Source organism: Equus przewalskii, chromosome 6 (assembly GCF_037783145.1).
Source record: "Equus przewalskii isolate Varuska chromosome 6, EquPr2, whole genome shotgun sequence".
Classification (NCBI taxonomy): domain Eukaryota; kingdom Metazoa; phylum Chordata; class Mammalia; order Perissodactyla; family Equidae; genus Equus; species Equus przewalskii.
In genome coordinates, this window is record NC_091836.1 from 46921322 (window position 1) to 46973753 (window position 52432).

General features: G+C 40.0%; 1 protein-coding gene across 1 annotated transcript; it reads right to left on the bottom strand.

The window, feature by feature from the left end:
• Positions 1–14933: 14933 nt before the first annotated feature.
• LOC103564665 (zinc finger protein 709-like) lies at positions 14934–46245 on the bottom strand. Its single transcript, XM_008540552.2, has 4 exons — positions 46073–46245; positions 18869–18995; positions 18589–18649; positions 14934–18203 (listed from the first exon to the last, which is right to left on the bottom strand). Exons 1-4 carry the CDS (start codon positions 46073–46075, stop codon positions 16739–16741), a joined length of 1656 nt encoding a protein of 551 aa, XP_008538774.2. The 5' UTR covers positions 46076–46245; the 3' UTR covers positions 14934–16738.
• Positions 46246–52432: the final 6187 nt, after the last annotated feature.

Genomic DNA, 52432 nt, shown 5'->3' on the forward strand with positions numbered 1-52432 from the left:
CTGGGAGTTCCTCAAATATAAAACCATCAATTCCACTCCTGGGTACTGAGTTACTTCTTGTTTGTGGCAAGAACACTTAATCGACTGTCTTCACAAATTTCAAGTATAAATATTGTATACATATATCAAATTATCATGTTGTAATCTTTAAATGTGGACAAACATTATTATTAGTCAGTTATATCTCTATAAAGCTAGGGCTCGGGGAAGAGTTTCCAGGTGCATCCCACAGTTACATAACAATTTATTGTTTTTCTTCTATCAGTGAAAATAGGAATCAATTGCCTTAGATCCGGATATTGTAGCGGTTAACATTTGAAATGTCTCCAGGGACACCGGCAAAAACTGATACAAAATAAATTTCCTTCCAAAGTAAAATGTACACCTGAGACTTTAATGAGCACATGTGACACCCTGTGGTTACACTGAGAAGAGTCCTTGCTCCCAGGCTAGGGCTGTGGGATGCAAACTTCCCACCAGAGCCAAGAGCTCTGGGATTCTTTGTCTTGAGTACCACATGAGTGGGGTGGGGAGGGATGGGCGGAAGGCTCATCTCCAGCAAGGATCACTGATTAAAATGGAGCCTGACTCTTCATTACAGATGGTGAGGTCACATTCAAGTGTCTGCATTTCTAAACAAGGGTCACAGTTTCATGATCGGCCTGGCAGCCTTACGCCAAGCTCTCCACACCTAGAGAACATAAGACCCTCCTGTTCCAGTGTGGCCTGGCCTGGGTCACCCTCATGGTCTGTACTTGCTCCATTTGCAAACTCAATCAGGACCCTGTGCACACGGGCACCCACGTGCTCATAGAGAGTTGAGTGAAGAGTAAAGGTAGCCCCAGCCCAGGAAAAAGTGCTGTTTAAATGCAAAAGTGCCACTGGGTTCATGTTCAAGCCCACCAGCCTGGGCTGGTTCCCCTGAGTCATAAAGGCTCCCACCCTCTGTCACTCAGGCAGGAGGGGGTGGACTTCTGGACTGTCCAATCAGGGGAGCTGCTGTGGCAGGTGGGTAGGGAGATCCACCACGCATACGTGGACATCCCTTTTCGCTCCTCTGAATCTGCGGACCTAGTCCATAGGTGGCGCCGCTCTGACCTCAGTGCGCTCTGACCTGTACCGTGGGAGCTGGGCCGGCCGCCGGGACCCTGGGCGTCCCGTCATCGCTGCGCACAGTGACTTCGGCCCTGGAGCCTCTTGGCAGCTCTGTGCCCGCAGCCCTACGTCTCCCCAGACTGTTCGATGACCACGGGAATTGTCATCAGTGACAATCGTGACTCGGTCTCTGGGGTTCGTGCTTGGGAGGTGGCTGTGGTCTGTGGGGTCCCCTGTGCCTCTTTTTTCTCCAGGGGACACACATTTTCTCTGAGTTTTCCGAATGTTTGGGAAGCATTGTCTCAAATCCACAATCCTGTCACCCCAGGCTGGCTCTTCCTAGGACTGACAGATCCCTTTCTGCAATCCCAAAGCCAGCTTCCCCTCTCTGATTCACAGCATCATTATCAACTATTTATCCTCTGCAATGCATTTCAGACAGACCCAATATTTTAACTTTATCATTCCCCAGAGCCATGGATGACTCTTTTTTTAAAATATAAATTTGTCTGTGGATATTTTACAAGAGAGGAAAGCAGAGAATAACCACCTGGAACTACATTGCAAGAAATCCTTTGTGCCTCTCCCTCCAGGATCTTTCTGGGCCCAGCATCCAATGGGAAGTCCTTTGGGTGGATTTTCCTCTTGAGAAAGTTTCCTGGGTGATCTGTCCCATTGGCACTGCTCCTCCCTAGGCTTGTGACCCAGAAAAGAATCATTCAGTTATTTAAGTATCCATTTTTCAATAAGAGGAAATCAACAGAGCTTTGAAGACAATATAAAATAGTTCCAAACAGAACAGACAACAAAGAGGTGAATTTCAGAAAAGATATAATATTCCCGTGTTACATTCCGTTTGTTAAAAATGCTTGTTTCACTCTCTTCCCCTGAATGTGTGTAGTAAGTTTCTGAGGCCTGTTCTTTACTTTTGGATGTTTTTCAAATGAAATTCCAGGGCTTGGACATGCTGACCACAAGTGTCAACTGTGATTTTTTGCCATGGAAATAATGTAACCACAGGACCAGGAACGGAATTTGCCCAAAATATGTGTCTTTGGCATAAGGGCTGCTTTGAACTGATGATTATTTTAAAAAGAGCAGACACAGGAAAAGTTCTTGAAACTAGAAGTTACCCTTTTGTAAGGGAAATTTACATTTAAGAGAAACGGCCCTTTGTAAGGGTGCCTCCCTCTCTGTGCCAGGAAGGGCAGGATGACTCTAGATCTCTAGAAACTCTTTATCCGTGGAGAAGGCAAGGAGTTAAATCTGCATGACAGCTTGACCCTTGTTCACTGTGCTTTTCCTGCTAACCTCCCGTCACTAACCCCATCTTAACAGCAGGACGTTAGAGCTCTTTGTCACAGGAGGCGGGCAGCCAGGAGCCTGTGCGGAAGAGAAGGTTTTGATCTGCCAGTCAGACCTCACCCTGCCAGGTCTTTGCATCCCAGCCGACCCTCCCTGCTCCCTTAAGCCTCAGCCCACGCTCTGGATGAGGGAGACGGAGTTGAGAGCCCGTCCTCCTGTCTCCTTGCCAACTGATGGCACAGTCAACTGTTTCTTCTTTCAAAGCCTGGTGTGCCGTGGTCTCAGTTTCTGTGCGCATCAGGTAGCGAGCCCTTGTTCAGCAATAGTAATAATCAACTGGCATTATTTTGCTGAATGGAATAGATATTTGAGGTTTTCTATTTGAATGAGTAAAAGTACCTTATAATTTTCTTCCCTATTTTCCATGGAAAGGCTGGGTTTAAGTGATTTTGCTGAATTATTAAAAAAACTGGGTTTGTGTGATTTAAAATCACAGAGCATCTCCAGTGGGGAGCAGAGGCCCTCAGTCCAAGACCCAAGCTAAGGCCCACTTGAGCCTGCAGAGGGAAGGCCTTGAAGGCCCAGTTGTCCTTCCTGGGGAGCCTCCCCTGCAGGTGTCCTACTGCTCACACCCCCATGGAAGGAGCCTTTATCCTGAGAGGAGCTGCAGAGCCCTGGAAAGCTGGGGGTGCACGTGCTCCTGGGGTGGGGAGTGGCGCCCTTTCTGAGGTTGTAACTGTGGTTCCTTAGGCCTAAGCATTTTAAACATTGAGTTTTGCACCCACACTGTAGGTGCACTGAATGTGTCATTTGTGCATATTGAGAAGTCTGTGAAGCTCAGGTGTTCCGTCCTGTGGTCAAAGGGTTCATGAATTTGGAGTTCATGTGGGTCAGAAGCTTAAACTGAATCCAACTGAGAGTTTCCCCACTTGTGAGGGTGGGAGCCTGGGGGAGGCAGTGCCTCCATGCTCAAAGGAGAGGGAGGGTGCGTGGGGCTCCCAGAGTCCATTCCTGTGGCTGCTCAGGTGTCCCCACCCTCCTTCACCAGGCACAAAGCCACTCTAGGGGTGACATCTCAACCAATAGTACTTAGACCCTAAATTTGGGATATGATCGCTTTCTGAATGTGGGTTTTCCTTCTGAACGGTAGGCAAGCAGGCTGCTTCTATGAGCTGATTCAAACATTTGTGTTTCTGTCCCGGATTCCCTTATCAATTGAAGACTGCAATCCTCTGATTCTAGTTTCCATTCAGAGTTGGGGCTTTAAAATGTAAGTTGATTGAGAGATAGGATGTGAGTAAGGCAAGAAAATTGTGGAAACAAAGAATTTTGTTCCATTTAGGTAAGAGAACCTCAACATGTATGACTGTACTTAAGTTCTCAGATGCATTTTCCATTTTTCGGTCAGTTTTTGTGTGTCCCTGTCCCCAGAGATCTTTAACATTTAAAAGGCTATTCTATTCCTAAGGCAAATGAATTCCTATTTTAATGGATGTGAGGAAAAAGCACTTGAATTTCTATTTTCATTGATATGAGGACACGTGAAATCTTGTGTAAGTCTTTAGAATTCCTAGTTTATTTCAGGGCATAATTTCAAACCCCTAATGTATTATAATATGCTCCTCCTTCCTGAAAATCTCCCCAGTGTGAAATATCGTGGAGGGACAAACCATCATGCCCCTTGTCCTTTTAGGTAGAAAGGGGTTTGTAATTCTTTTCATGGTTTGCAGTTTTATGTTTATTAGTATTTCAAGAATTAAATCTTGGAGTAGCTTCCTATGTAGAGGAGTTAAAATTAAATTTCTTTTAAAATGCAAAAGTTAATTAAAAATAATCATCAACCATAGGAAAATAAGTGTGTATAAATTTCTCTCTTCATTTTAAATAAATAATGCATGGGAAGGTTAAAAAATTCCTAAGAGAGGAAACTCCCTTAAGGAGACTCCCCGCCTGCACGTCCCGCCCCACTCCTCTGCCTGACTCCAGCCTCCCTCCTGTCGACGAAAATAATCCATGACCAATCTATAAATGAAAATTTGGGTGAGTTTATTCTGAGCTTAAGTCTGAGGATTATAACCTGGGAGAGTCTTTCCACAAAGGAACAGAGCACTCCAAAGAAGTGGGGGTACACAGGGTGGTTATACACCCTCAAAGAGTATGTTTCATATATGATTGAAATGTCCCTTTTACAATAGTCACGAGGCTGCTCTGTTGGCACAGCAACTGATGGAAACAGCAGATAGGTCTGCTGTCTCAGTGAACCCCGCAGGGTGGCAGGTCTGTTGCCTCGAGCTGAGCGGTCACAGATGAGTGCTGCAATCAGTTCCCAGCCTAAGGAAAGATGCTTAGTCTTTAAGGCGATGCCAAGGTTGGGAGGGGGAGGGAAGTTGCACCTTTATCTCAAAATGTCTAAGCAGATATACAATGCATGCTCAATGGCCACAGTCAGGCCCTTTTGGAAAAAAAAAGTCAGGCTGAATTAGGTTTATACCAAATGGCTTCCTCATATACTCCAATATATCCTATTGCTTGCCATTTTTATATGTCATTCCCATGACCAGTGTTGCTCACTGCTTCATCATGGAAATTATCTGTGTGCTTAGGGTGAAAATGAGACTGAGGCTGTGATCGCCTCCACATCAGGGAGAGTCTGAGGATTTGTGGATGATTATACCTGTGAATGAGCTGAACCCATCAGGTGGCCACTCATTAAACAGCAGGTATTTCAGAGAGAAAGAAGATTGAAAATGCAGCCAGTAGGAAGCAAGATCACAGAGGTCTCATCAGGGCCCCTAAGCCACTCTGCTGCTGCCACCCCTGCATCTATTGCAACGAAGATCCTGACCCTCTGGGCTATAGTGGACCACACCCACAGTCTGAGTTTGGCACAACAAAGGGATTAGTTCAAACCTGACTTAAGCCTGGGTTCCTTACACTCTGTAAAGCAACCAGTTGTCACGGAGGAGGCCTCTGACCCTGATGGCAGTGATGTGAGGCTCTCTGGAGGAGGGCCTTAAGTTGTCCATAGGCTTCTGATGCAAATAACTGCCCCACGTAACACACTATATGTCATTAGAGCTGCTATTGTCACCAGGTACTGAGATCTCTTGAAAACAGAGGCTCTCACAAGCACTGAGCATGTGACCCTCTACTAATGTGCCTATTATGCCTTTGGCCCTGGAGACAGCACCCTGCCGGCTCAGCCCAGCGACTGACACCTACTTGTGATATGATGGAGCCTAATCTTGGCCCTGTAGCATATGTGAACTGCGGGAGGGACATGGCCATTGTTTCCTCAGTTCATTCAAAGATGTTAGGGTGATGGAGGAGGTCACCCCTCTCCCAGATACGTTGCTTCCCTGGGTAGTTCCTTGGGATTAACTAAGTGCACAGCACTGGGGAGTGCATAGATTTTAAGGACAATACACATTCATATATGATGGAGCTCAGTGGAGAGTCACTGTTTTTCATCCCATAATTGGGACATCCCTGATGAAGAACCAAACCCAAGTGTCACCAGAGCTAACCAAATACCAGGCAGTCATCTTACTACTCGCCAAAAATTGGCCTCATCTGCACATGTTCACAAACTCTTTGACAGTTGTCTAAGAGAGGCCCATTTGTGGTAAAAGAACTTGGGGAATCTCTTGACTCAGAGACACTCAAAATAGAAATCAAAGTAACCCTTGTCTGTACATTGCTAGGTCTACAATACAAGGACCCACTAGGACACTCGTCATCCCCCTTGGAGTTCTGACACTACTGATAGTGACCATGGCACTTCTCAGAGGATACAGTGCCGTGCTCCCCAACAAGGCATTCGATGGAAGTTTCCCCTCCCCTGTGGGTCTCAGGCTCATAGAGCACCATACTGGCTTATTGAAATAAGTTGAATTCAGTTCAATGAAAGATGTCCTGTTTCACTCCTCAGGGGTGAATTGTAACGAGTCTGTCTTCATCTTTTATTTTAAAGATTTCAGGGGTTTTTTGAGCAGTTTTAGGTTGACAGAAAAATTGTTCAGAATTTACAGAGCGTTCCCAGATAACTCCTCTCTGCATCCACATAGTTTTCACAATTGTTCACATTTTGTATTACCATCGTACATTTTTTACAACTTCTGACCCATATTGATGCATTACAGTGCACAGTGCACATTAGCATTGACTCTGTGTTATACAATGTGTGGGTTTTGGCAAATGTATAATGACCTGTGTCCATCATTTCTGTATCATGGAGTGTAGTTTCACTTCCCTAAAACTCCTCTGTTCTCCACCTATTGACTCATCCCTCCCTCCAGCCCTCAAATCCTTCACATCCAAAGATCTTTCTAGTGGGTCATGCTTTTGTCTTTTCCAGAATGTCATATACTCGGAATCGTACACTGCATAGCCTTGTCACATTAGCTTCTTTCCCTTAGTAATATACTTTCAATATTCCTCCATATGTTTTCATGGCTTGATGCCTCATTTCTTTTTATCACTGAATAGTATTTCATTGTATGGATGGACCACTGATTGTTTTTGTCTGTTTGACTCGTGAAGGACATTTTGCTTAAAACTCTAACTCTTGCCAATTGTGAGTAAAGTGCCTGTAAACACTCATGTGTAGGTTTTGTGTGAACATAAGGTTTCAACTCATTTGAAAAAATACTAAGGAGTGTGATTGCTGGCTCTTTATGTAGTAATACTGTATTTTTTTTTAAAGATTTTATTTTTTCCTTTTTCTCCCCAAAGCCCCCCGGTACATAGTTGTATATTCTTCGTTGTGGGTCCTTCTAGTTGTGGCATGTGGGATGCCGCCTCAGCGTGGTTTGATGAGCAGTGCCATGTCCGCGCCCAGGATTCGAACCAACGAAACACTGGGCCACCTGCAGCGGAGCAGGCAAACTTAACCACTCGGCCATGGGGCCAGCCCCTGTAGTAATAGTGTATTTTGTTTTGAAAGAAAGATCCTGTCTTCCATTGTAGGTGCACCAAATCCATTCCCCCCGGAACGAATGAGGATTATTGGTAAGCTTCACATCTTTACCAATATTTGGTGCTCTGGGTGTTTTACCCATTTAATAATATTCCAGTGATACCTCGTTGTTTTATTTGCAATTTCCTAGTGACATTTGATGTGGAGCATGTGTTCACTTCTTATTTCCCATCTATTTATCTTCTTCAGTGAGCTGTCTGTTCAGATCTTTTGCCCATTTTTTTTTTATTGGGCTGTTTGTCTTCTGACTGTTGAGTTTTAAGAGTTCTTTTGGTATTTCAGATAGCTCTCATTTATCTGATACGTTTTACAAAGATTTTCTCTTACTCTGTAAAGTATGTTTTTATTCTCTTAACAGTATCTTTCTCAGAGCAGGAGTTTCTCATTTTAATGAAGTAAAATTTTTGTTTTTGTCTTTTATGGACCTTGCTTTTTGGTTTTGTATCTAAAAATTCATCTCCAATTCCAAGGTCATCTAGATTTTCTCCTACATTATCTTTTAGTTTATTCCTTTGGCATTTTACATTTAGATCTGTGATGTGTCTTGACTGGATTTTTGTGAAAGGTGTAAGGCCTTTGTCTACATCTGTTTTTGTTTGTGTTTGCATGTGAATTTCCATTATTTCCACCAGTATTTGTTTAAAAGACTTCCTTTTCATTTGGATTGCCTTTCCTTCATTGTCAAAGGTCAGTTGACTGTATTTATGTGGGTCTGTAAGGAAAGCAATTGACTCACATACCCTTCAACCTTGCTATACTCTCTTATTAATTCCAGGAGTTATTTGTTGTTGTAAATGCTTTCAGATGTTTCACAGAGGCAATCGTGCCATACGGAACAAATGTTGTAAATTTAGCTACAGGATTCATAAAGATGTTCTTTCTCAAGAGATGGAAGTTCCTATCTAGTACTAATTTATCTTAAATGGATGTATTTTATCAAATCCTTTTTAAATTTCATTTCCCCTTCCTTCACTTTCTGATGTTAGTAATTTCTGTCTTCCATCTTTTCTTTGTTATCTTGACTAGATGTTTATCAATTTTATTAGTCTTGTCAAAGAACCATTTTTGTTTTAATTTTCTCCATTGATTTCCAAAATGACATTGAGTTCTTTTCTTTTCTTCTTTTCTTTTTCTTAAGATTGTCACCTGAGCTAACATCTGTTGCCAATCTTTTTTTCTTCCTTCTTCTTCTTCTCCCCAAAGCCCCCAGTACATAGTTGTTTATTCTAGCTGTAGGTACTTCTGGTTGTGCTATGTGAGACACCACCTCAGCACGGCCTGATGAGCGGTGCTATGTCCATGCCCAGGATCCAAACCAGCAAAACCCTGGGCCGCCAAAGTGGAGCATGCGTACTTAACCACTCAGCTAGGGGGCCAGCCCTTGATTTCTTTTCTGACTTTTATTATTTTTTTCATTGTGCTTACTTTGGGTTTAATTTACTCTTTATTGTTTCCTAAGGTAGATGCTTACATTATTGATTATAGATCTTTGGTTTTTCCAGTGTATTTGTCCAGTGGTATAAATTTCCCTCTAGACACTGCTTTTGCTGCATCCAAGAACCTCTGGTATGTTGTGTTTTTATTTCATTTAGTTCAAAATAATTTTTTATTTCTCTTGAGACTTCTTTTATCCTATGTATTAGTTATAAGTGTCAAATCTCCACATATTGGGGGTTTTCTAACTATCTTGTTGTTACTGATTTCTGGATGAATGCCTGTGTGGTGTGAGAACATATTTTGTATGATTTCTGTTGTTTCAAATTTGTTAAGGTGTGCTTTATGTCCCAGAATGTGGTTTGTCCTGGTGAATGTTCCACTGAGAACTTGAGAAGAATGTATCTTCTGCTGTTGTTGTGTGAACTATTCCACAGATTATAATGAAATCCAGTTGTTTCACAGTGCTATCCAGTTCTCCTCTGTCCTTCCTCATTTCCTGCCTAATGGAATTTATAGTTTGTGATAAGGGATGTTGAGTTCTACAGCTATAGTACTGGATTCATCTTTTCCTCCTTGCATTCTATCAGTTCTTGCCTCATGTGTTTTGCCCCTCTCTTCTGGTGCACATAGTCATGAAAGACTGCTGTGCCTTCTTGGAGAATGGACTCCTTTATCAGTATCTAATGCCCCTCTTTATCTCTTAATTTTCCTTGGTTTGAAATCACATTGTCTATAATTGATATGTCTATAGCAGTTTTCCTATGATTAGTGTTGGCATGGTCTGTTTTTCTCCATCCCTTTACCCCTCCTCTATCTGTGTCTTTATACTTAAAGTGGGTTTCTTTAGACAAGATAATTGAGTTTTTGAAATCTGATAATACTGTGTCTTTCAATTGTGTTAAGACCATTGATGATTAAAATGGTTATTGATACAGTTGGATTAATATTTACCAAACCTTTTACTGTTTTCCGTTTTTACCCTTTTTTTTTGTTTTTCACTTTTTCTGCTTTTTCTGGCTGAAATTGAGCATTTTCTCTCATTGTTTTTTCCCTTTTCTTAGCATATCAGTTACATATTTTTTAAAAAGTATTTTTTAGAGGTTGCTTTTGAGGTTTCAGCATACTTTTACAACCAACCCACATCCTCTGTCAAATAACTGTACCACTTCATGTTGTGTAAGTACTTCTTCACACACTATTCATAAATTCCCCTTTCCTGTCCCTTGTCACATTGCTGTCATTTATTTCACTTATCTGTAAGCTTCTCATTACCAAATACATTGTTGCTAATATTTTAAATATCATCTGTTATATTAATTATAAGAAATATAAAAAATATTTTTCTAATCCACTACCTTTATCATCTACATTCTTTCTGATAAATTTTTGAACATTTCTTTCAAAGTAGGTGTACTCATGACAAATTTCCTCAATTTTTGTCTCAGAAAGTCTTTATCTGTCCTTTATTTTTGAAGGACAATTTTGCTTAACGGAGAATTCTAGGAGAGTGGCTTATTTTCAACACTTTAAATATTTCACTCTACTCTGCTCTTGCTTGCCTGGTTTTCGAAAAGAAGTCTAATTTAATTCAAATCTTTGTTTCTTCTCTGGCATTTATATATATATTCTCTGTCTGATTTTTCTCTAGTTTGAATATGATACAGTTGGGTGTGTGCTTTTGTAGTTTATTATGTTTAGTGTTCTCTGAGCTTCCTGGATATACAGTGTGATAGCTATGTTTAATTTTAGGATATTTTGGTGATTATTACTTCACTTGTTTCTTCTGCTTTTTTCTGTCTTTCTTTTCCTTATGGAATTCCTATTATGTATGTTTTAAACCTTCAGTTAAAGAGGGTTGTCTTAGGCTTCATGGATATTACACACTGTCTTTTTTGTTCTTTTTGTCTTTGCATTAGACTCTGGTGGAATAGATTTTTTTGAGTACAGGCTTTGTTAAGAACAGAATATTTGGGGCATATTTCAAAATGACATCTTTTTTTCTCTTTCCCAACAATGGAGCCACTGGTTTGCCCTATGACCTCAAGGCTCTCATGGATCTAAGAAGAGTTGTTTATTTCAAGTCTGTTCATTTTCTTCTTGTGAGATTGAGAATGACAACTTCTTAGTTCTTAAGTGCTGGACCATAAGTTGACAGAGCGTCACCTGGAGTGGTTGGTCGGAAACATTGCCTCTTGAAATTGGAGAATGGACACTTTATATTCTTTTGGAGGAAAGCACTGTTGAATCTATTACATATGTGATAATCATGGGCAAATTTACCATCACACCTTACCTTTGTGGACATCAATGAACTCCCTTGCAATCTGTAGCTCCTAATCTGCCCCTCAAGGGCACCAAGGCTGATGGTGTGCTGTTACTCTTTGACTGGAAAGAGCCCTCATGGCAGATTATCATCTCACTATGTGTTCTAAAAGTTGGCAGGAAGGAGGCTTGAGGCAAGTGAGTACAGGGATTTTTATGGTGTAACTTGTCATGACTTATTCCTCACGTCTGAGCTCTAAATGCCAAATAACTTTCTAGCCCCATCCAATCATACAGACAGAGAAAGGAAGAACTGAATCTAGGATAAATACTACACAAGTTAAAAGCAACTCTTCCCCACAAGAATATTTATGTTCACTCAGCTGCATCTGACTCCTTGTAATGGCCTGGCATACTTTAGGACAGTGTGGCCAGTGGGCTTTGAGAAAAGTCTGATTTCTACAGGCCTCCTGGACTCTCTGTTTAACGCTGGGACTAGATAAAAAAGCATCCAGTTCTTCACCAGGTTTTAATCCACTGAAACCTCATGCAGATTTGACTCTCTGCCTCATGGAGTGCTGTAACTGGTACGTAATAAGGAAGAAGATGAAAGAATTTTTCGTACAAGCAATTGTTGGTCTTAAAATGATAATTTGTTTTTCATTTGTACAGCATTTCTGTCATTTCCCAACATGCTCTGGACCCTGCTGGTAGAGAGAAATATGATGTAATATGATCACAGTAAAAATGTGTAAATATTTTCCACGTGTTCATGATGCTGCTACACTGATGAGGAAGTGTGTACAGAAAAGCAATGAGTTTTTAATGATCACAACATAGAATAAATGTTTGGAGATGACAGAATCATATGTAACCCTCCTACAAATGGAGTATAGATCCCCACTACTGTCAGTCTTATCATCTTGCTCTATACATGTGTGATGTTTCAGGACTCTGAGGATGTCCCATCTCTCTTCAATGAGCAGGTCTCTATTTAGTCAGCCTGAGGGGTCATGCATTCATGACCCAAGGGAAAATTGGAAACTGGCTGTGGAGGACCATCAACTCAGGCCCTACGAGAGCCTCCATGTACATAAAGACTCTGTCAGTTGCCATCGGCATCTTCTCTGTGTGCAGCACTGGGTAAGGAGAATAATTTTGGCACAAGAATGCCTTGGGCAAACTTTGTCCACTGTGAGAGGTTTAGAGACTCATGTATGCATAATGGGAGGCTGCTACAGCCTCTATGGGAGAGCGGTGTGTGGAGGGAGATGCTAATGGTGTGACTGTTATTTTGACAAATTCTAGAGCCATTTGTTTCTCCATTCAAAGGCATTCACTTTTAAGTGTTGTGTAAGAAAGCAAATCTGATAAATATACAACAGCTGGGACAGCTGTGGCTGACAATGTTCCCATGACATGGGTTCTACCACTCCTTCTGTCACCCTCTCAGTTCACAGGCCCCCAGCATTGTTTGAGGGACATTTTCCAAAGTGAGGGACATTTCCAAAATTTCTAAGTTGTTTCCAAATAAGCAGACACTAGTAGGCTTGAGTTGGGAAACAAAGAGCTGGAAATGGTCTGTGCATGACAATGGAAGGAAACGAAGCTGATGCACATGAGTGAGGATGTCCTCAGATAGGTCCCACTTAGGAGACAGCTTTTTGTTTCAGAAGCACAGTATTTCTACAGATCTGTACACAGAACCTGATTTAAACTCAGTGATTCTGGAAGCCCTCTCACTTTACTCCTGTTATGAGTATGAGCTGAGGGCAGGTCCCACCCTAGGGCGTGTTTCCTCATTTAAGACAGGGTTGCAAGAAAGGCCTGTTGAGGACTGAGTCCTTCTTCTCAATCTTTCGGTTCTTCCTAAGAAAGATCCCACAGTGTTAGACAGAAGTACTGAATGCATAAAAACCAGGGATCAAGAGAGTTTAACATTCTCCTAACATATGCAAGTGATTCTATTATTAATTTTCCACTAATTATATGAATATATATTTTAGGTGTACTTGTGAATTCTCACAAATGTATAGTAATATTGCCTTTAAAACATGGGAAACATGCCATCTCCAAGAACACTCTTGTGGAGCTCATTTGAACAAAACTCCTCCAATATGTAAGTTAACACTAAAATAAAATGGCAAAGATTAAGGCTTTCTTTTGCTTTTTATTAAACCTTGCAGCTGTTACTACTGTCTCCCACTTTTCAACAATGCATGTTCAATATCTAAGCCTACAGAAATAAAACCTGTGAACAGCAAGGTGGGCTACAGAGCTTTGTGGATCAGTGAAATGAAAGACTTCCAGCCACTCCTGCAATAAGAAGACACTATTTCCCATTTCTCCCATTACTCCATTCGGATATTACTCAAAATGATTCCCTCTCTCTGCAGCTCACCTCAATTACTCCTTGGACGATTGCCTCTAAACACCCATAGGTTTTTGGTGTTTCCACTGGGGGATCACGGTGGACTTGCATAGACATCACTCTACTCAGAGTACACTCAGGATGAGCTAGAAGAGTGTGCATGACTGTACCTGTTTCTCTAAATGGGAGGAACTCCATGGTTTAGTGAAGTATGTATTGCACATTCAAGTCTGTACAGCAGCAAAATAAAAATGCCAAAGACTATAGCATTTAAAAATGTTAAAGGTAAAATAAAGATCCTCTCAAATTATATTAAATACAAAAAGACACCACAAATATCTGTGGCTTGAGTCAATAGGAAGTCTCCAGGCCCAGATAACAATGACATCCTCACTTACTGAGGCTCCTACCCTCATTCAAAAGACACACACACTTCAGCCTCCCTATTAGCTCAATGTTATTTTTTACTTTCCTTCACAGTTCCTATTTCCATCTTATCAGACAAAGCTTTACCATTTAATCATCTCTATTTTCCTTCAAACATGTAAGTATCAGGACCACAAGAACTTGTTTGTTTCATGCCACTGTACCAAAATCCCACCATGCCTTATTTCTGCTATATTGGGTCTGTTTACTTTAAAGTGCATGGCACGTGAGAGATGTTGAAATATTATCATCAAAAGCACAGTCTCTGAGAAAGAAATGCTTACTTGGCATAGTGGTCCTGTCTCTCTCCTTTGCTAGGCTTGTGTTATCTCAAAAATTTGCCTAAACTCAAAGGCCTCAGTTGTGGCATGAGAGATATTAAAAATATTGTGTAATATACTAAGAGTTGAATTTATATATTTTAACAGAACTGACAGTATTTGGTAACCATATCAGTAAAAATGGGAAAAAACAAAATTCTAAATAAAAAATGACTAACATTCCCTCCTTCTTACTAAAATGACTGATTGGAACTTCTTAAAAATAAACTTTAGCTCCACTACATTGATATTGCATTCTAGAAAACAGTAATTAACAAAAACAAAATATTTACGAAAGATAGAATTAAGTTTACCTCCTCACATCATTCAATACAGAAAGTGACTTGCTTCCGTGAACAGCAATCACATCCACAAACTCATGGCAAAATCTTGTAAGAAGTCCTTTGGAGCACCACGTTACTGTTATTCCTCACAGTCCTCTATGGTCTGTGGTCATTCTTCCTAGAATTCATTACACCCCTCTCACTACAGGTGCAATCCTGCAGGTTACTGACAAGAGGGCACTGAAAAAGCCAAGATTTTTATGTTTTGGGATAAGAATGAATGAGAAATTAGTTTCATGATAAAAATCATAACTGTAAAAGAACAAAAAATAAAGTTTGAGGAAAAAAATACCTGAATTTGTATGCACAAGACAAAATTGATTCATAATGTTCAATGAATAGAGAAAATTGCAAAGCATATCTGAAAATCCATAACTAAAATGGATTTTAATATATTCTGAGGAAATGAAACCAATTATATTTATTAGCACACAATAGATTAGAACAGTTGACACAGTACATCAATGAAACAACTACAGAAGCATTCATTTCACAAAGAAATGTACCTAGTTTTAATGACATACAAACATTATTGAAAACATATTGAGGGACTATGTTCAGCTACAAGTAACAGGAAACAGTCTTCCTGACATGAGCAAGGTGATTGTTCTCCCATGGAAGAACTGGGTCAAGGCAGCCACTGCACAATGCAGCAGAGAAACAAACTCCCACGTCCTTCTTTTTATGCCCCATTGTAGATGTCATACTGAATCAGGGAAACAGGCTCACTAGCACTATTAACAGCATAAGTTGTTTCCTATACACATCAGACCTTATTCAATTATCATCTAGAGAAGAGGGGAAGAAAGTCTGAATTAGTTTCCTAGTGGACACAAGAGGCCTTACAGAAAAATCCTAACTCTAATGGATCTTTGATGTGAAACTTGCGAAAACATCAGTGGAAAATACACCTCTAAGAAAATGGAAATCAAACAATTGGTGGTGGTTTCCAAGGTCCTCTTGACTAAAAGGGCAAGGAATCCAGAGAATGGGCTGGAAGATGGTTTCCTTGAAGCTCCTATGCAACTGTATTTCTCCCTGTATGGTGGCTCCAAAATCTGATTAATGCCTTATCTGCCTCTGCCTTCCAAATGTTATGAAAGTGAGGCTATTCGTGAATTCTAACATGGAATCATAAAGGGGATGGGTTCTTAAAGATCTAGTTCTTAATATTACTCCCATTTACATAACACAACACAAGGGTGATATGTCCAGCTCTAGCATTTGTTGCCCTCTCACAGGCCTCTACTTAATTCAAGGTCTATTCACCAAATACCAGCCAGAAGCAAGGACAAAGAGCAAAGGCTCAAATAGGAAAATAAGAATTCACTGGAAAGTATACTCTTTGATAAACTTGCTATCCATAAAAATTTATTCCAACTGTTTAATAGAATGGAAAATTAAAAAAGGGTCCTATACCCACCCCCCACCTCCCCAAAAAAGGAGCTTTCTCTAAGAAAGGAACAATATATACATAGGATTAGGGACATCCAGGAACTGCAATACAAGGCAGTAAGAAAATCCCAAAAACTACACACTGTCATTTTCCAATGGCCCCTTAACATAGAACAATTAAAACATTATAAAAAGAGAAAATATTAATTGATTTAAGAGAAAGGAACTACCTATTATGCTTCTGTACCATTGATAAAGGATTACTTTCAGAAATATCTCACTTCAATATTCATTTCTGAAAGTAATTAATACAAATTCACAATCCAATGTTACACTTTAAGAAAGAGGCTTGGTAAACAATATATTTACAACTTTTATAATGACTCTTTCATGTTCAAAGTTTTCTAGAACATTGTACACAAATTAATTTCCATCAAGGTTTCTCATGACTTCCATTTATATTTATTTTTGGTGGGAGTTTGACATATAAGAATGTAGGCCTATTGAAGCTTTTCCTACACTGTTTACATTAAAGAGGTTTTATCAAGTGAGTCCTTTCATGCCTTCAGAAAGAACTGGGATGACAAAAGACTTTCTCACATTCTTTACATTTATATGGCTTTCCTTCTAGTGTGGCTTTTCACATATCCTTGAAAATTTGCATGAGAAATAAAGTCTTTCCCACCTTCCTGACATTTCAGGATTTCTCTTCAGTATGAGTTCTTTCATGTCTTTGAAGAGAACTGGAAAAACTAAACGCTTTACTACATTTTTTACATTCATACATGTACTCTCCAGTATGATTTCATTTATATATTTGGAAACTTTGAGGAGAACTGAAGACTTTCATAGATTCTTCACAATCATAGGGTTTGTCTCTAGTGTGGTTTCTTTCATGTCTTTTACATGAACTGGGAGAAATGAATGCCTTCTCACATGCCTTACATTTATAAGGTCCATCTCCAGTGTGAGAGATCATGTGTGATCGAAGGCTTGAGGGAGCTATAAAGGCTTTCCCACATTCCTTACATTCATAGGGTTTCTCTCCAGTATGAATTCTTTCATGGACTCGAAGAGAACTGGAAGAAGTGAATGCTTTATTGCATATTTTACATCCATAAGGTTTCTCTCCTGTATGAGTTCTTTCATGTTTTCGAAGAAAACTGGTACGACTGAACGCTTTACTACATTCTTTACATTCATATGGTTTCTCTCCAGTGTGGCTCCTTTGATGTCTTTGAAACGCACTGGGAGAAATGAATGCTTGTTCACATTCCTTACATTTATAAGGTCCATCTCCGGTATGAAAGATCATGTGTGATCGAAGTGTATAGGAAGCTACAAAGGCTTTCCCACATTCCTTACATTCATAGGGTTTCTCTCCAGTATGAATTCTTTCATGTAGTTGAAGAGAACTGGAAGAAGTAAATGCTTTAGTGCATATTTTACATCCATAGGGTTTCTCTCCAGTATGAGTTCTTTCATGTATTCGAAGAATGCTGGTACGACTGAATGCCTTCCTGCATTCTTTACATTCATATGGTCTCTCTCCAGTGTGAGTTCTCTCATGTCTTTGAAGTGAACCGAGAGAAATGAATGCTTGCTCACATTCCTTACATTTATAAGGTCCATCTCCGGTGTGAAAGATCATGTGTGAGCGAAGCTTATAAGGAGCTACAAAGGCTTTCCCACACTCCATACATTCATAGGGTCTCTCTCCAGTATGAATTCTTTCATGTTTTCGAAGAGAACTGGAAGAAGTGAATGCTTTACCGCATTCTTTACATTCATAGGGCTTCTCTCCAGTGTGATTTCTTTCATGTATTCGAAGAAAACTGGAAGAATTGAATGCTTTACTACATCTTTTACATTCATAAGGTTTCTCTCCAGTATGAGTTCTTTCATGTACTCGAAGAGAACTGTAAAAAGTGAAGGCTTTACTGCATTCTTTACATTCATAGGGTTTCTCTCCAGTATGAGTTCTTTCATGTATTCGAAGAAGACTGGGAAAAGTGAAGCCTTTCCCACATTCCTTACATTTATATGGCTTCTCTCCATATTTTTGATAGGCATATGGTTTGTGTTCAATGGGACATATAACGTGACCATAAAGGAATGAATGATACATGAAGAGTTGTCCACATGCACTGCATTTGCATAGTTCATCTCCAGTAGTCTTCTCATTCAGGTTTAGGTTTGGAATAAGGCTGAAGTTTTCTCCATATTGACTACTGTCTTCACTTTCATAGAGACCCCCTACCATATGAGTTCTGTGAAAAATGAGAAGCACATTATTAATGATTTCTTTACTAATGATTTTATGTTTGTTATGATTTATAGGAAAAGTTTATGTTTTCTGCCTGGTCTGAATTCTCTGAAATTGAATACATACTAAATGCTGCGCAAGGACTTTATACTTGCTATTGTCAAAACAATGGCATTCATACATAGGGTTTATTAATACTGTTTCCAAGTGAACTGTTTTATAAAAACTAAACCTCTACTTTATATTTCAGAAAGCATATTTGGTGAAAATTTTCTAAGAACATCTAAATTTGAAGCAAGGGTTATTAGTTTTGTTTACTTCTTTTGAAAATTTCTAACATACCAGGATTCTTATATGAGACATTGCTTTCTATAGTAAGAGTGACTCACCTTAGTTCTCTCCCCTGGTCTTTGTACTGATCTTCAGCATCATGATCTTCCCATGTTTTTCCTGAAATGTAGACCCAGAAAGTTTATTCCAACGTATTAGCAATTACAGAAAATTTTTTAGATTCTAAGTCCATGATGAGCTGTGACCATTTCTAGTTTATTTACCAACAACCTCCCCTTTCTACATTCTACATTTTGGAATAACATTGATAGGCAGGAAAAAAAAGTGATAGACACTTTTTCTCTAATTGATGAAGTGAAGGAATGTCCTCATTCTTACCTATTGAGATCACATTCCAGAAAGTTTCCCACATAACATCTATGTAGAGTTTCTTCTGTGAAGGATCCAGTAAAGTCCACTCCTCTGGGGTGAAGTTCACAGCCACATCTTCAATGTCCACTGAGTCCTAAAACATCACAAATAAGTGTAGAGTAGGATGCATAAGTGTAACAGCGCTGGAAACCCATACTCCCTTTGTATGAAGGTTACACATGATTGTGTCATCTCCAAACATTAATTCTATGATTTGATTATCAAAAACTCAGTTGTTCTGTACTCACTTCCTCATCAATTGAACAGCATCATGAACACATGGAAATTGTTTGGACATTTCTACTGTGATCCCATTACATCATATTTCTCTCTAACAGTAGGGCTCAGAGCATCTAGGGAAATGACAGAATGCCATACTAATGAAACAAATATTATCATTTTAAGACCAGACCTCCACATGAGAAAAATTCTTTTGTCTTCTTCCTTATTACCCATGAGTTACACCACTCCATGAGGCAGAAGGTCAAATCTGCATGAGGTTTCAATGGATAAAAACATTGAAGTGAAGAACTGGGAGCTCCTTTGTCTAGTCCTATCACCAAACAGAGAGTCCAGGAGGCCTGTAGAAATCAAATGTCTAACAAAGCCCAGCTGGCCACATTGTCCTAAAGTACTCCAGGCCATTACAAATAATCAGATGGAGCTGGGTGAATGTAAATATTCTTGTGGGGAAGCATTGCTTTTAATTTGTGTAACATTTATCACAGACTCAGTTCTTCCTGTCTCTCTTTGCATGATTTGATGGGGCCAGAAAATTATTTGGATCTTAGAGCTCAGACACAAAGAAAAAGGCGTGACAAGTTACACCATAAAATCCCTATACTCATGTGCCTCAAGGTTACTTCCTACCAATGTTTAGGACACACAGTGAGATAAGAATGTGCAACAAGAGTTCTTTCTTGTCAAAAGCCACAGTGTACCCTGGGCCTTGCTGTCCTTGAGGAAAAGGTTAAGAGGAGCAAAGTGCAAGGGAGTTCATTGAAGTCCACAATGGCTGGATGATAAATTTGCCCATGATTATAAAATGTGTGAAGGATTTAAGAGTGTTTTCCTCCAAAAGAATGAAAATCTCCATTCTCCAACTTCAAGAGGAAGTGTTTCCTGACCAGCCACTCTAGACGATGTCCTGCCAACAGCTGATTCCACACTGAAGGAACTTAGAAGCTCTCATTCTTAACCTCACAAGAAGAAAACAAACAAACTTGAAGTGAACAACTCTTCTTAGATTCATAACAGCCTTGAAGGCATAGAGCAAACCAGTATCTCCAAAATTAGGGAGGAGAAAAGAGGGCATTTTGAAATATGCCCCAGATATTCTGTTCTTAACAAGGATTGTACTAAACAAAAATCTGTTTCACCAGAGTTTAATGCAAAGACAAAGAGAACAAAAAGACAGAATACAATATCCATGAAGCTAGGACAACCTTCTTTAACAGAAGGTTTAAAATACACATAATGGGAATACCTGAAGGAAAAGGAAGACAGAAAGAAACAGAAGACACAAGTGAAGTAATAATCACCAATGTATCCTAAAATTAATCATAGCCAGCAAACTCTACGTCCAGGAATCTCAGAGAAGCTAAACATGATTACCTACAAAAACGCACACCCAAGGATATCATATTCAAACTAGAGAAAAATCAAAGACAAAGGATATACTGAGAAATGCCAGAGAAGAAACAGATCTTCAGTAAAAGGAAACAAACTATTGAATTAAGTGGACTTCTTTTCAAAAACCATGCGAGCATGAACAGAGCACAGGGAAACATCTGAAGTTTTGAAAATAAAAATGCACTCCACTAGAATTCTGTCAACCAAAATTATTCTTCAAACATAAAGGAGAAATAAGAACTTTCTGAGAGAAAAACTGAGGTGTCATTAAATGCTTATTAAATGGGTAAAGACAAAACACTCAGAACACCAAATATGGGGAAGATGTGAAGCTACAGGTAATCCTCATTCATTGCTGGTGGAATTTGGTGCACCTACAACAGAAGAGAAGAGCTTTCTTTCAAAACAAAATACATTCTTACCACATGGAGTATAAGATCCAGCAATTACACTCCTTGGTATTTTTCCAAATGAATTGAAACCTTATGTTCACACAAGACTTACAGACGAATGTTTATAAATGCTTTATTCATAAATGGCAAAAGTTAGAGTTTTAAGCAAGATGTCCTTCAAGAATAAAATAGACCAAAACAAACAGTGGTGTAGCCATACAATGAAATACTGTTCAGTAATAAACAGAAATGAGGTATCAAGCCATGAAAACACATGGAGGATCCTTAAAAGTATACTCCTAAGTAAAGAAGCCAATGTGACAAGGCTATGTAGTGTATGATTCCAAGTATATGACATTCTGGAAAAGACAAAAGTATGAGCCACTTTGGTTGTGAAAGTTTAGAGGGTTGGAGGGAGGGATGAGTCAATACATGAAATACACAGGATTTTTAGGGAACTGAAACTACACTATATGACACAGAAATGATGGATACATGTCATTATACATTTGCCAAAACCCATACATTGTATACATAAATAGTCAATGCTAACGTGCTCCATGCACTGTAATGCATCCATATGGAAATTGTAAAAAACGTACCACAGTAATACAAAACGTGAAAAAGAATGCAAACTGTGGATGCAGAGACAAGGGTTATGTGGGAACTCTAAATTCTGATCAATTTTTCTGTCAACCTAAATCTGCTCTAAAAAAACCTAAGTCTTTCAAAACAAAAGACGAAGGCAGACTCATTACAATTCACCCCTGATGACTGAAACAGGAATCTCTCATTCAACTGATTTCAGTAAGCCAGTATGGTGCTCTATGAGCTGAGACCCACAAGGGAGGGGAAAGTTCCATCGAATGCCTTGTTGGAGAGCACGGCACTGTATCCTCTGAGAAGTGCCCTGGTCACCATCAGTAGTGTCAGAACCCCAAGGTGGATAATGAGTGTCCTGGTGAGTCCTTGTATTGTAGACATAGTAATGTACAGACAAGGGTTACCTAGAATTCTATTTTGGATATTTCTAAGTTAAGAGATTCCCAGAGTTCTTTGACCACAAAGGGGCATCTCTTAGACAATCATCCAAGAGTTTGTGAAAATACACAGACGAGGTCAATTTTTGGCCAGCAGGAAGATGACTGCCTGTTTGATCACCTCTTGGGTTTGGTTCTTCATCAGGGATGTCCCAATTAAGGGATGAAGAGCAGCAACTCTCCACTGAGCTCCATCGTCAACAAATGTATCATTGTCCTAAACATCTATGTACTCCCCAGTGCTGTGCACTCAGTTAATCTCAAGGAAGTACCCAGGGAACCAAGGTATCAGGGAGAGGGGTGACCTCCTCCATCACACTCTAGCATCATTCAACAAACTGAAGAAACAAAGGTCATGCCCCTCCTGTAGGTCGCATAAGCTAGAGGGCCAAGCTTAGTCTCCATCATATCAAAAGGAGGTTTCAGTAACTGGGCTGAGCTGGTAGGAGGTTGTTTCCGGGGCTAAAGGCATAATAGGCACCTCAATAGAGGGTCACTTACTCAGTGCCTCTATTTTCAAGAGATCTCAGTACCTGGTGACAATAGCAGCTCTAACGGCATATAACGTGGGATGTGGGGCAGTTTCTTCATCAGAAGCCTATAGACAACTTAAGGCCCTCCTCTGAGAGCCTCAAATCACTGCCATCAGGGTCACAGGCCTCCTCCGTGACAACTGGTTGCTTTACAGAGTGCAAGGAACACAGGCTTAAGATGGGTTTGAACTAATTCCTTTGTTGTGCCAAACTCAGACTGCGGGTGTGGTCCACTATAACCCAGAGGGTCAGGACCTTTGTTGTAAAAGACGCAGGGATGGCAGCAGCATAATTACTTAGGGATGCTTGTGAGCCCTCTGTAATCTTGATACCAGCTGGCTACATTTTTCTCTCTCTTCTTTCTCTCTGAAATAATTGCTCCTTAATCAGTGACCATCTGATGGGCTCAGCTCATTCACAGGTATAGTCATCCTCAAATCCCCAGACTCCCTCTAATGTGGAGGCGATCACAGCCTCAGTCTCATTTTCACTCTAAACATACAGATAATTTCCACCCAAGACATCAACTGAGGACCACGTTAAGGAGGGCCCCATTCCCAGACTCCTGCTCTAAAAGGAACTGAAACTGCCAATTCAGAGTCCTCTGTATATAGAACCCAGCCTTGCTGGGGTCAACAATGCAACACAGGGCAGCACAGCGCCCAGGAGGAGCTGCCCAGCAAGCAGCAGCCTACAGTACAGGAGCCTCCAGGCTTTCTCATCAGCCTGTCCAGGTAAGAAGGCCCAGGGGGGAAAAGGGAGGGTGAGGCTTAAGTTGTCAGCAGTCCAATAGCAAATATGTGCACCCTGGCCACTCATTACAAGAACAAACAGGGAAGGAAATAGCTATTCACACTGGCTTGTTTTTATATAAAGAAACACTAACAGGATAGTGAAGCAGTGATCAACACTGGTCATGGGAGGGAGGCCGGAGTCAGAGCAGAGGAGTGGGGCAGGACGCGCAGGCAGGGAGTCTTAAGTGACTCTCATAGGAATTGTTTTTAACCTTTCTATGCATTATTTACTTAAAATAGGAGAGAAATTTATATACACAAATTTTCTCATGGTTGATCATGGATTTGGCATTTTAAAATTAATTTTAATTTTTCTACGTAGGACATCACTCTAAGGTTTAATCCTTTAAACACCAATAAACATAAAACTGTAAGCCATAAAAAAAATTACAAACCCCTTTCTAACTAAAAGGACAAGGGGCATGACAGTTTGTCCCTCCACTATTTTTCACACTGAGGATATTTTCAGGAAGAAGTAGCATATTATAATACATTAGGGGTTTGCAATTAAAGCGCTGAAATAAACTAGGAATTCCAATTATTTACATAAGCTTTGACCTGTTTCCACATCCAATGAAAATAGAAATTCAAGTACTTTTTCCTCATATCCATTAAAATAGGAATTCATTTACCTTAGCAACATTATAGCCTTTTAAATTTCAAAGTTCTCTAGGGACGTGGACACACAAAAACTGACCTAAAATTGGAAAATGCACCTGAGAATTTACATAAATGTTTCATATCTTGAGGATGCCTTGGGTATAGGAAACAAAAATTCTACTTGGTTCCACAATTTTCTTAATTTATATCATATCTCCCAATCAACTTTCATTTTAAAATCTGAAATGCAAATATAAACTAGAATCAAAGGGCTGCAATCTTCAAGTGATAAAGGAATCCAAGGACACAAACGCAAATATTTGAATGAGCTCATAGAAGCAGGCTGCTTGCCTACAGTTCAGAAGGAAAATCCACATTCAGAAAGTTGACCATATTCCCAAATTTAGGGTCTAACCACTCCCAGTTGAGATGTCACCCCTACAGTGTCTTTTCCCTGGTGAAGGAGAGTGGCGACCCCTGAGCAGCCACAGGGATGAACTCTGGAGCCCCACACACCCTCCCTCTCCTGTGAGCATGGAAGCACTACCTCCCCCAGGCTCCCACTCTCACAAGTGAGGAAACTCTCAGCCAGATTCAGTTTAAGCTTCCAACCCACATGAACTCCAAATTTATGAACCCTTTGTCCACAGGACGGAACACCTGATCTTCACAGACTTTCTCACTGTGCACAGATTACTCTCTCAGTGCCCCCGCAGAGTGGTGCAAAACTCAAACAATGTCTAAAATGTCTAAATCTAAGGAAGCATGACCACAACCTCAGAAAGGGCATCACTCACCACCCCATGAGCACATGCACCCCCAGCTTTCCAGGGCTCTGCAGCTCCTCTCAGGATAAAGGCTCCTTCCATGGGGGTGTGAGCAGTAGGAGACCTGCAGGGGGAGGCCAGGAAGGACAACTGGGCCTTCAAGGCCTTCTCTTTAAAACATGATGATTTGATATACCTATACAATATTTATACTTGAAATTTGTGAAGACAGAATGAAGTGTTCTCACCTTATACACACAAAAAGTAACTAAAGACCTAGGAGTGGAATTGATGGCTTATATGGTAATTTTAGGTTTTATATTTGAGGAACTCCCAAACCTTTGTCTACAGTGGCTACACTATTTTATATTCACACCACCCATGTACGAGAGTTCAAGTTTCTAAATATATCCTCAATAAAACTTGTTATTACCTCATTTCTTGACTCTAGCCATCCCAGCGGTTATAAAGTGGTATCTCAATGGACTTTTGATTTGCATTTTGTTGATAACTAACGATGTCCAGCATCTTTTCATATACTCTTGACCATTTATCTATCTTCCTTGGAAAACAGTGTTCAGATCTTTTGCCATATTTATATTGAGTTATTTGACTTTTTTATAATTAAGTTTTAAGAGATCTTTAGATATTTTTGATACAAGTTCCTTATCAGATATATGATATGCAAAATTTTCTTCCATTCTGTATGTGATGTTTTCACTCTCTTGCCATAAAAATTTAAATTTTAATTGTAGTAATATACACATCATTATATTTTCACCATTTTTAAGTGTATAGTTCAGTTGTAGCACATCAGAATTTTCTTTCTTTTTCAAGCTGAATAATACACCATTGTATGTATGTGCCCTATTTTTTTTGATCCATTCATCTGTTGATGGGCACTTGGCTTACTTCCACCTTTGGCTATTGCGAATAATGCTAATATAAACACAAGTGGACATATATCTAAGTCCCTGCTTTCAATTCTACTTCAATTCTCAGAAGCAGAATTGCCAGTTCAGGTGGTAACTCAGTTTGTAATTTGTGGAAGAATGGCCATGTTGTATTTTATACCATCAAGATAATTTTATATTCCCAGTGACAGTGCACAAGGGCTCCAAAGGGTGTGTTCACTCTCTTGATAGTCCTTTGAAGCACAAAAGTCATTAATTTGACGCAGTCCAAATTACCTACTTCTTTTTCCAGTTTTGCTCTTGGTGCCTTATCTAACAATTCTTTGCCAAATCCAAGGTCAGGATTTTTTTCCTATCTTCTATCTAAGTGTATTATAGCTTACTCTTAAGTTTAGGTCTTTATCCTTTCTGGTAAATTATTGTATGTGGTATCATGTAAAGATTAAACCTCTTTCTTTTGCATATGGCTATCCAGTTGGCCCACCACCAATATATGCAAAGAACATTCTTGCCCCATACTTGGCACTTTTTCCAAATACCAGTAGACCACAGATATATGGGTTTGTTTCTCAAATGTCAATCTATTCCGTAGATCTGTATATATATCCTTGCGTCAGTACCACCCACTTTTTTTTTTAAATATTTTTTTTTTCCTTTTTCTCCCCAAAGCCCCCCGGTACACAGTTGTATATTCTTCGTTGTGGGTCCTTCTAGTTGTGGCATGTGGAACGCTGCCTCAGCGTGGTTTGATGAGCAGTGCCATGTCCGCGCCCAAGATTCGAACCAAGGAAACACTGGGCCGCCTGCAGCGGAGTGAGCGAACTCAACCACTCAGCCACGGAGGCCAGCCCCAGTACCACCCACTCTTGATTACCATTACATATTACAAAGTTTGAAATCAGAAAATGTTTGTCCTACCATTTTGTTTTTCTTTTTCAAGACTGCTTTGGCTATTCTGATTCCCTGGCAATTCCACATAATTTTATTAAAGAGCTTGCCAGTTTATATAAAGGAATAAACTGGGATCATGTCAGGCATGTGCTCAATCTCAGCTCACTTGGAGAATACTGCCATTTCAACAATGTTAAGTCTTCTGGTTCTTGAAATTGAGATGTTTCCCATTTATTTATACATTTTTTGGTTCCCTTGACTCTATTTTCAGTTTTTTGAGTATTCATTTTATACTTCTTTCCCAAATTTGTTATTTTCTTCCTTTTGATTTTGTCAATAAATTTCTTAATTTCATTATTGGATTGTTCATTGCAAGTATATAGAAATACAACTGATTTTTATATTTTGATCTTGTATCCTACCATTTTGCTGACCTTAATTATCAGTTCTAATAATTTTTTTAGTGGTTTCCTTTGAGTTTTCTGAAAACAAGATATCTCAGCTGGAAGTAAGGATCATTTTACATCTTTCTATCCAATCTTTATGCATGTTATTTCCTTTTCTTGCATAACGGTTCTGGCTAAAATCTCCAGTATATTCTAGAATGGATGTGGCAAGAGCAGACATCCTTCTTTGATTCCTTATGTTCAGGGGAAAGCATCTAGCCTTTTACTATTAAATATAACATTAGCTATGTGTTTTCCATAGATGCTCATTATGAGGTTAGGAAATTGCCTTCCACTCCTGGTGATCTGAGGGCTTTAATTATGAAATGATACCGGATTTTGTGAATTGTTTTCCCTGGGTCTACTGAAATGATCTTGCCATCTTTTATTTTTACTCTATCGATATCTTTTTTTTTTTTTTTTAAAGATTGGTACCTGAGCAAACAACTGTTGCCAATCTTCCTTTTTTTTCCCCCTGCTTTTTATTTCCCCAACCCCCACCCCCACCCCCACCCCATACACAGTTGTATATCTTAGTTGCAGGTCCTTCTAGTTGTGGGATGTGGGACACCGCCTCAACGTGGCCTGATGAGTGGTGCCACGTCCGCACCCAGGATCCGAACCCTGGGCTGCCACAGCGGAGCACGCGAACTTAACCATTCCGCCACAGAGCCGGCCCTTCTATCGATATCTTTTATCACATAATTGGATTTTGAGATGTTAACCCAACTTTTCATCCCTGGGATAAATCCCACTTGGTCATGGTGTATAATTCTTTTATATATTGCTGGATTGGGTTTGCTGGTATTTGTTGCACTGGCCTCACAAAATGGGTGTGAAGTATTCTCTCCATTCTAATTTTTAGAAGATTGTGTGAAGAATCAGTATTAAATAATTTTTAAATGTTTTGGAGAAATTCTGTGTTGAAGCCATCCCAGGCTAGACTTACTTTATGGGTGGTTGTTTGTTTACTAATTCAACCCCTTCACTTCTTATACTAGTATTCAGATATTCCACTAATTCTTGATTTAGGTTCAGCAGTTTGTGTCTTTTGAGGAATTTGTCCAGTTCATCTGAGATATCTGATTTGTTGCCATACCATTGTTCACTGAATTCTTTTATAATAATTTTTATTTTGGTGATGTCATAGTAATATCCCGTTTTCTTTCTAATTGTATGAATTTGAATCTTCCCCATTTTTCTGTAGATCAGTGCAGGCAAAGATTTGTCAAATTTGTCAAATTTGCTTTCACTGATTTTCTCTGTATTTTCTATTCCACATTTCATCAATTTCTGCTCTACTTTATATTATTTCCTTTTCTCCTTGTCTTGGGTTTGGTACCTTATCTTTTTAAGTCTGTTAAGGGGAAAGTTTATGTTACTCATTTGAGATCTCTCTTCCTGGTTAGTACAGGCCTTAATGGCTATAAATTTCTTTCTTTCTAAGATGCAGGCCATAAGCTTTGACCCTTCAGGTGTGATATAATCTTCCTCATTATCTCTACTGATAGTTTTTGTTTTAAAGTCCATTTTCCTAGAAATTTGTATCATCTCTTCAGCTATCTTGTTGGTGCTGTTTACAGATGTAACTTTCCAGAGCTTTTACTCTCAATCTGTTGGTATCTTTGAATTTAAAGTGTGTTTCCTGTACACAGCATATGTTTAGATCATGGTTTTATTTACTTTCTGCTCTGAGGTGACAACCTCTTCCTCCTGTATGGATAATGTAATCCATTCACATTTAGTATTACTAACATAGCTGCAATTACACCTGCCATTTCACTTTTTGTTTTCTACAATTCTCACGTTATTTTCAGTTCTCTTGTCCTCTTTTATGGCTTTATATTGCATTAATTGAATACGTTCTAATGTAGCACTTTAATTCTTAAATGACTTCGTCACCATATTTTAAAGTTTTTTTTAGGGGTTGCTCTACTATTTAATATATATGTTAATATATAAGAATAAACTTTGAATTTATACTACCTTAATTCCAGTGACAATGGAATTTTTATTCATATACAGGTCTATTCCCTTTTGCCAGTTTTGTGCTATTATTATGCAGGTTATATCTATTAATGATATGACAAATAGTATATTGTTACACTTATTTCTTTACCATCTGCAGTCACTTCATTAGCCCAATACAGCTTTGCTCCCACCCAGGACCTTTGTGCTTTTAATGAGAAACAAATTACAATGTTATATTTCTATGGAATAAGCACAAGAGCATATTAAGTATGTAGTATTTTATACACTTCCTTTGATATCAGCTAAGAGAAGAAAGGAGAAAACAGGTATTTATTCTATCTTACATATTTACATAATTACTTACACTTATGTTTTTGTTTATTTATGTTGATATCAATTACCATCCTGGGTCACTCGCTTTCAACCTGAAGAACTCTTTCAGTAACCTTGTAAGGCAGGTGGCTATTAATACATCTTCTCAGTTTTTGTTAATCTAGGAAAGCCTTTATTCCATCTTTATATTTTACAAGGTAGTTTTGGTGAACATAGGATTCTTGGTTCACAGGTTTTTTCTTTGTGCACTTTGAATATGTCATCCCTCCGTCTTCTAACTTTCCTTTTCTCTGCTGAGACATCACTTGTTAATTTACGAGGGTTACCTGTAAGAGTAATTTTTTCAATTGCTGTTTCTTTCCCAGTGTATGGTTCCTACTTTCTTGCATCTTTGCATGTCCCATACTTATGACCAGACATTTCTGATAATACATTGTAGCAACTCTGAGTACTGAGCCCCTTCCTACTGAGACTTTTTATTGTTATTAGCTTATTCATTTGTTCAATAACTGGACGGATTACTTTAGTTGAGTCTGTGTCCTCCACAAAGAGTGAAACTTCTGATATAGCTCCTAGAATCAGATGTGGCTTTGGGTACATAAACTGTCATGAGATATTAATAATGACAGGGCTGTCTTCCTCTTTCACGGACACAACCCATGGTTAAACTAGATTAATTGTGGGCTGCTTGTTCTACTTTTTTCAACAATGACCTGGGGGGGCATAACCTGCTCTACCAAATACTCCAGTGAAATTCTGGCTCCTTCGTAGAAATACTTGCTGATGTCACTGTTAGATATTTGTTCTGACCCTTGGAAGCCTCCTCCCAGCTGTCTAATTCCCTGGTTCTTTCCACAAAACTAGTCAGCCTATGGTCTAAGCTGTATCTTCATTAAATACACATATCTACTAATTGCCTTTCACCTCATTCTCCACTTTCCTGAGAGTGTCCTCTGACCTGACTTTTCATGATGTTTTGCTGGCCAAGTTAATTCCTTTGGGAAGGAATTAAGAGCTCTGTGTTTTATGGCTCAATTCTCCCCATCGTGTTCAGGCAAAATCTCTGTGCCAGGACTCTGGAGCTGTGGTGGGGACATCAGGAAGCCTCTCTCTGGTGACAATCCCATTCTAGGGGCTGAGTGATCAGTGCAGTGGAGAGACAGCAGCCAGAGTCCTCTTGATTGTCTCACATTACAGCCACCTCATGAGCCGGGGAAAGAGTGGTCAGTGCCCAGCATTCTCAGCACAGTATGAGCATAGCAGAGCCTCTGCACCATGAGGAGGGGCTGGGGCAAGAAGGGTGTCCCCACATTTCCTATGAATCAATGAGGGACTGAAATTCAGCAACAGGTAGCTGCGGGCAGGATGGGTAATGTTGAAGTCCTGCTCCTCCTGGGAAATAGCCCCCCTTCTGGAAGCTTAGGGAGGGAGAACCTTGTCTTCTGGTTTGGGGGGGCGGGCAGCACTATGGAGAGGAGGGCTCACCTGCTGAGCTGAGAGCAGGGAAGGGGCGGATATGGTTCAAATCCCACACACTCTCCCCTTTCTCACAGAAATTCTATTGATTATCTTGAATAGATGTTCCTCATTTTCTGGTTGTCTTTAGGACAATTTCCAGAGGCTTTAAATGAGTTTTAAAATAATTTCTACCACTTTCACTGGGGAGTGGGTCAGTGGAGCTCCTCATATTATTATACCACCCTAGTGCATTTATATACTGCCCATATCAGCAAACCCTCTCCAGATTGATATACAATGGCACTACAGGCCGTAATATCACTTGTCATAGTACAGAGAAACAGAATGGAGAAAATTAATTTTCATGCTTTGTAAAAATTTATTGCATACTTCAAAAACTATTCTTGACAACAACAAAAAAACCTACAACCTATTTAAAAAATGGGCAAAAGATCTGAACAGAGATTTCTCCAAAGAAGATATATGGATGGCCAACAGGCACATGAAACGATGCTCAACATCATTAGCTATCAAGGAAATGCAAATCAAAATTACAATGAGATGTCACCTCACTCCGGTCAGAATGGCTATAATTAACAAGACAGGAAACAACAAGTGTTGGAGAGGGTGTGGAGAGAAGGGAACGCTTGTTCACTGCTGGTGGGAGTGCAAACTGGTGCAGCCACTATGGAAAGGAGTATGGAGTTTCCTCAGAAAATTAAGAATAGATCTACCGTATGATCCAGCTATTCCACTGCTGGGTATTTATCCAAAGAACTTGAAAACACAAAGGCATAAAGATACACGCACCCCCATGTCCATCGCAGCATTATTCACAATAACCAAGGCTGGAAGCTACCTAGGTGCCCATCAAGGGATGAATGGATAAAGAAGATGTATATATACACAATGGAATACTACTCAGCCATAAGAAATTATGAAATCCAGCCATTTGTGACAACATGGATGGACCTTGAGGGTATTATGCTATAAGTGAAATAAGTCAGAGGGAGAAAGTCAAATACCATATAACCTCACTCATAAGTAGAAGATAAAAACAATGATAAACAAACACACAGCAACAGAGATTGGATTGATAGTTACCAGAGGGGAAGTGGGGAGGGAGGAGGGTAAAAGGGGTGATTAGGCACATGTGTGGTGATGGATTATAATTAGTCTTTGGGTGGTGAATATGATGTAATCTACAGAGAATTCAAAATATATTATGATGTACATCTGAAAGTTATATAATGTTATAATCCAATGTTACTGCTATAAAAATTTTAAAAAAAGAAATAAAAAAAAGAACTTTTCTTGAAGATTAACACATAGAGATGTGGCTTCCCAATAAAAACATATTAGTCATTTGATTATAAATTATTGTTCAAAAAGAAAACCACAGGTCCAAAATGGATTCGCTCTTCTAAGCCCAGGTTCTGAAACCAGGCCTTAACACCTAACCTACCTGCAGCTTCAACCTTCCCCAGGAACACAGTCTAACCCGTCAGTCCAGGATTTTCTGGTCAGCACCAATGAGGCAATCTGCCACATGGGCCTCTCCATCCCCCAAAGGAAAATGAGGTCACCCACCTAATAAGACCCTTGTGCCCCCCCATGGAGGTAACTTGCCTGAAATAATCCCTTTTACTGTTTATAACTTTCTTGTTCTGCCTTTAAAAACTTTCCCTTTCTGCAGCCATTTGGAGCTCCTCTCTACTTGCTAGATGGGATGCTGCCCAATTGAGGAATTGCTCAATAAAGCCAATTAGATCTAGAAAATTTACTCGGTGGAATTTTTGTTATTCAACACTATTAAAAATAACATGGTTCATACACATTTGCTTATCATAAAATGTTTATTGTGAAAATCAAGTTTCAAACACTCAGCCTGAGATTTCAAAGTGTGCCTAAAGGCTGCTCCTAGCATGGCTTCTAGCCTTGGCATCTAGACTCCCCATGCCCATGTAGATAACACTGTAATTCACTTCTTATAAGTCTTCTCAGCATCTATGTAAAAAGAAGGAATTTGAAGTATATCTTTTTCTTCCTTTTGATATGCAAAGATCACGTGATTATACTGCGAAATAAGCTTGGCTTTCTTGTCATGTAAAAATGAATTCTGCATCTATTTTCATATCAACAAAGTAGTGTGCCATCAGCACATGTGATGGAGAACACTGGAGAGCTGCTGCTACTGTCCCTAACCAGGCCATCCCTCACCAAAGATGGGACCCAAAGCAGGATAAGCCAAACTCTAGGCCATCATGCTAGAGGATGCCCTGGCCAACAGTGCACATCTTCTTCACATTTTTAGAGACTTGTAGGTCATTGCCAATGGTTTGACTGCCTGGCAACAAGAACAATATCAACTCCTTATCCAAGGGCACCTTTTTGGAAGAAAGCACTTGGAGATAATCTTCCTCATAATTACTCAAATACATAAGAAGATCACACGCAAAAAAACAGGAACAAGTTTGGATTTCCATTGTTGTTTAATGAAACAGAAGCTGTCACATTTCACCCTATCTTCCATAACATCTCCTGGAAATGTAAACATACGGAAATGATCCCTGAAAACAGTAAAAACAGCCTTTGGGGGCTTTGTGCCTCATTCAGACAAAAACCTCCCAGCTATTCTTATTATAAAAAGGCATAGAAAACTTCCAGCTTGAGGATGACAAATTCACCTCCTTTGCCACCACAGGGGATGGATATTACTCAAAATGATACTGTGTGTCTGTCTATAGCTCACCTCAGTTATTGTTTAGATCAATACCCTCTAAACATTCATAGCTCTTTTTAGTGTGTTACCCAGGAAATCACACTGAACTTGCACAGATATCATTCTACTCATAGGAAAACCCATGATGGGCTACAACTGTGCAGATGGCCAAAACCCTTCCCCACACTGGGAGAAACTCGAAGGTTTCATGGGGTACACTCACTCTGATGAGCAGCAAAATGATACGCTCAATCAAAATGCAATTTCAGGAGAGTGGGCGGAGCAAAATGGCAGGGTGAGCTGACCCGGGATTCTCTCCCCTCCAAAATACAACAAAAGATTGGAAGAACTGAATTTGAGAGGATAAACATAATGCCAGCTCGTTAGAGACCTACAATACCAAGAAGGCGGAGATCATAAACCTAGCTTTACACCTTCGGAGGCGCTGGAACGGTAGGAGAGAACATCGCTCCCTCCCCTAGAGTCTGCGATCACTGCCGCGTGGGTCGGGAAGGAGCGGGGGAGGGGCCGCGCAACCGGGGGATCATGCAGGACTCCTGCCGCTGATTCAGTGGAGACCCGCTGACGGGGGGAAAGCTTCCGTCCGCGGGGACCCTATAAATCAAGGGCCTTGGGAGACCAGAGAACAGAACTGATCTGAACCCAGACCGGTGCGTGTAACAGCCCCTCCCCCCCAGCAAAGCCAGTGGGCGCAGCCATCTTGCCCCAAGGCAGAGAGCTAACACGCTCTTGACCCCCATCTAGTGGCGACAGGCTGTAACTGCAACTGAATTCTACCACCATGAGAAAAAACCGCTCCTCTACCATCCAGCAATTTATAAAAGCCCCAGACCAGAAGGAAAACAATAAAAACACAGAATTAAGTCCTGAGGACTTGGAATTAGGTAAACTAAGTGATAATGAATTCAGAGCAGCTATAATCAAAAAACTCAATGAGGTAGAGAGAAAGATAGAGAAACAAGCCGAGTTCTGGAGTTACTTCACAAAAGAGATTGAAATCATAAAGAAGAATCAAACAGAATTACTTGAGATGAAAAACACAATGGACCAGATAAAACAGAATATGGATTCCCTGAATGCCCGTGTAGACAACACAGAGGAGCAAATCAGCATAATCGAGGACAGACAGGCTGAATGGCGCCAGACAGAGGAAGAAAGAGAACTAAGAATTAAAAAAATGAGGAAAATCTCCGAGAGATAATGGATTCAATGAGGAGTAAGAACATAAGGATCCTAGGAATTCCTGAGAATATGGAAAAGGAAAATGGAGCAGAAAGTGTGCTTAACGAAATTATTGAAGAGAACTTCCCAAATCTAGGGATCAACGGAGAAATGTGTGTAGAGGAGGGTTTTAGATCTCCTAGATTTGTCGATGTAAAAAGACCCACCACAAGGCACATAATAGTAAAGTTGGCAAATAGGAATGATAAGGAGAGAATACACAGGGAAGTAAGGAAAAAAAAGAGAATAACCTATAAAGGAGCCCCTATCAGACTGTCAGCGGATTTTTCTACAGAAACCCTACAAGCTAGGAGAGAATGGAGTGATATATTCAAAGCTTTAAAGGATAAAAACCTTCAGCCAAGAATACTCTATCCAGCAAGAATTTCCTTCAGATATGAGGGAGAAATTAAATCTTTTCCAGACAAACAAAAGTTAAGGGAATTTGTAACTAAAAGCCCTCCATTACAAGAAATCCTCAAGAAGGCTCTCATACTTGAAAAAAGAAAAAAGGGAGAAAGGGGACAAAATCCACAGACTAGGGAGACCGATGGATAGAACCAGAACAGGATAGCAAATATTCAACTATAGCATTAGGGTAAAAATAAGGAAACTACCAAAACAAGGACGATCTTAGCACTCTAACTACAAATTAATAAGAGGAGTTGGAATAAAAAATGAAAATAATTATTTAGGAGGGGAAGAGCAAAGGGTCTAAATCAGTACTGGTCGAGTAAGTAAGAGACCACCAGAGAATAGACTATATTATACACGAGATTCTAAATACAAACTTCAAGGTAGACACTAAAATAAAGTACAGAACAGAGTCACAAATCATAAATAAGGAAAAATCTAAGAAACCCAGCATAAGAAATTGCAGTATTAAATGGGTAGTCTAAAGCACACAGGAAAAGAAACACAGGAAAACAAGATAATGCGCGACAGATTGACAGCATTAAGTCCACATGCATCAATAATCACTCTCAATGTGAATGGATTGAACTCTCCAATAAAAAGACACAGAGTGGCAAAATGGATTCAAGAACAAGATCCAACAATTTGTTGCCTCCAGGAAACACACCTCAGCCCCAAGGACAAACACAGACTCAGGGTGAAGGGGTGGAGGACAATACTTCAAGCAAATAGCAAGGAAAAAAAGGCAGGTGTTGCAATTCTCATATCAGACCAAGTGGATTTCAAAATAAGACAGGTAAAGAGAGACACAGAGGGACAATATATAATGATCAAAGGGACACTTCATCAAGAAGAAATAACGCTTATGAATATCTATGCACCCAACACAGGAGCACCAAGATTCATAAAGCAACTATTAACAGACCTAAAGGAAGATGTTAAAAACAACACGATAATAGTAGGGGACCTCAACACCCCACTCACATCAATGGACAGATCATCCAGACAGAAAATCAACAAGGAAATAGTGGAACTGAATGAAAAACTAAAACAATTGGACTTAATAGACATATATAGATCACTCCACCCTGAAGGAGCTGAATACACATTCTTCTCAAGTGCACATGGAACATTCTCTAGGATAGACCAAGGCAAGCCTCTACAAATTTAAAAAAATTGAAATAATAACAAGCATCTTCTCAGATCATAGTGCTATAAGGCTAGAAATTAATTACAAGAAAAAAGCTGAGAAAGGCACAAAGATGTGGAGACTAAACAACACACTACTGAACAAGCAATGGATCCTTGAAGAAATTAAAGAAGAAATCAAAAAATACCTGGAAACAAATGAAAACGATAGCATGCCATACCAACTCATATGGGATACAGCAAAAGCTGTATTAAGAGGAAAATTCATTGCAATACAGGCACATCTTAACAAACAAGAAAAATCCCAAATAAGCAACCTTAAAGCACACCTAACTGAACTAGAGAAAAAAGAACAAATGAAGCCCAAACTCAGCAGAAGGAGAGAAATAATAAAAATCAGAGGAGAAATAAATACTATTGAAACAAAAAAGGCAGTAGAAAGGATTAATGAGACAAAAAGCTGGTTTTCTGAGAAGATAAATAAAATTGACAAACCACTAGCCAGACTTACAAAGAAAAAAAGGGAGAAAGCTCAAATAAACAAAATCAGAAATGAGCGAGGAGAAATAACAACAGACTCTGCAGAAATACAACAGATTATAAGAGAATACTACAAAAAACTATATGCCAACACAATGGATAACCTAGAGGAAATGGATAAATTCTTGGACTCCTACAATCTCCCAAAGCTCACTCAAGAAGAGGCAGACAATTTGAACAGACCAATCACAAGGAAAGAGATTGAAACAGCAATCAAAAACATCCCAAAGAATAAAACCCCAGGACCAGATGGCTTTCCTAGGGAATTCTACCAAACTTTCAGAGAGGATTTAATACCTATCCTTTTCAAGCTATTCCAAAAAATTAGGCAAGATGGAACACTTCCTAACACATTCTATGAGGCCAACATCACGCTGATCCCAAAACCTGACAAGGACACCACGAAAAAAGAGAACTACAGGCCAATATCACTGATGAACATAGATGCAAAAATTCTAAACAAAATTTTGGCAACCAGAATTCAGCAATTCATCAAAAGAATCATACATCAGGATCAGGTGGGATTCATACCAGGGACACAGGGATGCTTCAACATCCGCAAATCAATCAACGTGATACACCACATCAACAAACTGAGGAATAAAAACCACATGATCATCTCAATAGATGCAGAGAAGGCATTTGACAAGATCCAACAGCCATTTATGATAAAAACTCTGAACAAAATGGGCATAGAAGGAAACTACCTCAACATAATAAAGGCCATATACGACAAACCCATAGCCAACATCATACTCAATGGGCAAAAACTGAACCCCATCCCCCTGAAAACAGGAACGAGACAAGGATGCCCTCTATCACCACTCTTATTTAACATAGTACTGGAGGTCCTGGCCAGAGCAATCAGGCAAGAAAAAGGAATAAAAGGAATCCAAATAGGGAGGGAAGAAGTGAAACTCTCGCTGTTTGCAGACGACATGATCTTATATACAGAAAACCCCAAAGAATCCATTGGAAAACTCTTAGAAGTAATCAACAACTACAGCAAAGTTGCAGGGTATAAAATCAATTTGCATAAATCAGTAGCATTTCTATACTCCAGTAATGAACCAACAGAAAAAGAACTCAAGAATACAATACCATTCACAATCACAACAAAAAGAATAAAATACCTTGGGGTCAATTTAACTAAGGAAGTGAAGGACCTATATAATGAAAATTACAAGGCCTTTCTGAGAGAATTGGATGACGACATAAGGAGATGGAAAGACATTCCATGTACATGGATTGGAAGAATAAACATAGTTAAAATGTCCATTCTACCTAAAGCAATCTACAGATTCAACGCCATCCCAATCAGAATCCCAATGACATTCTTTACAGAATTAGAACAAAGAATCCTAAAATTCATATGGGGCAACAAAAGACCCCGAATTTCTAAAGCAATCCTGAGAAAAAAGAACAAAACGGGAGGCATCACAATCCCTGACTTCAAAACATACTACAAAGCTACAGTAATCAAAACAGCATGGTACTGGTACAAAAACAGGTGCACAGATCAATGGAACAGAATTGAAAGCCCAGAAATAAAACCACACATCTATGGGCAGCTTATCTTTGACAAAGGAGCTGAGGGCATACGATGGAGAAAAGAAAGTCTTTTCAACAAATGGTGCTGGGAAAACTGGAAAGCCACAAGTAAAAGAATGAAAATTGACCATTCTTTTTCACCATTCACCAAAATAAACTCAAAATGGATTAAAGACCTAAAGGTGAGACCTGAAACCCTAAGGCTTCTGGAAGAAAACGTAGGCAGTACACTCTTTGACATCAGTATTAAAAGGATCTTTTCGGACACCATGCCTTCTCAGAGAAGGGAAACAATAGAAAGAATAAACAAATGGGACTTCATCAGATTAAAGAGCTTCTTCAAGGCAAAGGAAAACAGGATTGAAACAAAAAAACAACTCACTAACTGGGAAAAAATATTTGCAAGTCATATATCTGACAAAGTCTTAATATCCTTAATATATAAAGAACTCTCGCAACTCAACCACAAAACATCAAAGAACCCAATCAAAAAATGGGCTGGAGACATGAACAGACATTTCTCCAAAGAAGATATACTGATGGCCAATAGGCACATGAAAAGATGCTCATCATCACTGATCATCAGGGAAATGCAAATCAAAACTACATTAAGATATTACCTTACACCCGTTAGAATGACAAAAATATCTAAAACTAATAGCAACAAATGTTGGAGAGGTTGCGGAGAAAAAGGAACCCTCCTACACTGCTCTTGGGAATGCAAACTGGTGCAGCCACTATGGAAAACAGTATGGAGATTCCTCAAAAAACTAAAAATAGAGGGCTGGCCCCGTGGCCGAGTGGTTAAGTTCGCACGCTCTGCTGCAGGCGGCCCAGTGTTTCGTTAGTTCGAATCCTGGGCGCGGACATGGCACTACTCATCGGACCACGCTGAGGCAGCGTCCCACATGCCACAACTAGAAGAACCCACAACGAAGAATACACAACTATGTACCGGGGGGCTTTGGGGAGAAAAAGGAAAAAATAAAATCTTTAAAAAAAAAAAAAAAAAACTAAAAATAGAACTACCATACGATCCAGCCATCCCACTACTGGGTATTTATCCAAAGAGCCTGAAGTCAGCAATCCCAAAAGTCCTGTGCACCCCAATGTTTATTGCAGCACTGTTTACAATAGCCAAGACGTGGAAGCAACCTAAGTGCCCATCAACAGACGAATGGATAAAGAAGATGTGGTACATATATACAATGGAATACTACTCAGCTGCAAAACAGAACAAAATCATTCCATTTGCAATAACATGGATGGACCTTGAGAGAATTATGTTAAGTGAAATAAGCCAGCAAGAGAAAGATAATCTGTGTATGACTCCACTCATATGAGGAATTTAAAACTATGGACCAAGAACAGTTTAGTGGATACCAGGGGAAAGGTGGGGTGGGGGGTGGGCACAAAAGATGAAGTGGTGCACCTACAACATGACTGACAAACATTAATGCACAATTGAAATTTCACAAGATTGTAACCTATCATTAACTCAATAAAAAAAAAAAAAAAAAAGAAGCACTGGGAATAATCAACTCTCCACTACTAGGTTTTCTATACATTTTTCAACCCTTCAAGGCTCTGAGTAATTTACAATGTACCATATTAACTACTTTATTTGTGGGGTAAGGTCCCTGGGGTCTCAATTTACCAAGCCAATGTCTAAGTGGCAAAGACTTCATTTAATTTTAATTCTTAACCACTGGTTCAGAGCTTCCCAGCTCACTGTGGGATATTTTAGGACAACGAGTGTTATGACCACGGAGGATTTAAGCCAGATTACAGTTTTGATGGATAAAGATGAAAGATTTGTCCAATTTGTCCCCTATATTATATTCATTAACACCCCTACAATCATCAGGGGCATCTTCCTTAAATTTAGTGGGACCCCAGGTATAACTGTAATTTGACTTGATTAAGTGCTTGAATGTTTGCAAATTAGTGCACTACATTAGATAGCAAAATTAATTCAGAACCTGTTTTACGGGTCCAAAAGCCAGGCAGTGTAACTTTATCTGTTTTGTTATGTAAATTATTCAGTATATTTTGGATTTACAATTGGGGGAAACTGTGGGCCTTTGTTTCAGTATTTTATCTATTGTTTCCTTCCTCCTGATTTTTCCTGTTTTGTTTTCTTCACTGTGGGATACACTTCAGGGGAGGGAGTGCCTCTTTATCCTGGTATTTATAAATTTTTTTCCACTGAAGAGTCTCAACACAGTGCTATCAGGGTTAGGAGCCTTCACCTTGAGAACTGGTTGCTTTATAGGGTTTAACCCTGGGCTCAAGTCAGGTTTGAACTACTACCTTGTGCCACAGGGGTGCCATGGGTGTTGTCCCCTATAACCTTGAAGGTCAGGATCTTTGTCACAGTAGATGCAGGGGCAGCAGCAGCAGGAGATGTCCTGGCAATCCCTCTGCTTCTAGGAGTCTGGACTCAGCCCAGCACTTACCGTCTGCCTTTCCCCACTCCACTTTTCTTATCTGATGACTGCTCTTTTAGGAGCAATCATCTGTGGACCCATCTCTTGCAAAGGGTATAGTCCCTGTCTATCCCCTCATCCCTGGACCACGTCAGGCCAACATAGCCTCTGTCCCAGCTTCACTCTAACACACAGAGAAATCCTACCAATGACACTGACCCCGGAATCACTTAAGGTGGCCCCAATCCCATAGTCCTGCTCCTAAATGCCTATATTCTTGAAATTGCCAACCTGGTCAGATGAGCCTAGAACTGAGGTTGGTGGGTCAACAACGCAACACAGGGCAGGCAGCCCAGATCACAGTCCAGCTCCCCAGCAAGCAGCAGCCCACAGTGCATTCCACCACGAGGCAGAAGAGCAGGGGAGCAAGTCAGAGCAAGAGAAGACAGACCCACGGGTGGGGTCATGTCTAGACATGCTGCTCAGGGCACCAGCTGTTATGGTCCCCGCAGAGGGGTGGTTCCCTTGTTGAGACTGATGCCAGGGTGGCACATGCACGCACACACATAAATACATACACACAAGGTAGGAAAAGGCTTAGGACTCACATAATACACGTCTTAGGGAACAGCAGGGCCGGCCTCTCAAGCAGCTCTGAAAGGACTCGGAAAGCAAGGAAGGGAGCCTGGCCTGGGGCTTCACTGGGGCTGGGAGTGGGGCCGGGGCAAGAGCTCTGCACACAGGCAGGGGCTGGGGTGGTGGGAATGTCCTGCCTGCTCTAGAGGAGAGAGCACCCAGGCTTCTCCTCAGCTTGTCCAGGTGGGGGCACAAGGGGAAGAGGGTGGGTGAGGCTTAAGCTGTGAGCAGTCACCCAAAAATGTGGAGTCTGACTGCTCACTACAAGGACAAACATGGATAAGAAAAGTATGCATTCTCAATTCATTTATACAAAGAAACAGTAACTAACAAGAGGCTCAAAACTGTGTATGTGGGGGAGTCTGGAGTAACAGTGCTGGCAGCAACCAGGATCTGTCAGTAGTGAGTCTTTTTAAGTTAGACTCTGCCCTCTTACAGATTTATTTCAAATAGAGCAATTTATGTAAACTATATTTTACTATTTAACAGTCTTTAATTTTAACTTTTGTACATAGGAAACCATTCTAAGATTTAATTCCTTTAAACACTATCAGTTAGAAACGTGTAAAACATTGAAAATGAAAATTTTCAAATCTCTTTCTAACTACAAGGACATGTGGCATCCTAGTTTGTCCTTCCCCTATGTCTCACACTCGGGTGTTCTCAGGAATAAGCAGCATATTATAATGCAATAGGGGTTTGAGTTTAGCCCCTTAAATGTATTGCATTTTGAAAGATTTACATAAGCTTTCAGAAGTTTCCCTCATATCAATTAAAATAGGAATTCAATTGTTTTAGCCTTCTGAATTTCTATGTCTTCTAGGAATACGCACATAGAAAATCTTATCTAAAAATGAAATATGCACCTGAGAACCTCAATACATTCATCTCACATCTCAAGACGCTGTTGCCTAAAAGGAACAAAAATACTGTTTGTTTCCAGAATTTTCTTGCTTGCCTCACATCCTCTCTGTCAACTTACAATTCAGGGCCCAAGTGCTAAGGTAAACTAGAGCCAAAGGGCTGCACTAGTCCATCGATAAAGGAATCCAAAGGAAAGAAACACAAATATTGGAGTCAGCACAGATAAGCAGCCTGCTTCCCACTGGACAGAAGGAAAGCCACAGTCAGAAGGTCCCATGTTCCTGACTCTCCTGGTGGAGACAGAACCCTGGAGGGGGTCAGTTCCTGGTGAAAGAGGGGAGGGCACCTGAGCAGCCACAGGAAGGAGCTCTGGGAGCCCCACACACCTTCCTCTCCCCAGGGAACAGTGCACATGCTCCCTCTCTCAGGCTCCATTCTCACAAGTGAGGGAACTCTCAGCCGCATTCAGTTTAGGATTCCAACCTAAATGAGGTCCCTAATTAATAGGCCCTAATCCAGGACACAGAACTGTAACTTTCACACTTTCTTAATGTAAACAAATTACTCTCTGAGTGCACCTACACTGTGCTTGCAAAACTCCAATTATGTCTAGAAACAGGCCCAAGGAAACCACATTTACAACCTCAGAAAGGGCGTCACTCCCCACCCCCATGAGCACGTGCACCCCCAGCTTTCCAGGGCTCTGCAGCTCCTCTCAGGATAAAGGCTCCTTCCATGGAGGTGTGAGCAGTAGGACACCTGCAGGGGGAGGCTCCCCAGGAAGAACAGCTGGGCCTTCAAGGCCTTCCCTCTGCCGCCCGAGGGGGCCTTAGCATGGAGACAATGACCTCAGGCTTCCTTCCTTACCAGAGTCTTTTTGGACCACCAGTGATATTTTAAATGACACAAACCCAGTGTTTGAACAATCCAGCTGAAACACTCGAACCAGTCTTTATGTGAAAATGAGGGAAGAAAACTGTATGGCACTTTGCTGGCTCAACAAGAAACCAACAAGAATGTAGTGCATTCTGGGAAAAAAGATGTTAATTAAGTATTATTTCCATGACAAGAAAAATTTAAATTATTAATCCTATTTGAGCACTTCAGATTTGCAAGTCTAAGCCCTGGAAACCCATTTGAACTCACCCAAAATTAAAGAAGATGTCAGAAGTAACCAAAACAGCGTAGTACTGGCACAAAAACAGACACACAGATCAATGGAGCAGAATCGAGAGCCCAGAAATAAACCCACACATTTATGGACAGCTAATATTCAACGAGGGAGCCAAGAGCATACAATGGAGAAAGGAGAGTCTCTTCAATAAATGGTGTTGGGAAAACTGGACAGCCACATGCAAAAGAATGAAGTAGACCATTACTTTACACCATGCACAAAAATAAACTCAAAATAGATTAAAGACTTGAATGTAAGATCTGAAACCATGAAACTTCTAGAAGAAAACATAGGCAGTATGCTCTTTGATATTGGTCTTAGCAGCATATTTTCAAGTACCATGTCTGACTGGACAAGGGAAACAACAGAAAAAGTGAACAAATAGGACTACATCAAACTAAAAAGCTACTGCACAGCAAAGGAAACCATCAACAAAACGAACAGACAACCTAACAATTGGGAGGAGATATTCTGCAAACCATATATCAGATAAGGGGTTAATCTCAAAACTATATAAAGAACTCATACATCTCAACAACAACAAAAAACAACAACCTAATTAAAAAATGGGCAAAAGATCTGAACAGAGATTTCTCCAAAGAAGATATACGGATGGCCAACAGGCATATGAAAAGATGCTCAACATCATTAGCTGTCAGGGAAATGCAAATCAAAACTACAATGAGGTATCACCTCACTCTGGTCAGAAGCTATAATTAACAAGACAGGAAACAACAAGTGTTGGAGAGGATGTGGAGAGAAGGGAACCCTTGTTCACTGCTGGTGGGAGTGCAAACTGGTGCAGCCACTATGGAAAGGAGTATGGAGTTTCCTCAGAAAATTAAGAATAGATCTACCATATGATCCAGCTATCCCACTGTTGGGTATTTATCCAAAGAACTTGAAAACACAAATGCATAAAGATACATGCACCTCTATGTTCATTGCAGCATCATTCACAATAGCCAAGACTTGGAAGCAACCTAGGTGCCCATCAAGGGACGAATGGATAAAGAAGATGTATATATACACAATGGAATACTACTCAGCCATAAGAAATTATGAAATCCAGCCATTTGTGACAACATGGATGGACCCTGAGGGTCTTATGCTAAGTGAAATAAGTCAGAGGGAGAAAGTCAAATACCATATGACCTCACTCATAAGTAGAAGATAAAAACAACCACAAACACACACATAGAACAGAGATTGGATTGGAGGTTACCATAGGGGAAGCGGGGAGAGGAGGAGGGTAAAAGGGGGGATTAGGTTCACAGTGAGGTGATGGACTTTAGTTTTTGGGTGGGGAACATGATGTAATCTACACAGAATTCGAAATATATTAGGATGTACATCTGAAAGCTATATAATGTTATAATCCAATTGTTACTGCAACAACAAAAAGAATGTCAGAATGCTACCATCACACTAGAGGAGGAAAAAAATAAAAGCAAATTTTTAAATCATGCAATGTAAGACTAGAATATTTTATTTTTTCTGAAATTCACCTCTTTCTTCCCTCTTTAGAGATATTTTATATTGTCTTTCAAGCTGTATTGATTAAATAAAGTTTTATTCATTGAAAAACTAAGACTAAATTTAAGTCAATCTATCTTTTCAAGATGACAAATCCAGGAAGTGGTAGGGCTGCCAGGACAGATCACCCAGAAAAGTTTCTCAAGAGGAACCTGCACCAAAGGACTGACAACTGCACGTCTGCACCCAGGACAGCCTGGAGGAGAGGCGGGAGGAGCTCGCACCACGCGCCTCCAGGGGGATGCGCTACTTTCTCTCAAGAAAAACATCTACGAACGAGGAATAAACCCTCTTAAAAGAGCCGCCCACTGACTATGGAAAAATGATAAACAATTAAAATATTGGTTCTGTTTGTAGTTGAAAATGATGCTGTGAATCGGATACAGGAAGTTGGCGTTTGGGAACGTGAGGAGGGATCCGGACATTTCGAGATTTATAATCAGTCCTGGGAAGAGCTGGGGGGACAGGGTCGTGGACTTGAGACCCTGCTCCCCAAACGTTTAGGAAACTCAGGAGGCAGCCCTGACGGCCTAGCGGTTACAAGCTCGGCGCCGCGGTTCGGCTCCCGAGGCGGCAACACAGCGCCCGGCTGTCACCGCTGAGCTGCGGCGGCGGCTCACAGAGGAACGGGGGGAACTGAGGTGCCCCCCCACACCTCCTGCACCGGGGCCGCGGGCAAAAGGAGAAGAAAAAAGAGGAAGATTGGCAACAGATGTTCGCTCAGCGTGAGGCTCCCAGAACAGAATAGAAAACTCGGGAGGAAACGAGTCCCCTCCGAGGAGAAAGGAGGCCCTGGGGACCCACAGACCGCAGCCCCTCCGCGCACGGACCCCGGAGACCGAGGCCCGACTGTCCTGCGGGCCCTCCCGCGGGCCCCGCACCGTCTGGGACACGCGGGGCTGCGGGCGCACAGCGGCCCAGAGACGCTCCGGTCCCAGTCGCCGCGCGCAGGGACCACAGGACGCCCGGGGCCCGGCTGCCGGACCCGTCCCCACGCTGCGGCCGGAGGGGCCTAAGGGCCGAGCGGTGCCACCGCGGACTCGGGGCCGCAGACCCGGGAGGGGACTGCGAGAGGCCGGGCCCGCCCCGCCGCTTCCGACCAGCCCCTCCTCCCGCTTCCTCTCCCCGGGGCTGCACTCTCACCATTTCTAGGGCTCCTGGGTCCCCCGGCGTCTTCCCTACGACTCGGTACAGGTCACAGCGCGACAGAGTCCGTGCAGACCAACGTGGGGCCTTTAAGGACAAGCGACCCAGGTTCGGAAGGACTGTGGAGCGACAGGAAGTCGGGGGTGGTTGCCGAGCATCGGCCCGCCCACCTGCCCTAGAGCCGATCCTGATTGGACAGTTCTAAAGGCCCCTCCCCCTCGCTCCTGAGTGACAGCGGGACGGAGGTTCTGTGTCTGAGCTGACTGGGAACTCGACCTTGTCCTCTCCGGGGACTTTTTCATTGAAATGCAATGTTGCGAGACCACTCGAGGAACTGTGACCCTTCTTTATAAACACAGATACTTAAAAGTCACCTCGCCATATGTAATAATGTCTGGCTCCACTTTGATCTCTGACTGTTGACAGTGTTGAGTCTCCCACCCAGCGCTTCCCCACCCCCACTCATGTCACACTTTGAAGAATCCTATGGCCTCCCAAGCGCTTAGCTCTGCTGGGAAATTGGAACCCGCAGCCCCAACTGGGTGCAAGGACTTGTCAGTCTAACCACAAGGTATTGAGGTGTGGTCATTCAATGCTCAGATGTCTGTTTTACCCTGGAACGAAATTTATTTTATTTTATTTGTTACTGGAATGATTCGCCCTAAGCTAACATCTGTTATCTGTTGCCAATCTTCTTCTTTCTTTCTTTTTTTTTTTTTTTTTTACTGGGGAACAGTCTCCCTGAGCTAACATCTGTTGCCAATCTTCCTCTTTTTTTTTTTTTCTTTTACTGGGAAAGAGTTGCCCTGAGCTAACATCTGTTGCCAATCTTTCTCGTCTTTTCTTTCTCCTCAAAACCCCAGTGTATAGTTGTATATTCTAGTTAAGTCTTTCTAGTTATTCTCTGTGAGCTGCCCTACAACGTGGCAACTGACAGATGAGTGGTGTTCTGCACCTGGGAACTGAATCCTGGCTGCCAAAGCAATGAGAACACCGAATTTTAACCGCTAGGCCATCAGGGTTGGCTTGGGCAATTTATTCTAGATCATTGTTTGAATGTATCCTCAGAGAACTTTGAAATGTAAAGGCTATAATATCCCCAAGGTAGTTCAATTCCTATTTGGACTGATAGAACAAAAAACAAGAAAGGCTATGTGAACGTGGGATGTACCTGGAAAGTATTTGTTTAAGAGATTGGATTGCAAAACTCATTTGCATTGCAAAACTCAATGCATTTATCCACTTAATTTGAACAGTTTTCTTAAGATACAATACACATACTATACAATGGAACCCTTTAATGTCTACAACTCACTGGTTTTCAGTATATTCACAGATCCGTGCAATTATCACCACAGTCAATTTCAGGACATTTACGTCACCTAAAAAGAAACCCCTCTACCCTTAACCTACCACTGCCCTATCTTCCCACCTTGCTCCTCTGAGTGCCAGCCCCAGACAACCACCGATCTATTTTCTGTCTATAAATTTCCACATCTGTTGACTTTCATATGAATGGAATTATATAATATGTGGTCTTTGACACATGTATGATATGTGGTGTTTGACTTCATTCCTGGTAAAATTTTTTCAGGGAATTCCATGTTGTAGCATGTATCAATACTTATTCATTTTTTTAAAAATTGAGATATAATTCACAAGCAACATTATGTTTGTTTTAGGTATACCACAATAAGTCTACTTATCCATCAGTACATAGTTATAAATTTCTTTCTTGTGTTGAGAACTTTTAAGATCTACTCTCTTAGCAAATTTTTAATATACAATTCAGTATTATTAACTATGGTCACCATACTATGCATGACATCCCCTTGACTTATTTATTTTATAATACAAAGTGTGTACCTTTTGACCACCTTCTGTATTTATTCCATACAAGTTACATCTTAGCCATATTTAAGAGTATAGTTCATAGTATGAAGTACACTGACATTGTGAGACCAACCTCCAGAACACTTCATCATGCAAAAGTGCAACTCTACCCAAATTAAACACCAACAGCCCATTGCCCTTGCCCCTCAGCCCCTGACAACCACCATTCTGCTGTCTCTATGAATTTAACTACTCTAGGTACCTCCTGTCAGTGGAATCATCCAGTTCTTGTCCTTTTTTGACTGCCTTGTTTCACATAGCGTAAAGTCCTCGAGGTTCACTCATGTTGTAGCATGTGTCAGAATTTCATTTCTTTTTAAAGCTAAATAATATTCTGCTCTATGTGTGTACCACATTTTGCTGATCCATTCTTCTCCATTGATGAAAACTTTGGTTTCTTCCCCTTTTTGGCTACTGTGAATAACGCTCCTATGATCACAGGTGTACAAATATCTGCCAGAGTCCATGTTTTGAATTCTTTTGGGTATATACTCAGAAATGGAAATGCTGGATGATATGGTAACACTCTGTAACATTCTAAAAACTGACATACTGTTTTCCACAATAGCAGCGTGATTTTACATTCCCACCAGAAGTGCACGGGGGTTCCCATGGGTGTTTTCACTTTCTTGATAGTGTTCTTTGAAGCACAAAAGTGATGAATTTTGATGAAGTTCAAATTATCTACCTTTTTTAGTGTTTTTACTTTTGGTGTCATATCACATAATTCTTTGACAAATCCAAGGTCAATATTTTCCCCTATGTTTTTTTCTAAAAGTATTATTGTTTTAGGTTTAGATCTTTGATCCATTTTGGTAAATTATTGTGGATGGCGTAATTTAAGGGTCCAACTTCATTCTTCTGCATGTTACTATCCAGTTGTCCCAGCATGAAGTTTTGAAAAGAATATTCTTTCCTCATTCTTGGCAACTTTTTTGACAACCAGTTGACCACAGATGAACGGGTTTGTATCTGGATTCTCAGTCAAATCCGTTGATCTGTGTCTGTCCTTGTGTCATTATCACAGTACCTGGATTATCGTGCTGAGTAGTTAGATTTGAAATCAGGAAATTTTAGTCTTATTACTTTGTGTTACTTTTTCAAGATTAGTTTAGTGGTCCCGGTTCACCTGCAGTCCCATATAATTTATCAAAAGCTTGCCAATTTCTATGAAGAAGTCAGCTGAGATTCTGATAGGGATTGTGTTGAAAATCTAGATCATTCTAGGAAGTATTGCCATCTCAACAGTGTTAAATCTAAGGACCCATGGACATGGGCTATTTTCCCTTTTATTTATTTATTTATTTATTTATTTATTTTTATGTTCCCCGTTTTTTCCTTGCCTCTATTTGTTAGGGATTAATAAAGAGCAAGGAAAAAGACAGCATCACTCCAAGGTCTTTGCTCATTTTATTAAAGATTTGCAATGTCCAAACATCCAATCCACTCCCAACATCACCGGATTCCTTTTAATTTCCAAAAATGCAAATCAAATTTTTGACACAAAAAATTTTTTAATGGTTTTTATTACTAGCAGTTAGTTTCAGGGAAAATATGGCAAGAAGAGGGTTTTTCTCCACCTACTCTCAGAATGCTTGCAGCTCTGTAACTGACATCTCTTTGCGTGTCTGTCCGTTTGGTAATGACCATCCAATAGCAATGGTTTGTCATTTGTATATCTTAAATATATAAAAATATATCATCATTTTTCTCTCACTATGCAATTATCATAAATATTCCATTTGTTTGTGCAAATCCCTTTTTTTCATTTTACCTTTTTGACCCCCTTCACCCATTTCTGCCACCTCTGTCTCTGGCAGTCACCACTCTGTTATCTGTATCCATGAGCTTGTTGTATTTGTTTGTTTGTTTTAGATTCCATATATAAGAGACGTCATACAATATTTTTCTCCATCTGACATTTCACTTAGCATAATGCCATAAAGATCCATCCATGTTGTCACAAATGGCAAGATTTCATTCTTTTTACCCCTGAATTATTTTCTTTGTGCATGTATACCACAATTTCTTTATCCATTTATTTCTTGAAGGATGCTTTAGTTGTTTCCATATCTAGACCATTGTAAATAATGGCACAGTGAACGTGGCAGTGCATATATCTTTTTGAGTTAGCATTTTTGTTTTCTTTGGATAAATACCCAGAAGTGGAATGGCTGAATGATATGGTAGGTCTGTTTTAATTTTTTGATGAACCTCCAGACTGTTTTCCATAGAAGCTGCACCAACTTATATTGCCAACAATAGACAAGGGTTCCCTTTTCTTCACATCCTCACCAACATTGTTATTTCACACTTGTAGATCTTTATTAGTTTTTTAATGATCTTTTGCAGTTTTCTGAGTATTTTCTACTCCTTTTATTAAATTTATTCCCATTTTATTCTTTTTGATGCTATTATAACTAAATTTCTTTTGTTAACTGTATTATCAGATTATTCATTGCAGTGTACCAAATACAATTTGTTTCTGTATACTTGTATAATACAAATTTACTGCACTCGATTATCAATTCTAATAGGTTTTTTTAGTCAATTGCTTAGAGTTTTCTATATATAAGTCATATGCAAGTGAAGATAGTTTTACGTCTTCGTACCTAGTCTGGATGCTTTTCATTTCCTTTTCTTGTAAAACTGTCCTAGCTAAAATATCCAGTACATTGTCAAATAGAAGTGGCAAGAGCAGGTATTCTTGTTTTGTTTCTAATTTGGGGGAGAAAATATCCAGCCTTTCACCTTTAAATACAATATTAGCTGTGGGTATCCTATACTCGCTCATTATCAGGTTCAGGAGATTTCCTTCAAGTCCTGGTTTGCTGAGTGTTTCTATCATGAAAGGATGCTGGATTTTGTCAAGTATTTCCTCTGAGTCTATTGAGATGATCAGATTATTTTACCTTTTTACTCTATTAACATGATGTACTTCATTCATGGATTTTGAGAGGTTAACCCAGCCCTGCATCCCTGGAATTAATCCCACCTGGTCATGGGGTGTAATTCTTTTAGGTTGTTGCTGGATTAGGTACTAGTATTAGTTGAGGCTTTTTTGGGTCCATATTTGCAAAGGAAAGAGGTTTGTAGCTTTTTTGTGATACTTTTGTCTGATTTTGGTATCAAGATAACACTGGCTTTGCAAATGAGTTTGAAATGTGTTGGTTCTGTTTTGGGGGAGATTTTGTGAAGAATCACTGTTAAACCTTAATTGGATGTTTTGGAGCGTTCTGCTGTGAATCCCTCTGGGTCTGGCCTTTGCTTTATGGGTAGCTTTGGTTACTAATTCAACCACCTCACTTCTTATAATTCTAATCAGATTTTCTGTTTCTTCTTGAATCACTTTTTGTAGTTTGTGTATTTCTAGGAATTTGTCCATTTCATCTAAAATATCTAGTTTGTTTTGCATGCAGTTGTTCATGGAATTCCTTTATAATGCCTTTTATTCCTATAATCTCAGTAGTAATATCCCCTCTCATTCTGATTCTAGGAATTTGAGTTGGCTCTATTTTCTTTAGGTGAATCTACCTAAATTGTCTATTAGCTCTCTATTGTCAATCTTGTTGATCTTTTCATAAAACCCACTTTTGGTGTCATTGATTTTATTTATGGGGTCAATTCTCTATTTTCTTAATTTCTGCTCTATTTTTTATTATTCCCTTTCTCCTTACTTTTGGTTTGATTCCTCATCCTTTTGAGTGTGTTAGGTAAAAGGTTAAATTATTGATTTGAGTCCTTTTTGTTTGTTAATTTAGGCATTTATGGGTATAATTTTCATCTATATAGTGTTTTCAATGCAGCCCATAAACTTTAGTATATTGGCTTCTCCTTTTCATTCATTAAAAATGTTTTCTAATTTCCTTATTGATTTCATTGACTCATAGGTTATTTAGGAGTGTCTTGTTTAATTTCCTAGTATTTGTCACTTTCCCCCAATTTTCCCAAGATGTTGATTTCTCATTTTATTCCTTTATGGTCAGACATCTTACTTTGTATTTTAAATTTCCTAGAATTTTTTAATTGTGGGGTGTTTTTCATGGCGAGAATTTAATCTACTCTAGAGAAAAGTCCATGTGTGATTGAGAAGAACATGCATCCTATTGTGTAAAAATGTGTAAGAAGTTGCATACCAGATGCCACAGGCTTTGTTCATATGATTCCACATTTGGAAAACAGCTATAATTGACATCCCAACTCCTTTAGGTTTGTGATATTCTAAACTCACTCTCCATAGTTTTGGAACAAACAAGCGTGCAGACTAAAGAGGAAGATGGTAAAAATTACCCCCCATATATCTCAGGTCTTCGATGAGAGAAGTTTATCGTGTTACTTCCAGGCTACTATCTTTGTTGGAGAAAAGATCAAGAAGGACCTGCTTGGCCTTTCCCACCAGAATATGACTCACTAAAAGGGTCAGGAACGCGATATATGTATTTTGCACATTAATAAGTACATCCA

Bases quoted from the DNA above. Each gene is read 5' to 3' on its own strand.
- LOC103564665 (XM_008540552.2), bottom strand. The intron at 18,650-18,868 runs GTAAGAATGAGG...TCTACATTTCAG, and splicing joins CTGGAATGTGATCTCAATAG to GAAAAACATGGGAAGATCAT. The intron at 18,204-18,588 runs GTGAGTCACTCT...CATTTTTCACAG, and splicing joins GACCAGGGGAGAGAACTAAG to AACTCATATGGTAGGGGGTC.